This window comes from Nicotiana tomentosiformis, chromosome 1 (assembly GCF_000390325.3).
Source record: "Nicotiana tomentosiformis chromosome 1, ASM39032v3, whole genome shotgun sequence".
Taxonomy (NCBI): Eukaryota; Viridiplantae; Streptophyta; class Magnoliopsida; order Solanales; family Solanaceae; genus Nicotiana; species Nicotiana tomentosiformis.
The window spans coordinates 122,616,298-122,688,386 of NC_090812.1; the positions used below are offsets into that span (position 1 = coordinate 122,616,298).

At 37.7% G+C, this 72,089-nt stretch overlaps 2 protein-coding genes across 5 annotated transcripts; one reads left to right on the forward strand and one right to left on the reverse strand.

The window, feature by feature from the left end:
- Positions 1 to 5,837: 5,837 nt before the first annotated feature.
- On the forward strand, positions 5,838 to 7,073 carry LOC138909100 (uncharacterized). The gene is made up of 3 exons (XM_070200219.1): positions 5,838 to 6,061; positions 6,105 to 6,227; positions 6,341 to 7,073. Exons 1-3 carry the CDS (start codon positions 5,838 to 5,840, stop codon positions 7,071 to 7,073), a joined length of 1,080 nt encoding a protein of 359 aa, XP_070056320.1.
- A 38,078-nt stretch (positions 7,074 to 45,151) lies between these two features.
- Positions 45,152 to 55,221, reverse strand: LOC104117123 (protein FAR1-RELATED SEQUENCE 5). 4 transcript variants are annotated; one of them, XR_011412510.1, is made up of 4 exons: positions 54,975 to 55,221; positions 53,845 to 54,269; positions 53,135 to 53,284; positions 45,152 to 45,909 (listed from the first exon to the last, which is right to left on the reverse strand). XR_011412510.1 is itself a non-coding variant. In XM_033661537.2 (4 exons), coding segments are annotated over exons 1-3 (630 nt in total). In that variant the 5' UTR covers positions 54,976 to 55,221; the 3' UTR covers positions 45,152 to 45,393; positions 45,700 to 45,705. The 4 variants fall into 4 exon arrangements, 3 of the variants coding, with proteins under 3 accessions (XP_033517428.1, XP_033517427.1, XP_033517426.1); XM_033661537.2 differs by lacking the exon at positions 53,135 to 53,284 and having other exon boundaries at positions 45,152 to 45,393; positions 45,700 to 45,909; XM_033661536.2 differs by lacking the exon at positions 53,135 to 53,284 and having other exon boundaries at positions 45,152 to 45,513; positions 45,700 to 45,909.
- Positions 55,222 to 72,089: the final 16,868 nt, after the last annotated feature.

Genomic DNA, 72,089 nt, shown 5'->3' on the forward strand with positions numbered 1-72,089 from the left:
GCTCCTAGTCAGACTCAGTCTCCTCCTCAGACTCAGACTCCATTATAGATTGACTGCCTTTCTTGCTTTTCTTTTTTTAATAATTTTTGGATTAAAGCCTGAGTTGCGTTCCATTCTTGCGACATTTGATCCATTCTTTGACGCATAGCTCCATGTCTTCTTGGAAAACTAATGCACCAACGAATGATACTGCTGGACAACCGGAGGATGGCTGTACTCCAAGCCCGTAGACTCGACCTTTATTATTTTCACGAAACATAAAGAAAAAAAGTAAAAGGAGTAAGAAAACAAACTCGCAACTTTCAAACTAATACTAAAATAGATAGTTATATAACATCTATACCTTTATTCACGCCACCTGCCGCCTGTGTCCATATTGCACTCCTATCCTCCGGGGCCCGGTTGAGTTCCTTCAGCTGAGTTTGTCGCCATACATCAAGGTCATTATGATACTTTTCCTGAAATAAAAATGATACACATTATATAAATAAAATAATCCTAAAAAAATAATATAGTGTTGGAATTGGGAGCATACAAATGTCTCTGAAGCACGCGGTTCAACCCATCCTTCTCTTGTGCCGTCCTTCTTCTTCTTCTTCTTCTTCTTCTTCTTCTTCTTCTTCTTCTTTTCCTTCTTCTTGTGGGTCTCTGCAAAAACCTTAGCATGAGTCACATCCCCCATGTACTCAGTCACAACTATTATTTGCATATTATATCTCAGTCTCTATTGCCATTTATTGATACATCATATAATTATTGTTTGGGATGATTATCATGATTCTTGTGAGCTCGAGAGACTGGAGAGATTGATGACTGAGTTAGGCTGAGGGCCTGATTGTTAGGATATTTATGGGATCGAGCTTCACGCCGCACCATGTTTTATTGATTCATGCTATGATTGGCTTATTATAGCGCTTGGGCTGGATTTGCCCCTCCGAAGTCTGCACAACCACAGTGAGCGCATGTACCTACTGAGTGCGAGTGCCGAGCGATTAGGAGGATTGAGTGAATGGGAGGATGGAGTAAATGGGAGGACTGAGTGACTGATACTCTGAGAGTATGCATATGATTTCATCACTGTTTTGCACTCCAGTTGGCATACGTAACTGACATGTAGATATCGAGATGCATCATTTCTTATCTCAGTTGTATTGGGCATATCCTATATGTTATTGAACTGTACCATGTGAAGCCCGTCATTGCTTTTAGCCCAATAGTTAGACTTGTTACTTACTGAGTTGGTTGTACTCACGCTACACCCTGCACTTCGTGTGCAGATCCAGATTTCCGGACACGGTGGTTGCTGATTCTCAGAGTTGTTCAGTCATTCGGAAATTTTCGAGGTAGCTGCGCTGGGGTCCGCAGACCTTGATTCTCCTTCCCTATCCCTCAGTTTTATTTATTCAGTTTCTGCTTTCTTAGATAGAGTATCAGACTTTGTATTTGTATAGATGCTCGTGAACTCAGTGACACCCTGATTTTGGGAAACTTCTGTATCGAGTTGTGATAGTTTTTATCAGTTTTTATGAGACTTTTACCTATTTAAATCTGTTTTAACATATTTTTTAAATTTGAAAGTGTTGGAAATGTATGAGTGTTGGCATACCTAGTATCACGATAGGTACCATCATGACGTAGTTGAGTTTTGGATCATGACAGCAACACATACCATCAGAGCATAAATTTGCTATACATAATTACAGTTGCAGGGAAGTATTGGAGGCAGATAAAAAGGTGCATGCAAGGGAGCATGTGGATGCTGCAGTTAGAATGGTTAATTATCCATGTAAGAGAAGTATCTACTCAGACTCCAAATGATTTAAGAAATTAGCTGGCCCATCAAAAACATAAATTCAAACAGTGAAGGACATCTATGCCTTGTGAATGTAGAACTATAGAAGAAACTCTGGTGCATATGAGACCTCTCTTTATTAAAATATTTTACGAAAGTTATTAGAGAGGATAAACTTTTTAAAGAGTTCCTAAATTTCTGAATTACCAAACTAATCAAAGAGCAGAAGAATGAACCTAACTTTTTTACTGATGGTTTCCTCTTTCTTTCTTTTAAAACTGAGAATGGAACAACTAATGTGACCTTAGAAACCTATTTCAACAGTTCTTTTACCAAATTCCCGAATATGAAGTGTAGAATATGAGTTATGTATTAACAGTAAATGAGTGCTCTTAGTTTAGCTGTCATCTCACGCATGCAAATTAATATTGGGATTCACATGTAACAGCAAAGGAAAAACGAAAAATATAAATTATCAAAATGACACCATCTCATCAATCGTAATGACACTACATAGAGGCTTTTGAAATAATGTTTTATAATTCTCAGCAACCATAGTAAGATAAAACGTCAAAACTAAATAGATGTAAATATTTACTAAGATTGTCAAGACCTCAATTTTCCATCTTACGATGTCGTGATGACACATAGTCTCTAAGATTAGATAAGCCTAATATTCAATGATAGCTTAACAGAAATAACAAATAAAGATAATAAAATAAACCGATAAAGCTCATAATAACTCCAAAATGGAACAATCGTAATAAAATCCCCCAAACCGGTAGAACTGAGTCATAAGCTCTACAGAATATACTAAAATCTCTAATACAACATTGTCTGGTAATAGGATAAACAGTAGTAAAGAAAATAACAGAAGGTGACTCCGAGACCTGCGAGCGCCGAACAGGTATACCTTGGAGTCTCCGGAAATAACTGTACAATCACTAACGTCCGACACGAGCAGATGTACCTAGATCTGCACAAGCGTAGCATGAGTACACTACAACGGTACCCAATAAGTATCAAGTCTAACCTCGATAGAGTAGTGACGAGGCCAGGCCAAGAAACCTATTAGGATAAGAAAACTAAACAGAGTATATATAGTCTAATAATAGAAAGCGAGGAAGTAAATGACAAATAAGCAGTTCAATAATGTAAGTTAACAATGGAAATTTAAGCAGTAAAGGCAACAAGTAGTGAACACATGATAAAATAACAAGTAGTCAAATACGGACAATTACAAGTAAGACAATGAAGAAACAACAAGAACTGCTCAACCAACAAGCCTTTTAGCAGAGGATGCACAACAAGAATCACAACCGAGGTACCACATCTTATAACCTCATTTCACAATCACAATCACAATATTTCCTTATATAACCGTGTGAGCCTTGCATTTATTTCTTAAAATATTTTTTCCGAAATAGCTACACGTGTTTTAACCCCCTTATCTCACTGCGTGGCTTCAAGTAATTCCATTACTAGCAACACGCGTATGAATCCCACCTTATCTTACCGCATGCATATCAACCCCTATCTTTATACCACCGGATGTGTATCAATATTATAACATAATAATCAACTCATACCATGTATGCCCATATGCCATAACACTTGCCAAAATCAATAATACCAATGTTACCTGATGGTAGGCTATAATCTTGTGTTCTAGTCACTTATTGTACTCTAATTCACTGCACTTTCTTTGTGTGTTGAGCTTTAATTGGTAGTGTTTTGCACTTATTATGTGTTTTATGCCTTGTAGGAGTGTTTCTGAGTGATGTAAATATTATGGAGATGATTTGAGCTATTTGGAGCTTTGAAGTCTGAGTAAAAGCCCAAAGGATTAAGTCGGGATCACGTTCGGGGGTCGATAACCACGTTTGGACTTCAAAAATCAAGCTAAAAGCAAAGCTCTGAGAAATTCACACAGCCACGGTGCGTGGGGAGGCACGTGGTGCGCCACGGCTGTACAAATGCTGCATGTTGTCAATTGTGTAGCTCCCTGATAATCACCACTATTGCCTCGCATGGCGCGTCGCCCCATGCGGCGAGCGTGTGCAATGTTTACAAAGTAAATATCCTATTTCGTCTGGGAAATGGTAATTTCATCGGGGGCCGACCCTACTTTGTATAAATACATGGAAAAATATTATTTTCTGGACTTTTGACACATATTCAACCTAAGGAGGCTAAGGAGAAGTTGGAAAACACGAGCACAAGGATTTCATCATTCCTTCCTCACTCAAGACACGAGTTTGGATTGAATTTATCTTTTCCTATACTTTAAATTTATTTGTGATGAATTCCTCCACATCTATGGGGTAGTTCCATTTAGGGTTTGATGGATTTGGTGTATTGATGATTGTTTGTAGATTACAACTCTAGTTTTATGTATTGAATCATTTTTGGATGAATTAATTATTGCATCTATAGTCACTTGTTTATGTAATCGAGAGAGGCATAACTTGTGATATATTTGCATTATACTATACTATATTTGATTAGCGAGCATAATTTAGGTGTGTGTTTCGAGCTCGTCAAATTTTGGTTTCGTTGCCGGGGATTGGTAATCAGTAGTGTTTGAAATAGTTTGTAGTGCTAATTCAGAAATATTTTTCTTTTTATTTTATTTTTCCCTTTTTACGTTTTGTGTTCTTTGGTTGTGCGTAGGTTATAAGTTAAGATTGGTGCATGACTCAAGCTTCTACGAAAGTAGTGCTACCATACAAGTCAGAGTTAGAAACAAAACTGCTACAACTGAGAAAGGAAAAAGATCTCACCGAGAAGCTAGAAAAGGTTGGGCAATCCTCAACCCAAGAAACTATGGCCGAAAACGGTGATGATAATGTAGATTTGGCTGCAAGAGAGGCAGCCCAACAACGAGAAAAAGCTGCACGGGATGCTGAGAAAGCAGTGATCAAAGATGCGCAGAACATCTATGAAGAAGAGAGGGGTCACCGACTTAATCAACATCAACCCTTGGCTGCAGACCAGTTCGGCAATATAGCTCCCAGGCCTAGGAGATCACTTGGCGATTATGCTAGACCGGTCTACAATCAAGGATTATCCAGTGTTAGACCACCTCCAATTGTATCAAACAATTTTGAGTTGAAGCAAGGGTTGCTTCAAACCCTTCAGAATTGTTGTGTTTTCAGATGGAAGCCAAAGGAAAATCCAAACACACATCTAATGGACTTCGAGGAGATTATGAACACCTTTCAATACAATGGGGTGTCACAAGATGCAGTGTAATTAAGGGCATTCCCCTTTTCACTTAAAGATGATGCTAATGAGTGGCTTCGGAGTTTTCCCAGTGGATCAATCATATTTTGGGAGGAGATGACCAGAAAATTCCTTGATAAATATTTTTCCTCAGCTAAGACGGGCAAGATTAGAAGAGAAATCCATAACTTCTGCCAGAAAGAGACTAAAACTGTTTGAAGCATGAGAGAGGTTTAAGGAGATAGTTAGAAAGTGTCAACATAGCAGAATTGAACTCTGGATGCAACTCCAGGATTTTTGGGAAGGATTGACACCGCCTCACGTAGAACATTGAGCAATGCAGTTGGAGGCCCTTTGATGAAGAAGACTCTAGAGGAGATAGTTACAATTCTTGATGAGTTATCTGAAGATGCTAATCAGTGACCCTCTGAGAGTGCTGAAAGAATAAGATCAATTGGTGTTCACCAAGTTGATGCTAATACATCTGTGCTGGTACAACTTGATGCTATGGCTAAATAAATACGAAAGTTGACCTTAGTCTCAATACAAAATGAGCCTCACGCAGTTTGTGATATATGCGGAAGAGGACACCCTACTCATGAGTGTCAAGCCTCAACTAAGGAAGTGAATGCTGTGGGAAATTATAATCCAATGGGTCAGAGGCACCCCGATTTTTCATGGAGTTCACCTGGGGGGTACTGTGAATGCATGGCAACAAAACAACCCCAGACCCCAGGGACAAGGAGCTCCCGACTTTATGAATCAGTAGAGGCAACAATTTTAGCCTCAACAGCCCATTCAGTTAGGCATAGAATATTTCATGAAGGCCTTTATTCTGAAAACTGATGAGAGGCTTGAAACTCATAGCGCAGCTATACGGGAACATGGAGCATCTATCAAAGAACAAGGCACTGGTTTTCGAAATCTGGAGAGACAGGTTGGGCAATATGCAACTCTATTGTCTGAGAGGATTTCAGGAACTCTCCCCGCTGATACTGAAAGAAATCCCAAAGAAACAATGAATGTTGTAACAATGAGAAGTGGGCAAGTGTTGAAAGATCTTACCCCCAATCCAAAATTATGTGAGATTTGAAAAAGAAAGTGGGGAGCAACTGGAAAGTGAAGTTGATAAGAAGAAGAAAGGCCAGATGAAAGCTGAGAAGAAAAAGAAGGATGAAAACTCAATAAGGGAGGAACGTGAGGAGAGCAAGTATATGTCTGCTCTACTTTTTCCTCAAAAGCAAAGTAGAGAAAAGCTAGACAAGCAGTTTGGAAGATTTCTGGATCTGCTAAAACAGATTCATGTGAACATACCATTCACAGAAATGCTCTCACAAATGCCTGCTTATGCCAAATTCTTGAAGGAGATCCTTACAAAGAAGAGGAAGATAGAAGAGACCACAGTGGTCAAGCTCACAAGCATTGCAGCGCAATATTGCAAAACAAACTCCCACAAAAGTGTGGAGATCCAGCGAGTTTTACTATACCTTGCTCTTTAGGAACTATTAATTTTGATAAGTCTTTATGTGATTCTGGTTCCTCAATTAATTTGATGCCTCTATCTATTTACAGGAAACTAGAGAAGGAGATTGGAGAGATAAGGTCTGCACCCATATCTTTACAGCTTGTTGACCAAACGACTATAATACCCGAGGGGATTATGGAAGATGTGTTAGTTCGGGTGGATAAGTTCGTATTTCCTGTGGATTTTATAGTGGTGAATATGGAGGAAAACAAGGAGGCCCCCCTCATCCTAGGAAGACCATTCTTAGTAACGGGTAAAGTGATACTAGATATACACGAGAGAAAACTCATGCTTAGAGTGGGTGAGGAGACTATGACTTTTGAGATGAATGTAGTAAAGGGGACACAAAAGGACAAACCAGTTGCAAGTGTTGAGCTAAAAGTGAAGGGATCGAAAGAGAAGGTTGCAGTGAGTGAGAAAGATAAGTGTGGGGTGTACCCAAAGAAGGCTGAGAAGAAGCTGTCCGCATGGATGTGCACATTAGTTCGGGCGCGAGTAATAGAGCCCGACTTTGACTCTAACCTTGACTAGATATTCAGGGAAGTTTCCTTTATCTTATGCTTTTTAATTGTGTGTCATGGGGACATGCCACAACTTAAAGTGTGGGGTAGGGGATGTATGTTTGTATGTATATTAGTTTTCTTTTTTCTTAGTTGTAGTAGTTAGAGATAGAAAATAAACTGAAAAAGACATAAAAGTTTTATAAATTGGAAAAAAACATTAAAATTTTAAAATTTTTGATTTTCCCGATGATGGATATCATCGACAGGTTGCTTGAGGGATTAAAGTCGAAAGAAAAAGACAAAAAGATTTTTTTTTTGTTAGGTAGTGTAACAATTCCCCCTTGGTTTTTCTTTCTGTCGTGGTTCTTTTCCAAGAGTTTTGTTTGAATCAGGTGTAGTTAGTAGTAGTTTTTATTTTTTCAGGAGTAGGAAGCCTTGTGCTGTGATATGAATTAAAGGCAATATCTTAATATCTCTTAACTTTATTATGCCTTGAGAATAGTGAGTACTTTAGTTGTGACGCTTAGGCTCAGTTTTTGACTCTTGTATAAGTACCGTAATTTGTATGATCTTAACTTTGCTTAACTGCTTTGACTAGAGTGTCTTGATAGTCCGATCCTGAGTGAGTTATGTGCCATGTGCATGTGAGGTTTTTTGTTATTTTCATTTGATGTCTAGAACTTGTCCCGTGTGTTTGCAAAGCGGAATGGTAGTTTTATTCATTCTTGGAAATGATTTAGGCATTTTTTTGTTGAGCCAGTTATATGGTTTTACCCACCTAATTCTTATGTATCTTAGTTAACCCTTTTAAGCATGTAATCCTATTTCTTTGGCAACCACATTACAAGCCCTAACCATTTGTTTGAATTGACCATCTATTTGAACCTTGTACCTCTCGTGAGCACTTGAATTTGTTATGAACTTTGTAAAAGTGAAGTGTGGGGTGGTTGGTTTGGCTTTTGATTGGAACTATTGAATTAAGGAGAAAGGTGCATTTAATTGAAAATGAAAATAAAAAAAATAATAATTGTATGATTGTGAAAAATATTCCTTGATAGTGGTAACTGTTGATGTATTGTGCTTAAAGAAGTAGGGAGTTGATGTATATTGATGTGAAGGTGGAGTTATGGTTTGACATAAGTGTGGGGTTTTGAATGGTTAATTGTATGTATTTAAGTACTTAGGGAGGTGTAGTCACTCTTATATCTAAATGTATCCTACCCATCCCGCAGCCTACATTACAACCAAATGAAGTCCTACTTGATCCTTGACTGAATGAGCTGAATTAGTAGAGTAGTACACTACGAGCAAGCCTATGGTACGTCTTTTGTGTCATATGAATGTTGCTTCTGAGAGTGAGTTCTTTCTCTCGTGAGTTCCTAATTGTTCTTAAATTTTATTGTGTGTGGAACTACTCCCTATTGTCGTGTGAGGGCACTTGATTCACGAAGGAAAGGTAATGTCGTTGACCTTTATGTTAGAGTAAGTGAGCGGGTTGTAAAAAATGTGTGGTGCTTTTGAGTCAAATCTAGAGGAGAGGATATTACGATATTGTGCTTAATCTGTTTTAATTATTCTTGGTGTGATGAGTTATGAGAGTTGTTGAAAAAGATCGTATCTATATGAAGTGTAGTTTGATTGCTCGAGGACGAGCAATGGTTTAAGTGTGGGGTGTTGATGGTAGGCTATAATCTTGTGTTTTAGTCACTTATTGCACTCTAATTCACTACACTTTATTTGTATGTTGAGCTTTAATTGGTAGTGTTTTGCACTTATTGTGTGTTTTATGCCTTGTAGGAGTGATTCTGAGTTATGTAGATTTATGGAGCTGATTCGAGCTATTTTGAGCTTTGAAGTCTGAGTAAAAGCCCAAAGGATTAAGCCGGGATCGCGTTCGGGGTTCGATAACCACGTCTGGACTTCAAAAATTAAGCAAAAAGCCAAGCTCTGAGAAATTCACATAGTCACGGCGCGTGGGGTGGTGCGTGGTATGCCGTGGCTGTACAAATGCTGCCTGTTGTCAATTGTGTAGCTCCCTTATAATCCTCATTGTTTCCCCGCATGGCGCGTCGCCCCATGCGGCGCGCCTGTGCAATTTTTACAGAGTAAATGTCCTATTTCAGCTAAGAAAAGGTGATTTCGTCTGGGCCCAACCCTACTTGGTATAAATATATGAATAAACGTTATTTTCTGGACTTTTGACACATATTCGACCTAATGAGGCAAAGAAGGAGTTGGAAAAACACGAGCACAAGGATTTCATCATTCCTTCCTCACTCAAGACACGAGTTTAGATTGAATTTATGTTTTTCTGTACTTTAACTTTATTTGTGATGAATTCCTCTACATCTATGGAGTAGTTCCATTTAGGGTATGATGGATTTGGTGTATTGATGATTGTTTGTAGATTATAACTCTAGTTTTATGTATTGAGTTGTTTTTAGATTAATTAATTGTTGCATCTATAGTCATTTGTTTATGTAATCGAGAGAGGCATAACTTGTGATATCTTTGCATTATATTATTGGTTGAGTTCATAGATTCTTTTAAGTAATCGAAAGAGGCTAGTTGAATCATTGATTAAGCCTAGTTGGGAGAATAATCGAAAGAGGTTTTTCTAAAGACCAATCCACTACGAATTCTTGCATATCTTCACTTGCTTAAATTGGTTCATCTCGTCAGGTTAAGACTTAATCGAGAGAAGAGTTTTTACTGAACGTTTGAACTAATAATTGAGTGAATTCGAGAGACTCGCTTGAACATTAGAAGTGAATTGTCTAGAGTTAGATCCCAAACAATTATCTTGCACCTATCCTATCAACCCCTATTTTCTCCCACTGATAACTTCTTTGCTTATTCCTTGTTTCCACTGTCATTAGTCAATAGCTTTGGATTCTTAGTTAATTTTAGTTAGACATCTTATAAATCTCAATTTTTGATCATCTTGGATAGCAACCAAGCTAGAAACTACGAGAATACTGTTTAAATCCAATCCATGTGGATACGATATTATATTATACTATATTTGATTAGTGAGCATAATTTAGATGTGTGTTTCGAGCTCATTATTACCACAACGTATAGTCCATGGCTCAACCACAATGTGTATAAAAATCTCAATAACAAATGAATGAGGAATACTCAACAAGGAAAGATATCTCAACAATGAACAACCTCAACCTCAATGTGATAATGGCTTCACAACTTCAACATCAATAACCCAGCAAGAAGATATTTCCACGAAATAACAACTTCAAGTAAGAGTAATTCAACAATAAAAGAAGTAACAAGACAATAAGAGAGGTAGCGGCTCCAACTAAAGCATATAAGGGCAATCACAACAATAAAAGATAAAACAAATGCTAACAACGTCAAATAGAGCATGTGAGAGTAAATTTAACAATGAAAGATATAACATGCAATAAGAGATTCATTTAAATGCATGGAAAAATCCTAAAAGTCTAAACCGTTCAAAATACCATATCCAACCGACGTACACACTCGTCACCTCATGTACACATCTTCCACATAGTATAAATAACACAATCAACCCAAATCCTAAGGGGTAGTTCCATTACACAAAGTTAGGCAAGATACTTACCTCAACTAGGCCAAATCAACCCTCAAAAATAGATTTTCCCCCTAAAATTTGCCTCCACACGGCTCAAATCTAACCAAAAATGACTTAATATCATCAAACAATGCAAGGAAAACCAATTACGATAGATAAAGCTATGCTCTTTACATAATTCTCCAAAAGTCAACAAACGTCAACCCCCAGCTTGTCCGGTCGAAACCAAGGGTAGATTCTGACTATCCATAACCCCACAAGTCTATATAAGTGTTTTATTTTCAAATCTGAATCCAACTCGTCTCTCAAAATCTAAATTTCATTTTTCAAAACTTTGGAAAAATCCCCAAATTTCCTCTTTGATTCTCACAAATTTGATATTAAATCTAGTATATAATCATGAAATATTATTGTAAATTGATTAGAATCACCTACCCAATAATTGTATATGAAAATCCCCTCTCCAAGTCGCCTCCTACTGAGTCTAGGGTTCTAAAATGAGAGAAAATGAGATGAAATCCTGACTTTCCAACCTTTTGTTCAGTTGAAGATCTCGCAAGTGCGACACTGGGTTCACAATTGCAAAGAAAATCTCACAAATGCGGCAAGTGTCAAGCCCAGGAGGTGTCGTAATTGCGACACAGACTTCGCAAATGTGAAGTCTTTCCTCCTCGCAAATGCGACAAAATGGTAGGAATTGCGACCTGTCCAAACTATGTCCAGACATTGCAAATGCGAACTCGGTATTGCAATTACGATACCTGAGTCCCCCCTGTCATGTTCTCAATTGCCGTGTTGGTGCTCGCAATTGCGACAACTGCAGCACCAACACACCATCAACCTGTATTTGAGTACAAATCATTCTGAAACACGTCCGAAACTCACCTGAGCCTTCGGGATTCCAAACCAAACATCCACACAAGTCTAAAAAGATCATACGAACTCGCTCGTGTGATAAAAACACAAAAATAACATCTAGAACTATGAATTGGATATCAAAATGCATGAATTAAAAAAAAAATTTAAGAATCTCTAGAATTTCAACCAAGCGTCTGAATCCTATCAAATCAACTCCAAGTTATACCAAATTTTGCAGACATGTTCCAAATAGCGAAACAGACCTATTCCAAGTCCCAAAACCAAATTCTGAACCCGATATCCAAAAATAAACTTATGGTCAAACTTGGGAAAACTTCTAAACCTCAAATTGCCAACTTTCGAAAAAACAAGCCAAATCAACATAGGGACCTTCGAATTCGATTTCGGGCATACGCCCAAGTCAAAAATCATAATACGAAGCTAGCAGAGCCATAAAAATACCATTCCGGAGTCATTTTCATAAAAGTCAAACTTTGGTCAACATTGCTAACTTAGGCTTCTAAGCCAAGAACCAAAAGGGTCCAAATCAACCCAAAATCTTCCCGGAACGAAACTAACCAATCCCGTAAGTCATAAAATCACAAATACACATGTGTGAAGCATCAAAAGGGAAAACGGGGCTCAAGTACACAAAACGATCGATCAGGTCCTTACATTCTCCTCCTCATAAAATAAACGCTTGTCCTTGAATGAGCATAGAGACATACCTAAAGTGACAAAAAGGTGAGGATAATGACTCCGCATGTCGTGCTCGATCTCCCAGGTTGCCTCCTTGACCGGATAACCCCTCCATTGAACCTTCACTGAAGCAATATTCTTTGATCTCAGCTTCCGGACCTGTCTGTATAAGATAGCCATTGGCTACTCAACATAAGTCAAATCCTTGTCCTATTGGACTGAGATGAAATCTAATAGATGGGAAGGATCACCATAAATACTTCAGGATAATGGAAACATGGAACACCGGGTGGTCCGCTGATAGGCTGGGTGGCAATACAAGCTTGTAGGCCACCTCACTAACTCTCTCAAGGATCTCAAAAGGACCAATATACCTAGGGCTCAACTTGCCCTTCTTCCCGAATCTCATCACACCTTTCATGGGTGAAACCCGGAGAAAAATCCTCTCTCTCACCATAAATGCTACATCATGACCCTCCGATCAGCATAACTCTTCTGCCTAAATTGTGTTGTGCGTACCCGATCCTGAATTAACTTGACTTTCTTCAAGGCATCCCGAACCAAATCAGTGCCCAACAACCTAGCCTCTCCCGGCTCAAACCAACCAACTAGAGAACAACATTGTCTCCCATATTTGGCCTCATAAGGAGCCATCTGAATACTCAATTGGTAACTATTGTTGTAGGCGAACTCTGCAAGCGGTAGAAAATGATCCCATGAACCTCCGAAATCTATAACATATGCACGTAGCATATCCTCTAATATCTGAATGGTGCGCTCGGGTTATCCGTCTGTCTAGGGGTGAAATGTTATACTCAACTCAACCTGTGTGCCTAACTCACACTGCACAACTCTCCAATAATGTGATGTAACGGCATGCCTCGATTGGAGATAATGGACACCGGCACACTCACAAATATAGATCTGAGCCAACTGCTCTGAAGAATAGGTAGTCACCACCGAAATAAAATGTGCCGACTTGGTCAGCCTATCCACAATCACCCATACTGCGTCAAATTTGTTCAAAGTCCGTGGGAGCCCCACAACTAAATCCATGGTAATACGCTCCCACTTCCACTCGGGAATCTCAAATCTCTGAAGCAAACCGCCCTGCCTCTGATACTTGTACTTCACCTTCTCATATTTCAAGCACCGACATACTCCACTATATCTTTCTTCATTCTTCTCCAGCAATAGTGCTGCCTCAAATCCTTATACATCTTAGCGGCACCTGGATGAATAGAATACCGTGAACTATGGGCCTTCTCAAAGATCAAATCACGCAACCCATCCACATTGGGCACACATATCCGGCCTGAACATCCGTAACACCCCATGTCTCACAAACTGATTGCCAAGGCCTGAACATCCATGTCTAGTGATTGCCAAACTGATTGCCAAGGCCTGAACATCCATGTTTAGTGGCCTCTCTGCTACCTGTAGGTATGCCAAACTACCCATACTCTCTGCCTTTCTACTCAAGGCATCGGCCACCACATTGGCCTTCTCGGGATGATACAAAATAGTGATATTATAGTTTTTCAGCATCTCTAACCATCTCTGCTGCCGCAAATTAAGATCCTTCTACTTAAACAGATGCTGGAGACTCTGGTGGTCGGTATAGACCTCACATAGACACCGTACAGATTGTGCCTCCAAATCTTCAATGCATGAACAATAGCTGCCAATTTCAAGTCATGCATCAGATAATTCTTCTCAATAACTTTCAACTGTCGAGACGCGCAAGCAATCACCCTACCGTCTTGCATCAACATTGCGCCAAGCCCAATACATGACATATCACAATACACCGTGTAAGACCCCGAGCATGTAGGCAACACCAACACTGAGACTGTAATCAATGTAGTCTTGAGCTTTTGAAAGCTCGACTCACACTCATCAGACCATCTAAAAGGAGCACCCTTTTAGGTCAATATAGTCAAAGGTTCAGCAATGGATGAGAAACCCTCTACGAAACGGCGGTAATATCCGGCCAAACCAAGAAAACTTCGGATCTTAGTAGTTGAAGACGGTCTGGTCTAACTCTGAATTGCCTCAATCTTCTTCGGATCTACCTTGATCCCCTCACTAGACACCACATGACCCAGAAATGCCACCGAACCAAGCCAGAACTCACATTTTGAGAATTTAGCATATAACCTCTTCTCTCTCAAGGTCTGGAGCACGATCCTCAAATGCTGCTCATGATCCTCCCGGCTACGAGAATATACCAAGATGTCTTCAATAAACAAGATGACGAATAAATCAAGATATGGCTGGAATACACTGTTCATCAGCTGCATAAATGCTGCTGGGGGTTGGTCAGCCCAAATGACATCACTGGGAACTCATAGTGACCAATACCGAGTCCTGAAAGTAGTCTTAAGGACATCTGGATCCCGAATCTTCAGCGGATGATACCCTGACCCCAAATCAATCTTTGAGAACACTCTAGCAGCCTAAAGCTGGTCAAATAAGTCATCAATGCGATGTATGGGTACCTGTTCTTCAATATAGCCTTGTTCAAATGCCTATAATTAATACACATACGCATAGTACCATCCTTCTTCTTCACAAACAGAATTGGATCACCCTAAGGTAAAACACTCGACCGGATAAAACCCTTATCAAGCAACTCCTGAAGTTGTTCCTTTAACTTCTTCAAATCCACTGGTGCCATAAGATATGGTGGACTAGAAATGGGTTGAGTACCCGACACCAGGTCAACACCAAAATCAATATCCCTATCACGCAGCATGCCCGGTAGGTCTGCTGGAAACACATATGGGAAATCTCTCACTACCGGAACTGACTTAACGGTAGGAGTATCATCACTGACATACCTCACAAAGGCTATATGCGCTTCACACCCCTCCAAACATCCACACATGCCTAAAAATATCATATGATCGCATGACCAAAACACAAAAATAACGTCTAGAACTACGAATCAGACACCAAAATGCATGAATTTTAAAGTAAAGTTCAAGAACTTCTAGAATTGCAACTAAGCGTTTGAATCCTATCAAATCAACTCCAGATGATACCAAATTTGCAGACAAGTTATTAATAGCATAACGAACCTATTCCAAGTCCCAAAATCAAGTTCCGAACCCGATAGATAAAACTCAACTACGTTCAAACTTCTAAACTTCAAATTGCCAATTTTCGGCAAAACAATACAAATCAACCTACAGACTTTCTAATTCAATTTCGGGCATATGCCCAAGTCCAAAATTACGGTACAAAGCTATCGGAGCCATAAAAATACTGTTCCGGGATCGTTTTCACAAAAGTCAACCATTAGTCAACATGAACAACTTAAGCATCTAAGCTAAGAATCAAAGAGTCCAAGTCAACTTGAAAATTTTCCGAAACAAAACTAATCAACACTGTAAGTCATAAAACCATAAACACACATGTTTGAAGCATCAAAATGGTAAACGGGGTACAATTATATAAAATGACTGGTCGGTTCGTTACATTGTATGCCTTATCCTGAGCAGCTAGCCTACATTGCACTATCAACTCCTATTAGTGCTTCTCCAATCTAGAGTTATCAAGGTGGTTATCCAGGTTGACAGGGCCAGTTCCAGGGTCAGCATTCACAGCAACTGAGGGCTTGTTATACTTGTGGAGATCTGAGGCACGTTGCTAGATTTTACCCTAGGTCACAAGGCGACATATGACAATAGAGTTCTCGTGCCATGGTTGCGGCACCAGTTGCTTCACCGCTCACTCAGCCATCTAGAGGTGGGGTTCAGGCTTCCAGAGGTGGGGGGTCAGGCCATTAGAGGTGGAGGCCAGCCAGCTAGAGGCCTTCCGAGAGGCGGAGGTCAGAGTGATGGGGCCCATCCCCATTTTTATGCATTTCCAGCTTGACCTGAGGCCGAGTCGTCTGACGTCATCATCACAAGTATTGTTCCAGTTTTCCATATAGATGCTTCATTTCTATTTGATCCGGGCTCTACTTATTCCTACGTGTCATCCTATTTTGCTTCGTATTTGCTTATGCCTCTTGATTCTTTGAGTGCTCTATATATGTGTTCACACATGTGGGAGATTCTATTATTGTAGATCGTATTTATCGCTTGTGCGTGGTTTCTATCGTGAGCCTTGAGACTAGTGTAGATATCCTACTTCTTGATATGGTGGGCTTTGATGATATTATGGGCATGGATTGACTTGTATCTTATCACGCTATATTGGACTATCACGACAAGATGGTGGTAACCTTAGCCATGTAGGGGTTACCTCGATTAGAGTGGAGGGGGACTCCTGGCCATTCTACCAGCAGGGTTATTTCTTATGTGAAGGCTCAGCATATGATCGAGAAGGGATGTCTAGCCTATTTAGCCTATATCTATGATCCTAGCGCGGAGGTTCCTTCCATTGATTCAGTACCAATTGTGCATGAGTTTTTGGAGGTGTTTTCTATAGATTTTCTAAGGATGCCACCCAACGAAGATATCGAATTCTGTATTGACTTGGCTCCGGGAACTCAGTCCATTTCTATTCCACCATAACGTATGGTCCCTCCTGAGTTGAAGGAACTGAAGGAGCAGTTGCAGGATTTTCTTGATAAAGGATTCATTAGACCTAGTGTCTAGGGTGCACCAGTATTGTTTGTGAAGAAGAAGGATGGTACGATGAGGATGTGTATTGATTATCGGCAGTTGAAAAAAGTCACTATCAAGAACAAGTATCCGTTGCCGAGGATTGATGACTTATTTGATCAGCTTCAGGGTGACAAAGTGTTTTCGAAGATGGATTTAAGATCTGGCTACCATCAGTTGACGATTAGGGCATCGGATGTCCCTAAGACAACTTTTCGGACTCGGTATGGCAATTATGAGTTCCTAGTGATGTTATTTGGTTTGACAAATGCCCCTGCAACATTTATGGATTTGATGAATTGGGTATTTAAGTCCTATTTGAATTCTTTTATGATCATCTTCATTGATGATATTTTGATCTACTCCTGCAGTTAAGAGGAGCATGAGTAGCATCTTCGGATTGTACTTTAGACTTTGAAAGATAGTCAGTTATATGCCAAGTTTTCAAAGTGTGAGTTTTGGTTAGACTCAGTTGCCTTTTTAGGGCATGTTATATCGACCGAGGGCATTAAAGTGGATCCTAATAAGATTGAGGCAGTTCAGAACTGGCTTAGACCTACTTCAGCTATAGAGATTCGGAGCTTCCTGGGTTTGGCAGGTTATTATCGCCGGTTTATGGATGTGTTTTCATCTATTACAACCCCATTAACTAGATAGACCTAGAAGGGTGCCCCATTCAGGTGGTCCGATGAGTGTGAGTTGAGCTTTCAGAAGATCAAGACTGCTTTGACTACATCCTCAGTGTTGGTGTTGCCTACAGGTTCCGGATCCTACACTGTGTATTGTGATGCATTGCTTATTGGGTTTGGTGCAGTATTGATGCAGGATGGCAGGGTGATTGCATACGCATCTTGGCAGTTGAAGGTTCATGAGAAGAATAACCTTGTTCATGACTTAGAGTTGGCAGCTATTGTTCCTACATTAAAGATTTGGAGGCGTTACCTCTACATCGTGTCATGAGAGGTATTCATAGATCATCAGAGTCTACAGTACTTGTTTAAGCAAAAGGATCTCAACTTGAGACAACAGAGGTGGTTAGAGCTGTTAAAAGACTATGATATTACCATTTTGTATCATCCCGGGAAGGCAAATGTGGTGGCCGATGCCTTGAGTAGAAAGGTTGTGAGTACGGGTAGCCTTGCATATATTCCAGTTGGTGAGAGACCGCTAGAATCAGATGTTCAAGCCTTGGTCAATCAGTTCATGAGGTTAGATGTTTCGGAGCCTAGTCGGGTTCTTGCTTGCACGGTCTCTCGGCCTTCTTTGTATGAGCACATCAGATAGCATCAATATGACAACCCTTATTTGCTTGTCCTTAAGGACATAGTGCAGCACGGTAATGCCAAGAAGGTTTCTATTGGAGATGATGGGGTGTTGCGGATGCAGGGTCGGATTTATGTGCCCAATGTGGATGGGCTTCGTGAGTTGATTCTTGAGGAGGCCCATAGTTCGTGGTATTCCATTCATCTGGGTGCCGCCAAGATATATCAGGATTTGAGGCATCATTATTGATGGAGAAGAATGAAGAAAGATATCGTTGAGTATGTGGCTCGGTGTTTGAATTTCTAGCAGGTGAAGTACGAGCATCAGAGGCCTGGCGGTTTGCTTCATTATAAAAGCGTATTACCATGGATTTTGTTGTTGGACTCCCACGGACTTTGAAGAAATTTGATGCAGTATGGGTCATTGTGGATAGGTTGACCACGTCGGCGCATTTCATTTCGGTGGCGGCTACCTATTCTTCAGAGCAGCTGGCTAAGATCTATATCCGCGAGATTTTTCATCTTCATAATGTGCCGGTGTACATTATTTCTGATCGGGGCACGCAGTTCACATCGCATTTCTAGAGGGTCGTACAGCGTGAGTTAGGCAAATGAGTTGAGTTGAGTACATCATTTCACCCCCAGACGGACGGGCAGTCCGAGCGCACTATTCAGATATTAGAGGATATGCTTCGCACTTGTGTTATGGATTTCAGAGGTTCTTGGGATCAGTTCTAGCCGCTTACAGAGTTTTCCTACAATAATAGGTACCAATCGAGTATTCAGATGGCTCCTTATGAGGCCTTATATGGGAGGCAGTGTTGTTTGCCTGTTAGTTAGTTAGAGTCGGGAGAGGCTCGGTTTGTTGGGTACTGATTTGGTTTGGGATGCCTTGGAGAAGGTCAAGATGATTCAGGATCTTCTTTGTACAACACAATCTAGGAAGAAGAGTTATGACGATCGAAGAGTTCGTGACGTTACATTCATGGTTGGAGAGAGGGTTTTGCTCCGAGTTTACCCATGAAGGGTGTGATGAGGTTCGGGAAGAAGGGCAAGTTGAGCCCTAGGTATATCAGACCCTTTGAGATCCTCGAGAGAGTTGGTGAGGTGTCCTACAAGCTTGCATTGCCACCTAGCTTATCAGTAGTTCTCTCGTTGTTCTATGTTTTCATGCTCCGGAAGTATCACGGTGATCTGTCCCATGTATTAGATTTCAGCTAAGTCCAATTGGACAAGGATTTGACTTACGAAGAGGAGCCGGTGTCCATTCTAGCACGGCAAGTCCGGAAGTTGAGGTCTAAGCGTTATCCTTCTGTTAGAGTGCAGTGGAGAGATCAGCCGATCGAGGTAGCTACATGGGATTCCAAGTTTGATATGTGGAGTAGATACCCCCACCTTTTCACCAATCCAAGTACCTTTCTATGTCCATTCGAGGACGAACGTTTATTTTAGAGGTGAAGAATGTGATGACTCGATATGTCATTTTGAGTTCTAGCACTTATTTTCATGTTTCGAGACCTTGATTATCTCCGTTTAATGTTTCTCGATTTACGTGCATAGTTCGTGTATTTTTTTCCGAAAAGATTTTATGTGAAAAATTAAAGAAAATATGAATTTTAGCTTTAAAAATGACTAGAGTTTACTACGGTCAACATTATGTATAAATGACCTCGGATCGGTATTTTGACGATCCCGGTAGGTCTGTATCGTGATTTTGGACTTGGGCGTATGCCCGGAATTGAATTCGGAAGTCCTAGACTTGATTTGTTAAAAACTAGTAATTTGAAGGCTTAAAGATTTTTTAGGTTTGACCGTAGGTTGACTTTATGGCTACGGGGTTCGAATTTCGGTTTCGGAACTTGGTATAGGTTCATTTTACTATTTAAAACTTGTCTGCAAAATTTGGTGCAAAACATAGTTGATTTGATAGGATTAGGACGCTCGGCTGTGAATTTGGAAGCTCTTGAGTTTCTTTAAAAATTTCATGTATTTTGATGTCTGATTCGTAGTTCTAGGTGCTATTTTGGTGTTTTTATTACGCGAGCGAGTTCGAATGATGTTATTACACTTGTGTGCATGTTTAGTTTGGAGCCCGAGGGGCTCCGGTGAGTTTCGGATAGGCTACGAACCATTTGGACTTAGGAAAAATCTAGTTTTTGACTGTTGTTGGTGTCTGGTGATTTGTGCTTCGCGATCGTGAAGGGGAAATGGGGATGGGGAAGAGTTCCTTCTATGCGTACGTGAGAAAGCGGTCGCGAACGCGAAGTGAAGCATTAGAAGGATTACCCTTCGCGAACGCGACCATACTCACGCAAACGCGATGGGTTATGGGGGTTCTGGGAAGACTGGGCTAATACTCTATGCGAACGCGAGCCTAGGCTCGCAAACGCGAAGGCCATGTGGGTGAGGCCACCATGATCGTGTCAGGTCTTTTGCGAACATGAAGGCCATTCGGGCCGTTGTGCTTCGCGATCGCGTCAGGTCTTTTGCGAACGTGAAGAAGACCTAACGGTAGTGATTTAAAACATCCCAAAATCAAGATTCTTCTCATTTTTCATCATTTTCAAGTTTGAACTCGGCCTAGAGGTGATCTTGCAGAGGTTTTTCATGCCAACTTCATAGGTTAGTAGATTTTAACTTGTCTCCTTACATTTCCACAAACACCCATTGATTTTAACCATTAATCTATACTTTTTCATGGTAGAAATTGGAGATTTTGAGAAATTGAGATTTAGACCTCAAATCTAGGTCAGATTTCGAAACTAATCACATAACTGGGCTCGGGGGTGAATGGATAATTGGGTTTTGGTCTGAATTTTGGGTTTTGGCTAAGCGGGTCCGGGTTTAACTTTTGTTGACTTTTTCCAAAGTTATTAAAGATTGAATCTTTTTCACTCATGGGTAATTTCTAAAGCTTATTTTGAATTATTTGAACTATATTAGGTTAGATTTGATTGGTTTGGAGGCTAATTCGCATTGATTTCATTGCAGAGTGAGGTAAGTGTTACGGTTAACCTTGACTTGAGGGATTAGAACTTGTTGGTCTATTTGCTATGTGTTTTATGTGTGGGAACAATGTATATGTGAGGTGACGAGTATATATGCGGTTTCATTGGGTTAAAGCATGAGGGTGAAAATTGTTTCTTTGTATTAAATTATTTTGTTAATCATGTTATCCATGTTAGGTTAGATTATTATTTCTTTAAATGATTCTTTTGTATTTATTATCTATTTCAAAGATGTTGTATATTTTGAAAGTTGAGTTTGATATCGTGGCACTATATTTGAAGTGAAATTGTTTTCCGCCTTGATTTTTATTATTCGGATTTGTATTATTGCTTGGTGAGGAAGAGAGAGAATCACGAAGGGTATTGCCGTACCTTATTTGCATTCATTATCATATATTGAGAGATTTGAGAGTAAAAGCATGAAGGGTGACGCTGTGCCGGTGAGTAAAAGCACGAAGGGTGATGCCGTGCCATTATATTCATGATATTACATGGTGAGGATGAAAGTAAAAGCACGAAGTGTGATGCAGTGCCATTTCATATCATTGTCTTGTCTGATTTCTTATTTGATGATTTACTTGGTTATATTGTTGTTATTTCGGAAGAAGTTATTTTGTGATTTTGTACTTGCAGTTTTAATGATATCTCCCCTTTCGCATGTCCCCTCCCAGTTAATATTTCATTGTTCTACTTGTGTATTGGCTACTTTATATATATTTGTACAAGGTTTTTACGTTGGGTGTCTTGTCATAGCCTCGTCACTACCTCGTCGAGGTTAGGCTCGACACTTATGGAGTACATTGGGTCGGTTGTACTTACACTATACTTCTACACTTTTTGTGCAGATACTGGTATCGGTCCCAGTGGTGCTTAGAGGTGCGTTGGCTCGGATCACTTTCACTATTGAGACTCGAGGTAGATCTGCTGGCGTTCGCAGACCTTGACGTTACTGTTTATCTCCTTCGAACAATTGTATTTATTTTAAACTATGTTTGTAGACTTCTAGTTGCTCATGTACTAGTCACTCCGGATTTCTGGGAGTAGTTAGTATCACGTTGCTTATATTCACACTGCATTAAATTTAAAGCTATTTCCCGTTTATCGTCATTACTATGAATTTATTATTAAAATTGGTTAATTTGTTTATTAAAGTCGGCTTTCCTAGCAAGTGGATGTTAGGCGCCATCACGGTCCCGAGGTTGGTAATTCCGGGTCATGATATTATGTGACTGCGGGATGTGTTCAGATGGCTTGGAAGTGATGAGAAGAGTTTGCTTGGGATGTGAAAAGGACTATTGGGTGCTTGATCTCTGTCTTGATGTGTTGTACGATTCTGAGTTATGAGTATGTTGAGAGATCTTCCCGATGTACATTTGTGGAATGAAGTAGATTCTCATGTCTTGTTGATGAGTTCAGACTCGAGAAGATTAACTGATTACGTAGTAGTTGTGACCGTGGAAGGGCATAGAGAGATGTCAGTTTAAGGCTAACCAGGAGGGTTATCCCCTACGGGATGTTCTGAGCATGTGATTCTTATGATGATTATGTGGAGAGTTTCTTTCTATCAGTGGGTTATATGTGTTGCAATGTGAGTTTGGATCACTTGAGGAAGTTGGCTTGATTGTCATGGGGATGAATGTGAGCTTAGAAGATGAGTTGAGGTATTATATGATTAGTGATATATGAGTTCATGAAGGATTTAGCTGAATTTTGGTGAGAGATCGTGGCAATTGTGAAGTAAAGGTATTGTGGGTTGTCAGGTATTATGATCTATGGCTTTGAGCCAAGCGGGGGAGTCTACTATCGACAATTTCATCGCATGTGTTATATTAGTTTGGTCTGGGGCAATACTTGTGGATCGGTTATGACTTGAAGATGTTGATTTTGAGGATGACTCGAGTAAGGAAATTTTATGATGCATTATGTATTACGTTTTGAGGATATGTGTAAATCATGGAATGATTTGAGTTTGTTATTCATGACGGATGTAGTGTGCATGGAGTAGGGATTTAATCGGTTGCGTTATGATGGGGTTACTTCTTTGGGTGTTGGTGTGATAATGGGGCATAGGTCGTTCGGCTTGTTTGTGCGGTGCATTTGAGATTAGAATATGGTGGATGACTCTCGAGAAGGTTCTAATTGATTCAAGATTCATATGTGGCATTTGAGGAATTTCGGAAATTTGTAAAAAGGCTAAGATCTGAGATTGCATTGAGTGGTGTTAGGACTGACAGTATTTCTGTATCAATATGAATTTTACATTTTAGTATCAGAAAGGTTAAAGAAACAGCTTCAGATTCACATAAGGTGTCCTCGGAGTGGGTATCTCGGTTGTGGTACTTTGGGGTGCTTAAGAGGGAATACAACGGCTTATGGGCCTCAGGGCGATGTGGTTTTATAGTGGGATCTTGTGTGGTGAGTTTTTATTGAGGATCGTGGTATTCTGGAAAGGGGAAGTGTTAACTTGAAGGCAATTCAGGAGAAATTCAGAGAAAAATAGGATAACTTGGTAGTAGGTTGAATAAGTATGGTAATGGTATGCTCAGTTCTTTTGGTTCTTATGATGTGGCGGGTCTCTATAGGTGTTTTGTGGCAATGATCTTGGGTTTGGCAACCTGCGTGACTTGGTTGAATTAGAAGGATTCAGTTTTGATGGCTTGGTTATGTGCATATAGGTTTCGTAGAGTTCTCGATGATTTCTACCACGGTTTGAGATGGATATTTTCTACCAGCGTGAGGAGTATGTTGCGTATTATGATTTTCTCATGGATTGGATAAAGTGGAAGGTTTCTGATTGATCGAATATGTATTCTACTTATGACTCAGAGTTGATGATGGGGTTTTCATGTTTTCATATAATGGCATGACAGATGTGGTGCGTCGTGTGGGATTGAGGTTTGCATGTACTAGGTTGCGGTTCAGTTTAGAAGGGAATGTCATGAATTTTAGACAGTATGGACGGTCTCAGATGTTTAGATGAATGCTATTACTACTTGGTATTACCTGTGAAGGGTGCAAATTTCAGAAGCTGCCCTGTGTTTTGACTTACAGATGCTTCATTGGTATTGAGGTACTCGCCTGGTCGGTCGACTGCTGATGTTCAGATTTTGCTATGTGGCACAGAAGAATTTTGGAAGTATTTCTCGTGGAATGATTGTGTATGAACGATGTGTCAGTGACTTGAGTGGTCGAGTTGGGATCGGATACGGTGATTCTGGTATTCTAGGGATTTGGAGACTGAGAGTTCTCAGAGACAAATTGTTCCTTGGTTGCAGACTGTGAAGGTATGGCAAACGTTTGACAGCTAATAGTATGTGTTGTGGTTAGGTCATTGTAGACTTTAGGAGGGTTGCTTATGTAAGGCCCCGTTAAAAATTTCTAATGATTTAATATTTTAAAGTGCGACAACGGTATTCGGGAATAACGTATTCGAGTATCAAAGGAGACTTATGGGGTGGAACCGCATTATTTTGACATCAAAAGTGTTTCAACGACGTCGTTTCTTCAAGCATAAATGGTATCACATTAATCAAATGAGCTCCAAATTCAGTTTTGATTAAAGCATTAGGTCCGTATGGAAATTACGGAGCCATAGCAAAAAGAATCATCGAATTCGGACATCGTATGAGAGAGTTATATCCATTTTCGGGAAAAATAGAAACGATTTTCCATCGCCAGCGCCCAGGGTAGCGTGGGGCGCTATCACTTGCACTAGAATTTGTTTTAGGTTCTGGAACTAGTGCCACAGGCAGCGCCCCACGCCACCTGTGGCGCCCGAAACACTATATACTCATTTGGGGTTTATTTTACTCCATTTCTCTTGGCCGAATTTTGGGGTTTTCCTCCACTCTCTCAAGACCTCCAACTCCCCCCCCCCCCCATCTTCAAGGTGAGTAGTCCCTACTAACTTTGTGTTTCATTCCATTAATTCCTCCCTAAAACTAACTCAATCCTCCATAAAATACATAGATCTTCAAGAAATTTCTTCAAGATTTCAAAGGAGGGTTTTGCAAGATTTCTTCCTAAAGGTAATCCTACACCCTTAGACTTACATGTATGGATATATTATAGGAATATAAGTATGAATTAAGTATTGGAACTTATGATATGGTGATTGGAAGCCATAAGTTCCCAATTTAAATACATAAGCATTGTAGAGATTGAAAGGTGATTATTTGATGGAATTTCGTTGGTTGGGTATGGATGGATGGTCATGTATGTGATGTTGGAAGTTATGAATTGTTTAAGAATGATGACGGGATAAAATTTTGGTAAATGGTAGTAGTTGGATGAACTAATTCTATGGTTAAAAGATATAGAGATTTATGGCTACTAGGTGTTTGATAAAACGCCTAAATAGCCTAAACTATGGGATTTGTTACTAATGTTGTTCCCATTAGATGTTGTTATTGTAGATTGAAGTTTCTTAGTGTAGTGGATCATTGTAGTATCATTAAGGGGCAATTTTCAGGTATGTTGGCTAACTACTCTCTTAGAATTAAATTCCATGATGTTCCCGTGAGTTTCAAGTATGGTTGGCTCAAGTTTCTAATTCCTATGTTCCGATTATTCCTTATTAATTTGACTATTCTGAATGAGCCTTATGTCGAAAGATATATGTTCAAAGTATGGGTTGTATATTAAAATGGTATGGCTTTGAGTCGTGTTCCAAATGAAAGCTATTATGCCAAATTATGTGAGAAAAAATCGATATGCTTATGACTCTAAATTTCTCATATGTGCTGTGTACCTAAAGTCTTGATTTAAAAATGCCTTGTTATTGATAATATATAAATATGCTTGAAAGTGAAAGAAGAGAGTTGGTGATATAAAGTGTGGCCACCGTGCCAAGAATGAAAGTTATACTTGTGGCCAATAGTTCCAATGAAAGAAAATGATATGAGAAAGGTTAATAAATGAGTCTTGATTCAATTGTTCCAAATTAACTTCGATAATAGATTTTCCTAAAGGCTTATGTACTCAAGTCGTGCCCAAATGTGGTTGATTCAATTAATGCTATGCTTTGTAAGTATTTACAATGTGTTTTGAACTCCTATATATTTTTGAGTTGAAATTGTGTATTGCCCTTTTTGGGAAAAAGTATTTCAAGAATAAATGACGTGTTACTCATTTATGATTTTAACTTGTGCTTCGATTGCCAATTATTTTACTCCATTTCTTGAAAAGAAATTCATTGTGTTTAAAGTCCTCATTACTAATGAATTTAAAGTTGTGATTCCCGGAATATTTTATATGTTGATATTTATGATGATGATCCATGTAAGTAAATAAATGAAAGTGTGAAATATGAAATATGGCCACCATGCCATGAATGATGAATCATATTTATGGCCAAGAGAGCCAATGAAATAATGATGTTGTAAGTGGTTGAAAGTACCAATGATGTTATATACGGTATGAAAGGTTATGAGGTAAATTGTAATTTGTACTTCTATTTCCTTTGTATGCAAATCAAAAATATTTTTGGGAGCATCGATAGTCACCGAGGAAGGGTAGGTTGAAATAACCTAACCCCGAAACTACACGTGTCGGTGTAGGAGTGAATTGTGATTATTCTCCTTATTTGGGATCTGATGATGTCGATTCACACGGCATTGTGGTGAGACGGCCTAGCCGATCGGGTCATGATCGGACGCCATGCCGCACACATGGTGGTGATTGTGCTGGAAATTGTAATTGAAATTATAATTGTGGTTGATGTCTAGGATGAGATGGCCTATCCGATCGGGTCGTGATCAGACTCCGTGCTAAAAGTACGGTGGTATTGGTATTGTCAATATTGGTATTGTGAACACTGGTATATCGGTACTAAATATCTCCCAACCAAAAATATATATAATATTTTTGTATTTTGGAAATTATTATATTTTAACTGTGCATTTGGATAACGTTGATTGTGACTTCCTCTTTCTATGGTTTTCCCTTTCTTATATTGGCATTCTATTTTGAAAGTGGACAGTTAGCTTTACATACTAGTACTATTCCATATGTACTAACGTCCCTTTTTGCCGGGAGCGCTGCATCTTCAATGTATGCAGTTAGTTCATCAGCGGGCAGCTTTGGTCCTCGTTAGTGGTCATTTTTTATTCAATAGGTTTTGGTGAGCCCTACTCTATTCCGGGCTTGATGTCATTTGATTGTACATTGTGTTTTGAGGTATAGTCGGGGCCTTATTGCCGGTACTTCCATACTACTCTTCTGTTGTACTTAGAGGCTCCGTAGACAGGTTGTGTGTGGTGTTTGATGTGGGGAATTGGACTAGAAATATTGGTAATTGGCAAACATGTTTTTCAATATATCTATAAACTTGTAATATTTTGGAAATTATGAATGAAGCTGCTAATGGAAATGAAATGGGAGTTGTTAATGAAATCTTTTCAGTGTTTGATTAATGGAGTACATCTCCTCTTTATTCATGGATGAGTTTGGGTAGAAGGAAATCTAATAGGCTTGCTCGGCTGGGTTCACTCGGTTGAGCGCCGGTCGTGCTCCCCGAGTTCGGGGCGTGACAGTTTATCTATCTGTGGGTGACCAGAGTTGATTTGGGGGCCCAATGGGGATGCGTATTCTACACCGGGTCAGATTTGTTGACTTAGCACTATTATTGTTGAGTGGTGTGTCATTCAGTTGGAGTTGAGCTTGTTCGTGTTCTGATATATTCTATGTGTTACTCTTATATGCTATGATGGGTTGTGATTTGTTGGTTATTGCACACATGATGGGGGTCTATTTGTTCCTTGTAGCGAAACTCGGGTGAGATAGCTCTTGGGGTGTTGAATGGTTGGTTGCGCCTTGGTATGGTCTTTGGGTTGTGGTATATTGTGCAATTCGATTCTCCATGGCTATGGTCATGTACGCCGTGAGTTTGTTAATGACATGCACATGCTTGTTGATTTTAAGCATCATGGTTCGAGGTATTTCATGTGGATCGGTGTTTGGATTGGGTCACACACTTGAGCGGAGTTAGGATGGGATATGATCCTTTGTGTGAGGTTTGAGTGTTTTAGTTATACTATGTGTGATGGGTTCATAACATTGTACTTGTGGTGGTATCTGTTGAGCTTGCGGAATGGTTCTCTCATTTGATTCTCTTTCCATTACTGAGAGCATCTAAGTTGTTGTTCGTTTGGTGCACGGATTGCACGGTATGTGGCTTGAGGTAGTATTGGTGTGGCATGTCGGTTTAGCAGCTTGTACTGGATGAGATTGGGGTATTGGACCTGGAACAAGTGTTGTCGAATTTGATTGCGGTATATTTTGAAGAATAATATCACTGATCAGCTTAGAATTTGGCTTTGGATCTTGTGGGATGAGAGAGAGCTCCATGACTTGTTGATTTGATGGGTGGTTACGAGTTTCTGTGTGTTTCATTCACCATTGGCAGTGAAGAAAGGTTTGGAACAAGGTATTATTTGATGTGAGGTTTGTTACCGGTACCGGATTTGGCATTGAGCGGCTATTGTGGCCGGAAGTTATTGTTGTGAGTATCTGAGTTATGTGGTATATCATGTGATTACAACTGGGGTTATGGTTATAGCTTGATTTGTTTAGACTTATACAGTGTATAGATGTGAGGGTCGGGTCTTGTAATGGATTCCGGATATTGGAAATTTGATTCCAAGGTTTATGGGCTAAGGTTGAAGTAAGGATCTTCAGTTATGTTGTGTTGTCAGGCTTGAATGGATTGGGGTGATGTGAGATCACCCCCGAGTTTGTCCATGAACTCACCATGATTTGATGGCTTTGAAACGACTCTTGGCACGTTCGAGGATGAACGTACGCTAAAGTGGGGGAGAATGTAACGATCCGACCGATCATTTTGAGCATTTACATTCCATTCAGTTGTTTGAAGTCTCGAGTAGCTTCATATGATATATTATGACTTGTATGAATCGTCGGCTTTGGTTTTCAGGCGATTCGGGATCGATTTGGAAGAATGATTATCAACTAGGAAGCTATAAGTTGGAAGAATTGACCAAGTTTAACTTTAGTGTATTTGGCCTCGTATCAGAGTTTTGATAGTTCTATTAAGTCCGGATAGTAATTTTGGACTTGGGCGTATGCCCGGATTTGCATTTGGATGTTTCTAGAAGGTTTCAATACTATTTGGCGAAAGTTGGAAATTTGAAGGTTTGAAAAGTTCATAAGTTTGACCGGGAGTTGAATTTGAGGATATCTGATTTGGATTATTGCTCCGGCAGCTGGAATAGGCTCTTTATGCCATTTGGCACTTGTGTGCAAAATTTGAGGTCATTCCGAGTTGATTTGATATGGTTCGGCATGAGTTTTGGAAGTTGAAAGTTTGAAAGTTCATTAAGTTTGATTTGAGGTGTGATTTGTAGTTTTGATGTTGTTATGTGTGATTTGAGGCCTCGAGTATGTCCGTGTTATGTTTTGGAATTTGTTGGTATGTTCGGACGGGATCCCGAGGGGCTCGGGGGAGTTACGGACATGTTTTGGACCATTTCTCCTTCATGTGTGGTTGCTGGTCTAAGCTGGTTCTGGTGTTGCGCATCTGCAGTTGGATCTGCGCAGGTGCGATGGTCGCTGAAGCGAATTTTATGGATGCACCTGTGAGGAGGATGGAGTTGGGTTGTCTCCGCATATGCGGAATTTTGTGTCCACCTACGGAGCCGCAGAAGCGACACTAGTGGCACAGAAGCACATTTTGGGCGAGGTCATGTATGTCCGCAGGCGCGGAAGGTGTGCGCAGATGCGGAGCTGGAGCGCACCTGCGAAGTCACAGATGTGCATTTTGGAGCACAAGAGTGGAAAGGCTGGATTTGAGTGAGTCTCGCATCTGCAATGGAATCACCCAGATGCGATGTCGCAGAAGCGACCTTTGTTCCGCAAAAGCGGAAAAGCCTGGGCAGAAGCTATATATCGAGGGCTTGGTTATTTTATTCATATTTTGAGATTTTGAGCTCGGTTTTGGGCGATTTTGGAGTAAGTGTTTTTTACTCGATTTTGATTTTATTCCATGATTCCATCTTCGATTTTGGCGTTTGATTGATGGTTTTAAAAGAGAAATTGGGGGTTTTGTCTAAACTTTCCTAAAGTGATTATTTGAGTTTTGAACATCGATTCGGAGTCGGATTTGAGTGAATTTGGTATGGTTGGACTCGTAATTGAATGAATTATTGGAATTTATGAGTTTTGTTGGATTTCGAGGTGCGAGCCCAGGTTTGACTTTTTGGTTGACTTTGAGTAATTGATTAAAGATTCGACCTTTATCGATTGGGTTTGTTTCATTAGGTATTATTTGATATTTTTGAGTTACTTTTGGCTAGTTTCAAACCGTTCAGAGGTCGATTTGTGTGGGATGGATCTTATAGAGGATTGCTTGGCTTGCTCAGTAGTTGATTTGGCTTGCTTGAGGTAAGTATCCTATCTAAACTTGGTTTAGGCACTTGTTGCCTGAATTATTTGTGATAGCTACGTGCTATGGGTGCACATATGTGTGAGGTCTGAGCCCATGTGAGGGCACCAGGGTATTTATTTATGCTCGGGATAATGCTTAGGCTATGATATGCCTAGAATTGACTGTTAAGTCTTAAGCTATAATGTTTTCTCATATTTGTAACATTGTTATGAACTATTTGAGCCATGTTAGAGGCTACGACAAGGCTAATTCCCTGATTAATCTTGAAAATTGCTATTTATGTGATTAAATTGTTGATTTGAGCTATGATAGTACACTTTGCACATGTCCACACTTTAGCATGTTATTATACCGGTCCAAAAGAATAAAATCTGATAATTATTCATCATATACATGTGTTCTTGTATACTTGCTTCTGTGATATGATTTGGACTAGATGCCTGTGACTACTCCGGGCAAATTGTGTTGTTATGCCTGTGACCATGCCAGGCGGATGGTGTTGATATGCTTGTGACCACGCCGGGCGGATTGTATATAGCATGTGACCATGCCAGACTGATCCATTACATTGAGCATGTGACCATGCCGGGCGGATTATGATATTGAGCCTGTGACCACGCCGGTCTGGTAGCACGTTGAATTGGCCGTACTTGCGTGTGGATAAGGATTCATCCCCTAGGTTCATCCTCTCATATTTCTCTCTTGATGGTGTACACGCAGATTGTGAGAAACCGATGGGCTTCTGGTTGATATGAGCTCTAGCAGAGCTGGTTACTATTATTGGATCGGACTACATGCCACAACAGGCCTTATTGGCTTATTGTTATTGGATCGGGTTGCGCGCCACAACGGGCTGATATTTGGTTATTGCATTTCATCTTTACTTGCACCTTCCTTGCCTATTTACCTGATTTACTTGCATATCTTCTTTATATGCTGAATTTTTGACTGAGTAGAATATTTTAAAATAAAGAGTTGTGAGCATCAAAGTGGTTTACCTGAGATTTTCTGATTTGATCATATATCTGTTCTATACTTGTTGAAATTATGAACTGTATAGGTGTTAGTGAGTATCATTTATAGTTCTTGCTTCCTTTACCTCGCCGATATTAGTTAGGATACTTATTATGTACATGGGGCCAGTTGTACTCATACTACACTTCTGCACCTTGCTCAGGTCTTGGAGTTGATGCTGCTGTGTATAGCGGGAGCTGGCATTGAAGATGCACCCGCGTTCGAGTTTTCACTACCACTAGTTCTTGGTAGTTCTAGATTTGAGACTCTATTTCTGTACATTTCAAACAGATGTTGTATCATTTTTCATTTCAGTTTGTAAATCTAAGTCTTAGTGACTCATGATTTGTACTACTAGTCCTTGGGTTGTTGTGTACAAGTCCAGTTATTTCATCATTTATTTCTCATTAATCTTATTTAGGATATGTTAACTGTTAGTTGGCTTACCTAGCGAGTTGGGTTAGGTATCATCACGACTAGTAAATTTTGGATCGTGACACTTGCGAAGCTAGTTCAGTTAGGAACCTAAAGGCTCATATCAGAATAGTGAAGAAATAAAGAACTATAATGAAATTAAAGTAGAATATGTAAAATAGATTTTTTGTTAAAGTAGCAGAAGAGCTTTGGTGCCAGGGCGGATTTAGGGGCGGAAGGGGTTCACTCGAACTCCCTTCGCCGAAAAATTACACTGTATATATAAGGCAAAATCTATTTTTTTATCTCTATATGTAATGTTTTGAATCCCCTTGACATAGCCCAAAAGTATAGCTTAGTGGTCAAGGGGGTTTAAAACCTTTGTGAGGTCATTAGTTCAATTTTCACTAGCTACAATCTCATTTAATTTTTTAATTTTTTTTTATTTTGAACCCCTTTAACGAAAATTCTGTCTCCGCCGCTACTTGGTGCTTAGTCATATCTCCTTTGAGAAGAAAAGGATGCTTCGTCACCTCCACTAATGGTTGAGTATGAAGCGTTGGAATGACCGGAAGCATTTAACCGGTGGCAATTCATGCTCTTCAAAAAAGTGTATAAAGCGTTGGCTTGTATGATTGGCGTTATGTTTTATTTATTAAATTGGATAGGAAATAAAGGTCATGGTGAAGAACGAGAAGGAGCGCGGTTTTAGTGGCTGATTCTCTTTTGAGATTAAATGAACATCGTTTTGTAAATAATTATTTTGTCATTGAGCACGTGAGACAACGCCCATATATATGTATAGCAAAGTTGCATGCCTTTAATTTAAAAGTTAGTAGTTATCCATGAAAGAACACAACTATTTTGAAAAGGCACAATTTAAATTTGTAATATATTTGTAGGTGAAATGAAACAATAAAAGAAGAAGAATATTGTAGAGAAAAGTAAAGAGAGAATTCGTATTGATTTGTGATGAATTACAATGGAATAGAACCCCTCTATTTATAAGGAAAGATTGACTTAGCCACAAAGTAATAATCCTTAGAATCTCTCTAAAATATAGACATTCACCTTAAATAAAAATCTATTTATAACACTCCCCCTTGAATGTCTATTCAACAGATAATGTGCCTCGTTAAAATCTTAACTAAAATAAAACCCAGTGAAAAAAAATTCTAGTGAAGGAAAAAGAGTACACATATCTAACAATACGCCTTTTGGTTGCCTCGTTAAAAACCTTGCAAGAAAAACCCAGTGGGACAAAACCTTGTAAGGAAAAAGGAGTACATAACTCCCCCTGATGAGAGCATCAATTTAAGCCCTTGAGCCTTCGCATCCCAATCTTGTACACTAATTTCTTAAAGGTTGATGTCGGTAGAGATTTGGTGAACAAATCATCCATATTATCACTTGAAAGAATCTGTTGCACATTGATATCACCATTCTTTTGAAGATCATGTGTGAAAATTCTTGTGCAACAAGACGTGCCTTATATCTTTGTACCTCATTTTTCTCATTTCTCTTAAGTATAAAGACCCATTTATAGCCAACAAGTTTAACACCATTAGGTGTTTGGACTACAGGCCCAAAAACTTCACGTTTCGCAAGTGAATCCAATTCAGATTGGATTGCTTCTTACCATTTTGGCCAATCACGTCTTTGTCCACATTCTCCAACAGATTGAGTTTCAAGATTCAATCACATCTTGCATAATGCTAGATACAATATTATATGCAAAGACATAATCCACCACTATACCCAATCGGTTTAAATTTGTCTCAATATCGATTGGGTTTATTGATAGTTCCTTATTTTCTTGAGTCCCAGGCTCAGTGATTTCCTCATGAATCTCAGGATTGGTTAAATCGTGGATTTCTTCATGAGACTCTTTCGTAGTGTCATTTTGATCATTTATTTTCCTTTTTCTAGGATTTCGATTCTTAGAACCCAATGGTCTGCCAAGTTTTAGGCGTGCTTTTGACTCATTAGCTATGACACTAGAAGATTATTCAACAGGGACATCAATACGGATTGGAACATTCTCTGCAGGGATATGTGATTTTGTTATCCTTTTCAGATCCGTAAATGCATCTGGCATTTGATTTGCTATTTTCTACAAATGGATAATCTTTTGCACCTCTTTTTTCACAAATAGAGGCACGTGGATCAAGATGAGACAATGATGAATTTTTTCACAAAATTTTTCGTTTGATTTCACCAATTTCTCCCCCTAATTTTGGGAAAAGTGTCTCATCGAATAGACAGTCTACAAATCGAGTAGTGAACAAATTTTCCGTTAATGTTTCGAGGTAGCGAATAATGGAGGGCGATTCAAACCTAATATATATTCCTAACCTTCTTTGGGGACCCATCTTGGTGTGATATGGTTGTGCTACAGGCATATATAGTGCGCATCCAAAAATTCTTAAATAGGATATATTAGGTTCATGACCCAAAACTAATTGCAACGGGGAATATTTATGATAATTTGTCAGTTTGAAACAAACTAGCATTGCTGCATGCAAAATGGCAGGACCCCAAACAGAAGTGGGTAACCTCATTTTCATGAGTAACGGTCTTGCTATCAATTGCAGACATTTAATCAAAGACTCTGCAAGGCCATTTTGAGTGTGAACATGAGTTACAGGATGTTACACTTTTATCCCAATTGATAATCAATAATCCTTAAATGCTTGGGATGAAAATTCAGCAGCATTATCGAGTCTAATAGACTTAATTAGGTTATCGGGGAATTGTGCCCGTAATCGAATTATTTGTGCCATTAATTTTATAAATGCCAGGTTGTGAGATGACAATAGGCACACATGAGACCATCCAGAAGATGCACCTATTAAGACCCACTAGGTGGGTGAATAGGTCCACAAATATCCCCTTGTATACGTTCCAAAAACGCAAGGGACTCAACCCCAACCTTTGTTGGTGATGGTCTAATAATTAACTTGCCTTGATAACAAGAAGTGCAAGAAAATTTATTATTTAAAAGAATTTTTAAATTCTTTAATGGATGCCCATTTGAGTTTTCTATAATTTGTCTCATCATAATTGATCCAGGATGTCTCAATCGATCATGCCAAAGTACAACAGTATTGAAATCAGTAACCTTTTGTTTTACGATAGAATGTGCCTCAATTACACTAATTCTTGTCCAATACATGCCACAAAAGATATTTTTAGCCAGAGATATTTTTGTTAACGATGAGATATTCAAGATTATTCTCATCTATTGTCTCAATATGATATTCATTTCGGCGGATATCTTTAAAACTCAACAAGTTCCTTTTGGACTTGGAGGAGAATATTGCATTATCTATGATAATTATTATTCCCCTAGGCAGAGTAATAGTAGCTCTTCCAGAGACTTCAATTAGATTACTACTACCAGAAATTGTAGTAACATGTGCCTTACACATACTTAAATGAGAGAAATATTTCTTCTCTTTGAATATTGTATGTGTCGTACATTAATCAATTAAACAAATATTTTTATAATTGGACTTTGATCCAAGTTTACTTTGTGAGATATCCATATTTGTTTCCCATGGTTTGACATACAAAAGAAATATACGAATAAACATTAGTATTTTTAGAGAAAAAGGAAAAGAAACAAAGTTAAATCAATAACTCAATATTAATTTTTAATGCAATTTTGAGCAAACTCTAATTTATGATACAAACAATTTCATAGCTAAAAATAATGCAATTATTATTAGTTTGTCATATGATTTAAAAACACACAAAAAAATAAAATTAAGTCGTATTAATGCACATGAAACAATGATTGTGCAAATAAAGTTAACTAAACACAAAAGTAGACAATAAATTGTATAAACGTAAAAAACAGGACCAACGTTTATAAAGTATATAATAAACAAAACGATAAAATATTGTAGTCATATTAACGAGATACGATAAATAATATATTATACAATGGTTAAGTAACAAAAAGATTTTCTAAATTAAATATGTTAAATAAAAATGGTCAAAGTTATACATATAACCTCTTAATTGACATCCTTCTCGGAGAAAAGGTCAATGATGCTTTATCAGATACTAGGCTTACGAACAATTTGCTTGAACACAAGTATTAAAAGTGCAGCATATTTTTCTGAACTACTATTGAACTATGTACTAATTTTCTGTGTTAAGCATAATAATATAATACTAGCATTTAAGTATATTCCTTTTGGATGGAGAACCGAAACAATTAAATTTGATACTACTAGTAAATATTGAAAAATTTGTTTGCTAGTGACCAAACTGTCATTTTAATGAAATAGATACATTTAAAACAGTTGTACATATTGCCGTCTTTTAGTTAAATACGTATGTATAACAGAAATAGACAAGCTACATACGTTAGTTTATGGTGTTTAAGTTGTTGTCCTCTCATACAGTTGATGTCAAAATAATTACTTGACTATCCTTGAAAACTAAGCAACTGAAATGTTATTTAAAACGAATACTAGAACTATATTTAATCAAAACGAACTAACATTATCCCATAAAACAAATAATACTAATTGATAACAATGACTATTACTCAGGTAAAGAACTGTGATTACATGATGTTTATTCACTAAATCAAACTACTCAATCATCTTCAACTACAGATCCATCACCGATCAAGTGATCTATTTTTTCCTCAGGGTGCTCAAAGAAGTCTGTCACATCCAAATGGGTGATGTCAAATTTATTGTGAGAGACAAAATTAGCTTCAAGGCCTTTATTCTTTAGAGATGCTTGATAAAGCTCAACCAAATGTCTTGGTGTTCGACAAATATTTGCCCAATACCTTTTTCCATCGCAACGATACCATTCAGTTTCTGAACCCTTTGCTTTTGGCTTCTCATCTTTCCCTTTCCACTTTTGGTGGTTATTTTTCTTTGGGGGATTATTAACACCAGAAAAATTTCTTCCATGACTACGGCCACGAACACGGCCACGACCTTTTCCACTCTTAGCATAATGGGAATACACCTCATCCACTTCAAGCAATTGTGTAGACCTAGTGGGTCGATTTTCGTGATTTCTCATAAGCAAGTCGTTGTTTTGTTCAGCCACAAGGAGAAGAGAAATCAACTCAGAGTACTTCTTGAAACCTATCTCTCGGTACTGTTATTGCAAGACCATATTGGAGGCATAAAACGTTGTGAACGTTTTTTCAAGCATATCATAGTCAGTGATACTATCTCCACAGAGTTTTAATTAAGAAGTAATTCTGAACATCGCAGAATTATATTTAGACACATACTTAAAGTCTTGGAGCCTCAGATGAACCCAATCATATCGTGCTTGTGGAAGAGTGACCAACTTTAAGTTGTCATATCTTTTCTTTAAGTCATTCCACAAAACAAGTGGATCTTTGACTGTGAGATATTCTATTTTCAACCCTTCATCAAGGTGTGGCGCAAAAAAATCAAGGCTGTAGCACAGTCTTGGATAGATGTTTTATTTTTATCTTTAATGGCGTCTCCAAGACCCATTACATCTAAATGAATTTCAGCATCCAACACCATGTCATATAGTTCTTGCACGAAATTTTAAGGGCAATGAACTTTCTTTTCATAATATTAGTCATAATTAAAAGAGGAGAAAAGTTATACCTTAATCTTCTCAAAGAGCTTCTTGAGACGGTAGAGTCTCGTGCTGATAACGTGAAATGAAACAATAGAAGAAGAAGAAGAAGAAGAAGAAGAAGAAGAAGAAGAAGAAGAATATTACAGAGAAAAGTAAAGAGAGAATTCTTATTGATTTGAGATGAATTACAATGGAATGGAACCCCTCTATTTATAGGGAAAGAGTGACTTAGCCATAAAGTATCAATCCCTAGAATCTTTCTAAAATATAGAAATTCACCTTAAATAAAACTCTATTTATAACAATAGATAATTTATTTAATTATTATCTTTTTAAAGGGCATATTGGTAATTTAACTTTTTGGTTTGGTGCTTCCCACTTTTATAATAACTAGTTTCTCGATACGTGCGTTGCACGTGCATGTATGAAGAGCTATGTAGTGCATAATTTTGTAAATTATTATAAATATTATTAAAATAATAATTTTGAGTACATAATCAAACATAAAAGAAAAATGTACAAAATTCTATGAAAAAATCAGTGTAGATCGTTTTATGGTGAATTTCTTTATCGATGTCAAGATGATTGGATATTATTTGAACCTACAAAGACGAAAATTAAAATTTTATTATATACATATGATATTTTTACTTATTTAATTTTATGAGATACAATCTAATGAAGCATCTCAACTAAGTGATAATTTTATATAGTGCACCAAAATATTTTTTATGTGTATAATTTAAATTTACTTTTCAATTGTACTCTCTTCTCCAAGTCCATCTTTCTCCGATAAGTGTTTTTCGTGTTACTAACATGCAAACTATATCTAAAATTATGAGATTAAAAAATTAGTAATAAGTATTAGTAATTAATTGTGTACAAAATAATTCATAAATTTCTATAAATAACTACCAAAGATAGTGTCATCACAAAATTTTTCTGCCTCTTTCAAGGATTTTAACTATTTGAAATATTTTTGGGTGGCAATGTCATTAGTTGATTCCTTTACAATGGTGTTGTCAGTAAAAGCTATTTCAACTTCTTTGTATATTAGTAGCTCTTATTTGGTTCAAAGAAGTCCTTCCACTTTGTCACATGATTATTAAAAGAAGCTGCTTGTATATATTTTGTGACTTGTTAATAGGAACACGTTATTTCACTATTTTTACTTTGATTGCCATTTTGACTGAACATAATATGGTTTGGTAGAGAAAGCAAGAGATATATATATATATATATATATATATATAAAAGATAGGTTTTGTACTTTCTACATGAATCATGATCAACAGTCTTGTTTGAGATAGACAATAAATTAAAAAAAAATTAACATTAAAATTTTTACACATTATAATACATACTTCTAATGAAGGGGAGTCTTGGCGTCACTGGCAAAACTAATGTCATGTTACTAGGAGGTCACGGGTTCGAGCCCAGGAATCATCCTCTTACAGAAATGCAGTGTACCAGAAAGACACCAAATTCTCCTTTAGGTGCTTCAACTGCGGTATAGGTAGAAGGAGCTGATACGGAAAAACCTTTTGTATAAGGTTTGGCTGCGTACAATAGACCCTTGTGGTCCGACCCTTCCCCGGACCCCATGCATAGCGAAAGTTTAGTGCACTGGACTGCTCTTTTTATACATCTACTTTACTTCTTTGATTATCTTATAATGTTTTACAACCACAAAAGCTTCTTGTACCATATTTATATTCTTTCACAGGAACTTTAGATTATTACCTATTCCACCTCTTTGCAATACGAAAGTCATAAAAAATTTCTCTCTGTAATATTAGACCATTCATATGGCTCTTTTATTGATAATAGTTTCAATTAAGAGACAACAATGTAATAGGATAGTTAGTATAACATTATACTACAACATCATTTTGAAAATAAACTCTCTTTACACCAACTTGAAATCATGAGAGTAATCAAGTTTTAATTTATATTTAGATATTGGTCAAGGGTTAATATTTTTTTGTAATCGAATATCATCCCACAATTTAAAAATATACTAAACGTGATTTAAACATGCAAGTATGCAACATATAATTTTTTGCTAACTAAATGCTTTTGGCAATGAAATAACAATTACAACATATCAAAAATATAAATTTAATATGCATTTCAAGATCATCATAAGTATGTCATCTATCCTAATATTTACAAAAAATAAAACTCACAAAAGGTAGAAATTCATAAATAAATAATAAAGTGAAGTTAAAAAATAGGACCCGATATTTATTCAGTCTCATCCAAGAGATTTGCATATTATATCAAAGACGGACACCTTTCGTCTTTGTTCTTTTTGCATGCGATCGATATTTTTCATAATTTTCCTTATGTCCGCAAGGTCAGAGTGAATTTTTTATTTTCTAAACACGTTAGGTAGACTCCTTTGTATGAGAAGAAAATCCATAAAAGCAACAATCACAAATTTATATACCTTTTGACAAAAACGTATCCCACATAAAAAGATTTTGCCATAATATAATTCTTGATACATATAGATAGTATAAATTAAACAATCGTGTATTTCCCTCCTTTAGGCTCAATAAAGGCAGCAACATTGAACATTACGAACTAATATTACTATGAAAGGTTACACCTCTTCAAATAAATTTAGTATTTAATTAATATGTTTTTCTTAGTAGGAGATTTAAATTAAGCAAAAAGGCAATTATGTAATTTAACTTTTGAGTTTTAGCCTTTGTAATTTTAATAGTTTTAAACACGCCGTTTCAAATCATTTTCTTTTTTTGTAAAATTTTGCAAATTCCCAAGCAAACACATAATTCCATTTACCTTCTTTAATTGGGAGTTATTAGTACGTGTTAGATTTTCTTTAGGGTTGTAACTGTTAAAAAGGATATGAAGCATTAGTAGGGTATTTAGATAAGTCAGGAGGGTTTTTACATAATTTACTTTTTAAGTTAAAAGTTTTCTGTTTTTAGTTATTATATGCCAAGTAATATAGTACACGATTTTGTAAAAGAATATATGAATATTATAAAATAAAACTTTGAGTAAATAATTTTATATCAAATAATAAAAATATAAATTTTTGTGAATGATCAATGTAGATCATCATACCGTAACTTATTTGCCGAGGTCAAGATAATTGAATATCGTCTGAATCTAATTGAATACTGGTTTGTATCTACTTTCTTGTAAAAAAATTAATTGTATAAAGAATGAACATTGGTTAGTGAATACAGTCAGATCTCTCTATAACAACATTCATATATAATAGTCATTCACTATAAAAGTCGAGTTATTCTCGGAACCGAATATTATATTATGTTATAATATATGTCCTCTATAACAGCATTTCACTATAGCAGGCAAAAAATTTCAGAACAAATGAGACTATTATAGAGAGGTTTGATTGTAGTATTGAATAAAGAGTTTAAATATATAAGGTACGTATGTAATGAATTTAATAAAAGTTGTGAATTGTGAAAACTGAAACCTCAAGTTATATTTGATCTCATCTTTTTATGGATGAAGTTGTATTTTTTTTTATAATCAAACCACAACAGTATTATTTGTACATCATGGACGATCGAAATAAACCTCTGCTGCTTAAATTGTCTAACCATGAAGGATACCATCTCCAATTTGTCCAGTTGAATAAGACCTCAAGACTAATCTTGGAAGTCTCTCAAAAGCTATAATAATGAATGATATAAACTTATATATTTGATTGGAGAAAGTATATCTTGAAAAAGAAAAACAAAATCTAAAGAGCACCCAAAATGTGTACGTTGGCAGCGAACTTTTGAGAAGTTGGCAGAAAGAAGAATATTTGATTTCTCTCTTCATCTATTCTTATGCGTTGGCTACTCCGATCCTTTAGAGTATATTCTTATAACTAGGTTGCCTACGATTGGACACTAATTTTGAAAGCAAAGGTTTGTTTTAACTATAGAAGTTAGTTACAACCTTCTCAGGAAAGGACTCTTCAAATTCATTATTTTTTTATTTAAATATAATTATTAAAATTTCTTTAACTTTTAATGGGCATTTTAGTAATTTAACTTTTAACTTAATAGCTTCTCACTTTTAATATAGTATAGATAGATAGATAGATTGTAAATAATATATAGACACACATATAGATTATAGTCCTATTTAGGTGCAAAAACAAAGAGAATTGAGGGAAACACTCCACTTTATTAGCTTGAGGCAAGACCAAAATTCCCCTTTGAACTTTTTTTTTTAAAAAAAATTATGATGTTCTGGCTAGCTTATATGCGCTTGGACTATTCTATTTTGTACCTGCAATCTCCCACCCAGCAGAAGCATGAGTAACTTTACATACTATAACTACGGGAAGGAGGCAGAAACATACAAGTCAAGCACACAAACAAACTCACACTTGAGATCATAAGGTGCATTGGGAGATCCAAGAGGAGGCTGTGTTTTGCACACTCGAAATATTTAACACACTTTCTAAAAGCTTCTTTTGTAATACTTTTATACTACTTCAGCTATTATTTATGCAAATAACTGACTTGAGCATTGTGTAATGTCACTGGAGATCCAGACGTATGCACTATCACACATTGCCGCTCAATAGAACAGTCACTCAATCAAGCCAGTTTGGAAACCCCCTACGCGATACGAGTAAAATAGTTATGAGTGAGATTGTAGGAGTTAGTCACGCTACATGGATGCATGAGCTGTCTAGAATAACTAATTAGATGTATTAGTTAGCTAAATATATTGCGCCCTACATATACACCATCAGTTAAGAGTTTGTGATGGGACTATACCAAAGTCTTGGAAAAAGCTGGAAGAAAGGTTACCTACTACTAATAAGGGCGGGTAAGAAAGAGAGATGAAGTGACTAACTTAGTAACTTTTATTTCACTTAAAAAGGTTGACTCATCCGCCTTTAAGTGAAGCGGCGCATCCACCGAAGTTTGAAGTACATAGGGTTCTGTTATAATGTCTTCCATCTATAATTAGCTGGGAAATATGAAAGAACAAATGTGCAGCAAGGTTTGAGAATCTACATATGTATAGTAGGTATACTGTCTGGCAGGTGTGTCACTTAATGTCATTGATTCTGTAATGCCAATTCTCTAAGTTAAATTTACCTGCAATATGGGAGGACAAGTGTGCTTATGTGGAGAAATTAAAGTCAACTGGTTATATAGTCTAGGCCCGAGGAGGGGTGGATGAAAATGAATGTAGATGGCTATAGTAAGGGTAATCCTGAGTGTGCTGGAGGGGGTGGCATAATAAGGGATCATCGGGGGCATATGCTTTTAGCCCTTGTTGATTACTTTGGTCTCTATAGTAATAATGTGGTTGAAGCTAAGGTAATTCTAGAAGGATCGCATATATATATTGATAGAGATTTTCTTAAGATTATTCTTGAATCTGATTCTCTTGTGTTGGTTAATATAATCAATAAGAAAGTCAGACCTCCATGACAAGTCACAACATCATGGCACATATAAGGGATTTGAAACAGAAGATCCTTCCTTTTTATTCATATATTCAGGGAAGAAATGTGATTGCAAACCAAATGGCATGAACCAGATTGTCTTCATCGAAGATCTTTCATTAAGTTAGAGCTTACTTGAAGTTCCAAACTTCAGATTTAGGCCAAAGAAGAGCCTCTTCTCTTTTAGTACTAGTTCGGATGAAGGAGTTTAACTATACGGAAAAGGTACAAATATGCCCTTGTACTATACGAAATTGAGCACATTTGCCCTTCGTTAATACTTTAGCTCAAATATGCCCTTACCGTCACATAGTTGGTCCATATATGCCCTTAGAGTTACACAGTTGGCTCATATATGCTCTTTTCAAAACGGAATCCACCCAAACTAATTAGCTCTTTCGTTAATTGTATTAAAGTATATTGCAAACACTATTTTCTTTTTATTAGTACTTTTTTTCTTTACCTTTTTCTTTTCTTTCTTCTTTTTTCTTTTCTTCTTTTTTTTCCTTTTTCTTTCTCCCTTATCCGATTTCATGTCTTCTCCATTTTCGTCACCAATTTCACTTGACAAAACTCATGAATTCCAATTACTAAAAACATTCTCCTATAAGAATTTTTTTTATAGATCATATGTTTGTCAATTTTTTAATTTTTACTGAACATATATTTAGTTCTAAACATTTAACAAAGTAAGATTGAAATAATATTTATGTAACAAAAAACCCGAAAAATCCAACAAAACCGAATAATCCAAACCGATATAATTGGTTTGGTTTGATTTTAATAAAAACCGAACCAACTCGTTCCATATACACCCCTAATTTACATAGTTAATAAAAAAAATAGAAAATGTCCTGCTGAAAAAAGATGAAAAAAGACTAACAACTTAAATTTATAACACTACAACTTGAACTCTAGGTTTTTAATCATTAAATTATCTTTCTGGAAATAATTTAAATATTTTGGTCTTTTGAGTATTATTAAAGGTTGAGATGTTTTTATTATTTTAAAGTTTAAACCATAATTTTTGGAACAATTTAATTTCGTTTATTTAGAGGGCCAGTGAAATTGGAACTTGATTACCTTATGGGAGAATTTTCTTAGTAATTGGAATTCATGAGTTTTGTCAAGTGAAATTGGTGACGAAAATGGAGAAAACATAATAATGGAGGAAATCGGATAAGGAAGAAAGAAAAAGGAAAAAAAAGAGAAGAAAAGAAAAAAGAAGAAAGAAAAGAGAAAGGTAAAGAAAAAAAAAGTATTAATAAAAAGAAAATAGTGTTTGTAATACAATTAACGAAAGAGCTAATTAGTTTGGGTGAATTCCGTTTCGAAAAGGGCATATATGGGCCAACTGTGTAACTCTAAGGGCATATATGGACCAACTATATGACGGTAAGGACATATTTGAGCTAAAGTATTAACGAAGGGCAAATGTGCTCAATTTCATATAGTACAAGGGCATATTTGGACCTTTGCCCTTAACTATATTATACACTTAAACTGTTTAGCTTTGTGCTTTATAGTTGGTTGTTCAAATATTGTAATGGAGTCGTCCTCCCATATCTTAGCTACATCTCTTTTGCATAGAAATGACTAGCATCATTTTTCATCATGCTTTGGAGGTTGTGGTCTATGTCCTAATTTTGTTGTTTGGTTTATATATAGGTTAGGACTACTCCTAACCCTCCACCAACCTGGTGGATCTTTTGACAAAAAAATAATTATATTCCTCTCTTCTCTCTGTTCCCTTTTCTCTTATTCTCTCTATCCTCTAATCCCCTTTTCTCCTCCTCCTTTTCTTACTGAAGGCGGTCCCTTCACCCCCATGACCTTTGGCTATAGGAAATCAGTGTAACACTACGTTGATGATGTGAGATCATATGGGGCACCACCACATATCAATTTCAGTGAAGACTAAATTGAATTAGACGGACATTTATTTTAGCCAATTTTAGACACAAAAAACATTAAATAACATTGATTAAATTATTGACTTTATTCGCATAAAAGATTGAGCCTTCTGTGATCGAATCTGAGTTTGAAAGAGACTAGCAAAAAATAGACATACAAATATATGCAAGAAAATGCTACTGCTCAGATCCACTGTGATTGAAGTCTTTAAGAACCCTGTCAATTCCCATAGCATACGATTATACGAATATGTACGCTAAGCTATTTACCCACAAGGCCACAAACTTATAAATCATGCTCTGCACCCATCACTGACCAACTTTACATATACGTATACTAAACACCAATAATCTCCAAAGCTAGTTTAAGCAATTTAAATTACACAACTATATGTCAATAAACTCCAAAGCTAGTTTAAGCACTGTAAACTACCGCAATTATGCGTCAACAATCTCCTAACCTCTGCTTGATGCACTGTCCGTGTTCTTTTACAATTGCTCGTAAGCTAAAAACTAAGACTGCTTCAGCTGCATTTGACCAAATAAAGAGCAGTTAACATTCTGGGGACTAGTAGCAGGCGGATTCCATCAGCTTCCACCAAATCATTTGAGTTTATACAATATAAATCTGAACTAGCAAGCAAGAAGCTACATAATACTGTGAAATAAATTTCAGTGACGTTAGATGAACAAAACGTGACATAACATGCCGGCAAAACTTGTCTTTTCCAGTTTCTCCTTCTTGTTCTCCACTTTTCCAATATGGGCAGATTACGCTAATCAAATGTTTTGTCAAGCTACAAAAGGATAACACCATAACATCTAAATACTTACACATGGCTACTGGTTATTGGGTGGCTTTTGAACTTCTGCTTCTATTTCTTTTACATTGTTGACAGCTACTTCAATTTTCTTTGACAAAAGCTCCATCTGCTGCTCAACATTTTCCAAAAGAGTAATTAGCTGCTCTCTGTAAAGGTCACATAATTTATCCTGATGCTCCAACTCCATGGACAGTTCTAGGATCCTCCTGTCCTTTTTATCCTACAAGAGAAAATCAAGAAGCAGTCATTTCAGAGATAATAAGAAATTGCAGCAATTTTGTACTCACGAAGACAGACACACTCTTTCAAATGTCATTAATTAACGAGACTTGAGATCCTTAGAGGGGAACATAAAGCCTCACCCCAGCCACCCGTTTCCAATGGGTTTCCAACACGATCCAGTTCCTGAAGCTACTTCTGATATTTTTGTTAGAAGTAATAAGAGGAATATCATATCATATAGTGTTTAGCTACCTAATAGTGGTGGTCATGAGGCTTGGGCCATAATCAAGCTGATGCATGAAATGTACTAAAAGAGATCCAGTATCCTAAACACTGTTGTTTACATTATAGCAAGAAAGAACAAATAAACGATGAAAAAGAGTAAGTAGCTTTTCTTTCTTCTTTCATTTTTTTGATAAGTAATTCAGGAGTAGCCTGCTATAGTGGCCATCAAACACTTCCGTTTTGAAATTACCCACTGAAGCTTTTCCTGTGACAACATCCTTTTCTTTTGCTGAAAAAAGTACAAAGATAGCAAGTTGCCTCTCTGGTTAGACTTTTAGGAGTTACTTACATTTTGGGAGATCTTCCACACACACCTGACAATCCCCCCCCCCCCCACACAAAAAAAAAAAAAAATGGAGGAGGCATGATTTCTTCTTCCTTATTAGATAGGCTAGTATAGCTGTACATATTAGTGTCCCGCATTTGACTAGTGTGAAGTACTCATTGTAAAGACATGTATATTAACAGATATAAGTATAAGGTGTAAAAGCAGCCACTCATTCCCATAAAATCTTTCTCTCGTGTTCTATTTCTTTACATGGTATCAGAGCGAGGTTAATTAGTTTATGCACAGTTACCAACAACTTTCGGTAGAAAGAAAGACTGTTGCCGTGCAATTTTCTGACAACCATGAGTGTTGTTTCCATTGTCCTCTATTTTCGTGTGCTGTGAATAAACCAGCAAAGGAGTTGCAGAAAAGGAGTTGCGACGCGCTCCCCCACACCCGGCACAAGCAGATTGTCCCGCGAGATCTATCTCACACACCAAACGCGTGAGCCATTTCCGTCCACTTTCAGACTTGTACCTTTGGTCTTTGAGGTCGCCTGGATAGTTTGAGGCCATCCATACTATTTTCTGCAATTTCAGACCACCAGAAGTAGGTTTGTAGTAGTTCAGTCACTTCTCCGCGATCTCCCTTTTCCGGCAACATCTCTGCCTTTCTCTTACATTGTGGGGCTTGGCTAAGACCTTTGCATCCTTCCCTCCAACTTTCTGCAAAGCCACCTTCAAACGACCAGCAGTCCTCTATTCACTTTCTGGTTAGTTTTTCCATAAATTAGTATTGTTTTTTTATAACCTCCATAAATTAGATAATGTTCTTTGAAAAATATGCTTTAGTCAGCCTTCTTGGTTATTATCTTGTGGAAATTTGCTACTTTTCAGAACACTCTTCAATCCAACATTATGTCGCTTGGTTTTGATGTTTTCGGTCCAAAAACACCGGAGTCGGAAACTTGATCCATGATTACTTCAAAACCTTTAGATGGAGGTTTTAACTATTTAGCTTGGGCTACTTCTATTGAGTTATCCTGTAAGGTTAAGGTGCCAAAGATCACCTAACTAAAAAGGCTACAAAAGTTGATGAAAAGGTCCGAGCACATTAGAAAAAGGTTGATGCTCAGTTATGCAGTTATTTGTCGCGCTCTATTGATCCTAAGCTGATGGACTTGTTTTGACTATTCCAAACTTGTTATTTGGTTTGGAAAAACAGTCATGCTTTATATAGTAACTATGTTTCCTGCCTTTATGATGTTGTTTTCAGAATGACTAATTTGAAAAGGCAGGAATTAGGCATGTCTACTTATTTGGGACAAGTTCTGGCAGTTATGGAGGATCTTAATAACTTAATGCAAGTTACTGCGAGTTTTGAGGAACAGTTGGAATAGTGACAGAAGATGTTCTTAGTTCTTACACTTGTTGGGCTTCCAAGTGATCGTAACTCAATGCGAGATCAAATTTTAGCTAATCCAACTATTCCTATAGTAGATGAGGTGGTCTTTTGGTTACCCCTCCTAGGTCACACAGTGATCCCCTCACCATCATTGGATTCTTCTGTTTTCGCGTCATAGACTGTGGGGAATCAAGGTGGAAGTCATTTTGGAAAGTCTCGACTTAAAACAGTCTCCTCGAGTATGGTTTACCAAGTTTAGCACAGTTATACAAGAGTTTGGCATGACATGGAGCGAAACTGATCAATATGTATTTTATCGACACTCTCACTCGGAAGTGTGTATCTCTTTGGTAGTCTCTATAGTTATCACAAACGGTAATTAAGAGGGCAGTGAAAGCTTGAAGCAACATCCCTCTCAGAATTTTCATACCAACGACCTAGGTAAATTACAATACTTCTTAGGTATTGAAGCAGCTCAGTCCAGATCAGACATTGCCATTTCACAGCACAAGAATGCTCTGGACTGAGCTGCTTCAATACCTAAGAAGTATTGTAATTTACCTAGGTCGTTGGTATGAAAATTCTGAGAGGGATGTTGCTTCAAGCTTTCACTGCCCTCTTAATTACCGTTAGTGATAATTAAGGAAACAGGGATGACATACTTAAGGAAACAGGGATGACAAACTATAGACCTACTGATACTTCTATGGATCCGAAAAGTCAAGCTTTTGCCAGGTACCAGGAGCCTCAGTGACGCTGGGAGATATAGGAGATTAGTTGGAAAACTGAATTATCTCACTGTAATATGCCCTGTTATCGCCTTTTCAGTGAGTAACGTCAGTCAGATTCTAAATTCTCCATGTGTAGCTCCTTGGAATACAATAGTCTGTATTCTTCGGTAAAGAAAAGGGCTACTTTATGAGAATCGAGGACATGAGAAGATTGTTAGGGATACAGATGCTTCACCCTCTCCCGCTCTACCTCTGGAGATCGAATTCTTGTTAATAGCAATTTAGTGTCTCGGAAGGGCAAGAAACAAAGTTTGGTTGCAAGATCCAGTGCTGGAGTTGAATATAGAGATATGACAGCTGCGACTTGTGAAAACATATGGATCAGACAACTATTGAAAGTACTGAAGTTTGGAGAAACCACTCAAATGGAACTTGTTTGTGATAATCAAATGCATCCCATATTTGCTTCAAACCCAGTATTCCATGAGAGGATCAAGCACATAGAGATTAATTGTTACTTCGTCAGAAAAAGATATTCTCAGGAATACTGTCACGACATTTGTAAGGTCCAATGATCTACTTGCAGACATATTTACCAAATTTCTTGCAGATCCTCGAGTTAGCTATATATGTACAAACTCGGCATATAAAATGTCTATCAACTCTTGGGGACGAGTGTTAGACAGGCCAATATAGTTGTACACATTAGTGACCCACATTGAACAAGTGTAAAGTACTCATTATAAAGACACATATATAAATAGGTAAAAGTGTAAGCTGTAAAATTCACGCAGTCGGCAGTCCCATAAAGTCTTTCTCCATATTCCATTACTTACATTCCTAATCTGATTCCCCACTTTTCCTGCCAATGCTTCTTCTTCTATACATCAAATTCCTCCTCTTCCCTTATTTCTCTCAGATTTACTTGCTTTTGCAGCTAACTTTTCCTTCTTTTTCTCCTCAGTCCGCAGTAATGTGAATATTAAGACTGAAGTCATGCGCATAAGATCGTATTCTGTGGGAAACAATGACTGTAGGAAACCTCCCTGTAGCTTTTGTAAGCTTTTGATAACATAGCATACAATCAACCTCCTAATATCTAGCCACTGTATGCCTGTTTAGAAGAGTTATAATACCCCAAACCATGAACGAGATAATCAGCTTTAGAATAATGTGAGATAATAATCAGCCAGAAAACTTCCACTTTTGCAAATTCACCGCTTTATTTGTTTCTCTGTTTTTATTCCCTAACTTTCTAAGTATTATTTATGTTCTTAATCCATTTTTCAATATTCACCAAACTCTTTCTTCTAGTTAATCTGGCGTAAACCCAGTAGTAATTCATTCTACTTGAAGTATTGCTTCTTCCTCTACTTCTACTTTTGTATTTAATCTTCTCCTCGTTAACTCTTCGCTTTCACCTTAACATCCAAAGTAGTATGAAAATGAAAAAACAAAAAAATAAAAAATAAAGCAGCTAAACTTTTTTCTGGGGCGAACAGTTGAGAGAAAAACTTGCAACTGTAATGACAGAGGACTGGAAGCTGCAAATTAGTCTGGTGAGGAATAAAATGATAGGAAATGGAATGAAATAGTGTTAAATTTTTAAATTCCAAAAAGTCCCTCTGTTTTAGTAACTCCTTCACCAGGAGTCAACCTTTAAGAAAGTGTAAAATGCGCGTATTGGCGTCCAAGAAAACATAGAAAAGAAGAGAGTTTTGTGGGCATGTCAAAAGTGGAAAATTAGTAGCCACTGGAGCAATTTATTCATGAGAAATAATGAAGAGCAAAAACAAAAGAGCGTAACTGCTTTTCACGCGTTACTGATAGTACAACAACAACAACAACAACTACACATCAGTGCCAAACAAAGTTGGGGTCGATGATATGAATCCTCACTTCTTTCTTTAAGCTCAACTCATACATGGGCTGCTCTAAGGCTAGGCCACTGAGGCTGTTGCCTTAGGCCCCCAAAATTTGAAGGCCCCAAATTTTCTTCACTCATTAATTAGTATATTTGCTTCACTCTTCAATTTTAATTTTATCCTTTTTATATAGGAATTAAGTTATATACATCGACAACACAATGAATTTCTTTTACAATCTTCTCTGAAATTGCATGAACATAAATTCAACATATTATATTAGACTATTTATAATTTATTTTAGATATTCACTAATGAGTGCCAATTACCCTTTAAATTGATCAGAAGGTGTAAATATTTTTGACACTGTTAATGCTCAAAACTTAAATTATCATGTTATGTAGATTCATTTCTTTTACTAGTTTGTAATGATAGTCAAATCAAAACTTTCACTTTGAGTTCCAAACCTCAACATCCAATAATCTACCATTTTATTCTTTGTGCTCTTCTTCCTCCTTTTTTTTTTTTTTTTGAAATTTGCTTTTTTTGTCTTAAAGGATTAATTTAGAAAGCAATTTTTTTTTGTTAGTGTACAAATTTTATAATTAAAAATTTAAGGGCCTCTCAATATGGTTTTGCCTTAGGCCACAAGATCCGTTGAGCCACCACCCCTAAACTCATATCATCATCATGCCAAACTAAAATAAGAGTATTAGTGAAAATAAGTTTTAAACATATATATATATATATATATATATATATATATATAAAACTTAATATTAAAAGTTCTCTAACAAATTTACAGTCTATTCCTAACTAGTAGCATCACCTATATGGAGTTTTTTCTTCCATTGTGCTCTATCTTTAGCTAAGTGTGCATAAATTCCAAGGATTTGTAGGTCTTTCAAGACAACTTCCTTCCATGTGGTTTTAGGTCTACCTCGTCCTCTTTTAACACCTTCACTCACCATAGTTTCACACCTAGAGACCGGTGCATCGGTAGGGCGACGCAAGACATGACCAAAGCATCTCAAGTGACCTCAATTTTTTTCCTCAATATGTGCTACTTGTACCTTCTGGCGAATGTGGTCATTTTTAATCTTATCTAATCTGTATGACCGCACGTCCATCTTAGCATCCGCATCTCTGCAACACTCATTTTGTGGATATGTTGGACTTTAGCAGCTCAGCATTTACTATCATATAACATTGTCAGTCTTAGGACATTTGGAGAAATTTAGAAGGCGGCTTTAAATGTAGATCAAGCCATGATTTTCTTTTCAAAATATTTCACTTAGGCTAAATATATCATAAAGGTGGTGGAGCACTAGAAGGGAGAAGAACGGAGAAATAGGAGAACTGGAGAAAATAGAGAGAAAGAAGAGTAGAATGAATGAGAGATGGAGACAAAAAGAGAAGAATGAGAAAACGGAGAGGAAGAGAGGGAAAGGGTGTGCCTAGTGGTCAATGAAGTGGGTTAAAAATCATAAGGTCTCAGGTTCAAATCCTAGCAAAGACAAAAGCACTAAGTGATTTCTTCCCATTTGTCCAAACCTCTGTGTTGGTACGAGGTAGCAGGTACCTCGTGGAATTAGTCGAAGTGCGTGCAAGATGGCCCAGACACCAATGTTATCAAAAAAGAAGAGAGGAAAAGAGGGAAAAATAGGAAAAAAACAGGGAGACAGACTAGCAGAAAGAGGGAGTAAGAAGGATCTAATACCGAATTAAATCATTTTGTTCAACTCCTCTTCAACAAGAACACAAGCGTCCTATTCATAGAATAGGACTTCTTAATAGTCAGATCTCCTAAAACAAATAAAACTATATTGTTAACTAGAAGATGAAGACTACCTAGATAAATTCTCATCTCTAAGATAAGATTATCTTACTTTATTTCTAATTACTAGATAAATATAAATAATATCCTCATGATCTACATCAATAGGTGATTAACTCAGCATGACGAATAATCTCCTCAGAGGTTACCTAACTACTTCAAGTTCTGAACATTTGCTCGCACTTAAATGTAACAGCTGTGATCATTTATCCAGAATAGAGAACTAAGTTGGTTGAGAGGCTTCTTAAATCTACTTAAACAAGATGTTGTATGAAGAATGCACACAAGCTCAAAAGAACAACATATGGTCTTGCAAATATTATCAATCAACTCCAACTCAGTCAATTGACAGTGGTAGTTAATTTTCAAATTTTGTCAAAAGCATGTAAAAGCACCTCAACATTTATATTTTGAACTCAGCAGAACTAATCAAAAGCAATGAAGCTGCTTGGATTATGCTCTTGACACCTATGTTGCCCGAACTCTCCGAAAATGTTGCAGGGTGCGTGTCGGATCCTCGAAAATAGTGTATTTCCGGAGGATCCGACACGGGTGCGGCATCATTTTGGAGAGTCCGCGCAACATCTTGACACTATAGCTCATCCATGGAAGGATACATATTTTTCCTCCTTTTTTTGCCCCTACAGCCAAGTCAGATGATGAAAATATGCTTTCCCGAGATTGTGAATCAAGGTATTTTCAGTTTGAAGCTAACTGCCACAAAGTGCAACATGAATGGACAACTATATCAGGAAAATACACCAACCAATAAAAGATGTTCTAGGCTTTCAGATTAGCCAGATTAGTAAATGAATGAGTTATCGGGAAATTACCCATTCTATGATCTTAGGACTCCAAGTTGGACGGAACTGTATGGGGTGTTTGAATGTATAGATGGTAGAGGTTAAGCACCAATCTTGCCATTTTGTGGTCTGCAAAGCTTTCCATCCTTACGATGCCACTCAAATCTTATCGACAGAGAGCTGCATCTTATAATCACCATTAAGATGTGCCTGAACTCCAAGTAGGGAATTCTTAGAAAACATGCTCAAAATCAAACACAAATTGAGGGATAGTACAGCTGCCTGAACCACTTAGCAAGCGAAACTGCAATAAGATAAATAGACAGGCTGCTATGTTTTTCGTTATACAGCACCTAAGCTGTATTTAAATGGCAATGACGATTATGCATGGACATGAAGAACAGTATAATGCAAGATAGAGGATAGAAAGAGAGAGTTACTGGTAGAAATTAATTGATAACTGTTCAATCACCCAACCCCTTTTTCTCCTAATCCTTATGAATTTAGGAAAGCTTCGTCGCAGCTAGATTAGATGAGTTATTGTATCTCAAATAAGAGAAGATCCAAGAACTGAAAGCAGGCTGCACATAATATTTTCACTTAAGATTTTGTGCACTAACATCTTTCATGAGGTGACACAAAGTAAATTGACTTATAAGATTAAACTGAGACCAAAAGACGAGTAAACTTAAGATGAACCACAAAGAGTGTTGCTTTATCATAAACCTAGTCACCCTTACCATTGCATTATGAGAAGAACATCCAGAAGAAATCAATGGATGGGTATGCTCCTTCACGAATCTCGTCACAACCCACTTATCAGACTTGTTAACCTTTACCAACATCATTGCCTTGCACCCTTCTCGTGTGCTAGTGCGTGTTTTTCTAGGTGGTCCATAATGGTTTTTCATTTTCACGTAATAGCCTTGCTTGTTACATGAAAGTCGCCGTGAAAGGATTCTCTTGTCGACTTCTGAACGCCGGCATTGATCAATGCGCATGATAAACCCAACACGCTTAGCATAGTCATCATAAAATCCTTTGGCAGCATCTTCTGATTCGAACTCCATTCCAATAAATGGCTCCCTAACCACATTATCCTCACATGTAACTAACTGGCCTTCAGCAGAACAATCTATTGTAGCAGCTCCAGCCTCTAAGTCCACTGCCACACCGAAATGATGCACATTATCCAATAAGACATTGCTCTTTTCATAAACCAAACATCACCCAAAGTTTTAAAAAAAAAATTCAAAAATGTCTTCTCCAGTACAGGATCAGATGCATTATATTAGGTACCAAGTTTACACCCAATCCAATAAAGAAGTAGTGGGACCTAGTAATCCTTCCTACCAACAGACTTAAAATCATTGATCAGCCCGCCCATGTATATGCCCCAATAAAGCTGTTGGTCAGAAACATCCTATTGTACGCAGAATCCAGCCAGGAAACGAAGCACAGTGTATATATGTATACGTCCGTGTCTATGTGTTCAACAAGCACTTGTTAAGAGAAAATATTAGAAACAATAGATATGTAAAGGTTCACAAAACACTTGTCTACCATCTTTTAACTGAACCGTTTAGAAAGGTATATAATCTGCATGTTCATGAACTAAAGTTGAGCTTGCACAATTCTTTCACCGTTTAGAGTTAAATTATATTTCCATCCAAATAACTACAAAAGCTTTCAGCGTAAGTCCTGCCGTTAAACAACTACATAACAATTTAAAAGGTCCAACAATTATCAGCTTTTTTTCATCCTTCTCAGTATTAAGTTAGCTAGCTACTTCAATTCTTAAATTAACAAATTCAAATAGTCCATTTGCAAAGGGAAGAAAACAAAACAGAGAACCCCTAAAAAGACTTACTAGTATGGACAACGGAAGTCGGATTTTGATGGAAAAAACAGCCGATGATGCTCCACTTGGGACCAAACGAAAAGGGTTTATGGTCGTTGAAGCTTCAATTTGGATTTCGGACGTTTCTTCTCCCGATTCAGGCTCTTCTTCGTGAAACACACATTGTTCATTGGCGCGTGACAAAGAAAATTCACTATTTAAAATGGAATATTTATAATATAGGGACAGGACACAGGAGTGACATTGTCCCAGGAAGAGTCCAACGAAAAATCCGAAAGAATTAGGAGTATATTAAAAAATACTCAGGTTCCAATTTATGTGTATGTGAATCTGGACACGGAGATTAAGAAAAAAAATTAAAGATTTTTAAAATTTGTGGTCCTAAATAACTTAAAATATTTATATGACTATAATTTTTTTGAAACTTGTGGTATTAAATATATGTATTTATAAAAGTTTTTTATTAAGAGTAAAATTATAAATTTAAATTAAATTATTTTTAAATTTAGAAAGTAAACGAATAGTTGTTAATCTACAAAATCAGACACATAAATTAAAGAAAGAATTACAGCTGACTCTGTATTATAACCAAAAGTAACCCACATTTTTAAGTCTTATATCCAACCTAGTCTATATCGTAGATACTTTGAAAGCACTATCAAAGGCATACCGATAACCACTGTTAAAATTTGAAAACTTTTCTACTACTTGTAAGCTTCAAAAAGTAACAAAACACTCGAGAATAATAAAGTTAAAGGCATGAAATCTTTAAACAACATATATTCGGTCTAGACCAATGCTAATGACCATATTAATTAAAGCGTGTGGCAGTTTATTACATCACTTAAAGCAATAAACTACGAATGTCTTACGCTCAGGATGAATTAATCTCTTATTTTGTTGGCGGAGATCATAGGGCATTGGATAGCAGATCGTCATTGGGATTCCTGTTAGAGGATAGTTAAAATTAAAAAGTTAAAAACTTCACTACTGAGGTTTTTAATAGCGTGAAAACTTACAAATGGGTTTTGTAATTTGTTGAAAATTTGACTAATTGATGATTGGTATTCGTTGGGATTTGAAATTGTGGTTAAAATCTGAAGCTATTCGATGAAGATTTGAGGTTTTTAGTGATATTCTTTGTGAGCAAAAATTCAGAAGAGACGAAACTTGGTTTTTGTATACGACATTATATAATATTTTAATAAGTATATGATATTGTATGATGTGTATATCGAGTGTGTAAATATTGTTGCAAGAAAATAATAGGCTATCCGACTGTAATGCAAGAAAAAATAAGTGTGTCATGCTATTAACATTTAGCCACTTCTTTCGTGCGAAATAATATTTGGACAAAAATATTTCTATTTGAAACATAGAATAACTCCGGCAGTCGGTGCTCAATTTTGAAACTTTGATAAGTAAAACTTCAGTATACTGTTATGAAGTACAACAATTCACTATCCCAGTACTATATACCGGAGTTCAAAATAGATCTGAGTTCCAATTCCATGGGTCACTTCTTCGTTGAGGATCCTATGCCTTTCCTTCTATGCTTTCTTCTTTCCCTCTTATGTATGAATAAATTGCCACAATTTTCATATATCTGGGCCTCTTCCGTTTGATCATCTTTCTCGCTAAAAGTATTCCTTTTGTTAATTCCTTTCCCGTTTTCAATAAATTCGTCACGAATCACCATAAACGAAGTCTCCGGTCCTTGAGTTTCCAAGAAAAGAAGTTTTCCAGTTTTATTTTGTGCCAAAACTTCTTTGGTTTCTATAAGACTAGATGTAGCCCATGCCAGCACGGGCCCAATGACCTGTTAGTGTTTTTGTCTTACTACTACCCTATTGTTTTGGAATTTCACAACATTCGAATGCAATTACTGACAAGGAAAAAGTAAAAGGATCAGGATCAATGCAAAGTAATCGCCAAGGACTACAGTTCCTAGCAGGACTTGCCCGAGCATCGGCCTAACATGAGTGATTTTTCTTTCTTTCTTTTCAAACATGAGTTAGATTTATTTTTGAGGTCTGGCTCCAAGCGTGGTCAAAGATGGACAACCCTTATAAGATACCCATATAGTATAAAAGATACAATCATATATCACATAGTTAAAGTATAAGGTATAACCACATAGTTAAAGTCAGATAAATATTTTTTATGTACTATCATTTTAATATCTTTACACAAACTTAAGTCCATCAAACGCTAAATAAATCTTCAGAATTTCAAAGGGCATTTACGTTCGGCAGATTACTCGCATTATATTTCTTTGTGGACTTTGCCGATATATCTGTTGCACACAAATGATGAAGTAACAAGTTGTAGTCTCCTCCATTCCCCGCAACATTATTAATATATTAGAACAATTACTATGTCAATTAAAAAATTAAGATTGTCACCTAAGATTACTACATTTAACCATCAGTTTTGCTGGCTTAAACATCTGAAAACTAAAGTGTTCCTTGTTTGGGGTGATTTGCGTTCTTCAAAAGTAAAATATAGCGTTGACAACATTGAAGCTAAGGCTCTCAACCACTTTGGTCATTTTTTGATAATGTTCTCTACGCACTTAGTCCCCTATTGACCTCACAACTACTTTTGTATTGACAATAGGAATAGCAAGTGTGTGTATGTGTTCATCCAGCACCATTAAAAAGTGAGCAAGCGTACGTTGTGGCAAAAGATATGTATTTATGATCCATAATAATCCTACAATATAACCAAAAATTTGTGTCAACTTCGTTTTTACTGATTCTTTACTAAAGTATCACAAGCTCAACAATACACTACCCAACTTTCAAATGAAAAAAAACTACGTTGATTGAATATTGGACCTGAACCAAATAAAGAATGTTAAAGAGTCCTCCGGAGTCTAATAGTTCTTACATATTGAGTTATACGTCTACGAAACTCTACTCTTTCTCTTGCTTTCTCCCATTTCTACAATTTTTTTCTATCTCCCAGCTTCCTAGTCAAGATTTGTGTTCGCCAATTATACTTAAAAGTAATATAGCAGGGATTAAATTGCAAGAGCATTTTCATACATTTTTCCATATGATAGGAATTCCAAAATTCGTGTCCTAACTGCGTAGCTAGAATCCTCTAATCTTTTTTGCATCTACAATAATGCATTCACCAATATTTTAATAAGCTCAAGAACCTAGTGGTAAAGGCAAACTCCTTACAGGACACAATCATCATTGTTTAACAAGTTTTTCAAATTGAAGTGTCACATTCCTCTTTTAAACCTTTTCTCTTTCATTAAAATCTCATATCATTCATCAAGCTAGTACAAATTTTCATTTTTACGGAAAAGGTTTTTTAAAAAAAAAGAGATGACAACATATAATGCGCTGCAAACAAATAGCTTAGAATAGCTAATGCTGAATGTGATTATATTGAGAAAGCACTTCTCTTGGTGCTAAATGGGTTGGAAAATAAGTAAGCCTCGCGTCGTCGTCGTTGTCGCTCGGCTTCGGCCAAAGATTGATTGATTAATCTTTTTGGACAAATTTTTTTTAATTATTTAATAAACAAGTATTATTTAAATTAGCCAAATATCCAACCCGAACTAGATCCGTGTGCAACCCGATTCACTTTCTTTTCAGAAACAGTATTTCCATTGGCTATAAATTCGTTTGATTCCTCAGATTTTTCCTTCCGAATTTTCTGAACTTCAAGACTTCTTCTTCTCGACAAATCTATTTCAGTGTGATTTACTACCATTGAGTGTTCGCTAACACTGTAGTTTTTAGTACCAATACACCGGTGAGTTAAATCGTTCTATCCTGTGAGTATAATATTCCAGCACCTCGGGTACTTAGGGGAATAATTTCCTTAAGGACACACTGTGCATTCAGTGGCTCGATTTATTCCTTTCAGATATTATTTCGACATTCTGTTGCTGCTAACTTTCTGTTTCTGTTTTCAGTTTCAGAAAGATTACTGTTTCGTTATTTATTATAATAATACAGATTGACTAATAATCTTAAGGAAATTATTTATTGTAATTTGTATTCTATTTTTGGAGATTAAAACCTGTGTGGTTTTCTACTCCTTCTAAATTTTTCTGTTCTGATTTGAAGATATAAAAACTTCATCGGAGTATTAAAATTCAGAAACGATTTGAAGAACATAAAAACTTCATCGTTTTCTGTGAAACAGTATATAAAAACTTCGGTTTTTATTAAACGTACTGTTTATCCAAAATAATCGCCAGACATAGCTGTCAAACGCTCTCTCTGCCAAATGCTCTATCCCCATCCCCAACGGTCAAAAACCAGACCAAACATTCACAGGCAGCCGGTGACCACCCCCACCAGTATGTAAGCCCCCCTCCCCCCATCTCTCACGCCTCCCCTTCCTCTCTCTTCTCTTTCTTCTTTCCCTCTTCCCCACTCCCATACTAACTAGAGCAACAACACTGTCGGCGACTGCCCGTTGTTTGGCTTAGTTATGTTTTGTGTGTATTTCAGGTTAGGGTTGGTGGCTTTTGGCGGAAAGCGGGACGTGCGTGTGCAAACAGTGAAGAACAGCCCGGGCGACTGTCAACAAGGGGAGATGCAGGAGTTGGACGTGAACGTGCAAGGTGGCCGCAATACCGCCGTGTATACCAAGATAATTCTCAGGTTCTAATTGCGGGAGTTGGTACCTCCCATTTTCCTGTTTCTCTTCGTTGTGTTAGTTAAATTGCTGCCATCTTAGTCGTATTAGTTTAATCACCATATTAGTGTGCATGTAGTTACAATATATCTTCCTCTACTCTGGTTTGTGCCTAGTGTGTGTTCGTGATTTCCTTTAGTCTGTTGTTTGTATAGTGGCTTTGGTCTGGGATGGCCGAGTGAGGTCATGTCCTCGGGGGGAGCGGGAGGTGGGGTAAGGGTTAGGGGTGGGAAGGCAGGCAAGGGAGGTAAGGGGAACAAGGGTGCCTATAGGTTGAGAATTGGGTCATAGAATGTAGGTATATTGACGGGTAAGTCTATAGAGTTGGCAAAGATCCTCTGGAAGAGGAGGGTCAATATAGCGTGTGTCCAAGAAACTAGGTGGGTAGGGTCTAGGGCGAGGGATGCGGACGGGTATAAGCTTTGGTACTCCGGAGTCCGGAAGGGTAAGAATGGAGTGGGTATCTTGGTGGAATCCCTACGGAAAGATAGTTGGTTGTCGGTGGTTGAGGTTAAACGGGTGAATAATAGATTGATGACTATTAAGTTGGTGGTTGGAGAGTGCACCCTAAACATCGTTAGCGCCTACGCACTGCATGTGGGCCAGGATGAGGAGGTTAAACGGCGATTCTGGAGGGGTTAGATGAGATTGTGCGTCAAGTCCCGCCTACTGAGAGGCTATTTATAAGAGGGTATTTCAATGGTCATATTGGGTCGACCATATGCGGCTATGGCGAGGTGCATGGAGGCTTCGGTTTTGGGGAGAGGAACGGAGGAGGTACTTCACTGTTGGACTTTGCTAAGGCTTTTGGGTTGGTGATTGCAAACTCTAGCTTTCCGAAAAGGGAGGAACATTTGGTTACTTTCCAAAACGCTATGGCGATGACTCAGATTGACTATCTCCTCCTCAGGAGGTGTGACAGAGGGTTGTTCAAGGATTGTAAGGTTATTCTGGGTGAGATACTTTCGACGCAACATAGGCTTTTGGTGATGGATGTTGGTATTATGTTAAAGAGAAGGAAAAGGTCCGACCGAGGACGACCGGGAATTAGGTGGGGTGCCTTGACTAAGGATAAAGCCCAGGAGTTGGAGGGGCGGTTGTCGGCTATGGGAACTAGGAGGAACAGTGGTGGCGCGAGCATTATGTGGTCGACGACAGCAGACTATATAAGGGAGGCTACGAGAGAGGTGTTAGGAATCTCGACGGGCGTCTCTGGCAGGTACAAAGGAGACTGGTGGTAGAATAAAGTGGTCCAAGGTAAAGTGGAAGCTAAGAAGGCAACATACCTAAAATTAGTAGGGAGCACAAGTGAGGAGGAGAGGAGAGCGTACATGGAGGGGTATAAGGTAGCTAGGAAGAAAGCTAAGCTGGCGGTCACGGAGGCTAAAGCTGCAGCCTATGGCCGTATGTATGAGAAACTGGGGGAAAATGGCGGAGAGAATAAGTTATTTCGGTTAGCGAAGACGAGATAGAGGAAGGCCCAGGATTTGGACCAAGTGAGATGCATCAAGGACGACAATGGTAGTGTATTGATGGAAGATGCTCAGATTAAGAGGAGATGGCAGACTTAATTTCATGAACTTCTAATGAAAAAGGGGATCGAGATATTATGTTAGGTGAACTGGCACATTCCGAGAGTCACCGTGACTTTGGGGACTGCAGGCGCATCGAGGTTGAGGAGGTCATTGGAGTTATGCGTAAGATGAGTAGGGGCAGATTGACCGGGCCAGACAAAATTCCGATTGAATTTTTGAAGTGTGTGAGCAGAGCAGGCTTGGAGTGGCTGACTGGGCTATTTAATGTTATTTTTAGGTAGAAGAGGATGCCGGAAGAGTGGAGCTGGAGTACGGTGATTCTGTTGTATAAGAACAAAGGTGATATCCAGAGTTGTAACAATTATAGGGGTATCAAATTACTGAGTCATACCATAAAAGTTTGGGAGAGGGTGGTTGAAGCAAGGGTGAGAAGGACAATGTCTATATTCGACAACCAGTTCGGATTCATGCCGGGTCGTTCTACTACGGAAGCTATACACCTTATTGGTAGAACGGTACAGAGAGAGAAAGAAGGATCTGCACATGGTGTTTATTGATTTAGAGAAAGCGTACAACAAGATTCCTAGAGAAATTCTCTGGAGATGCTTAGAGGCAAAAGGCATGCCGACTGCCTACATTTGGGCAATTAAGGACATGTATGATGGGTCTAAGACTCGGGTTAGTATGGTAGGAGGCGATTCTGAGCAGTTTTCAGTTGTTATGGGGTTACACCAAGGTTCTGCGCTCAGCCCATTCTTATTTTCCCTGGTGATGGATGCATTAACACACAGTATTCAAGGAGAGGTGCTATGGTGTATGTTATTCACCGATAACATAGTTCTGATTGATGAGTCGCAAACCAGTCTTAACGATAGGTTGGAGGTCTGGAGACAGGCCCTTGAGTCTAAGGGTTTCAAGCTAAGAAGGACGAAGACAGAATACCTGGAGTATAAGTTCAGCACTGAACCGAGGGAGGTGGGCGTGGAAGTGAGGCTTGAATCACAGGTCATACCAAGTAGTGGCAATTTCAAGTACCTTGGGTCGGTTATCCAGAGGGGAGGGGAGATTGACGAGGATGTCACACACCGTATTGGATGGGGTGGATGAAGTGGAGGCTAGCATCTGGATTCTTGTGTGATAAGAGAGTGCCACTGATACTCAAAGGTAAGTTTTACAAAGCGGTGGTTAGACCGGCCATCATGTATGGGGTTGAGTGTTGGCCTGTTAAGAATTCACATATCCAGAAGATGAAAGTAGAAGAAATAAGGATGTTGAGGTGGATGTGCGGTCACACTAGGATGGATAAGATTAAGAATGAAGATATTCGGGAGAAGGTGGGCGTGGCTCCCATTGATGACAAGATACGGAAAGCGAGGCTCAGATGGTTCAAACGCGTACAAAGGAGAAGCCCAGATGCTCCGATAAGGAGGTGTGAGCGGCTGGTTTTGGAGGGCACAAGAAGAGGTAGAGGACGGCCTAAGAAGTATTGGGGAGAGGTGATCAGGCAGGACATGGCGAGGCTTCAGATTTCCAAGGACAAGGCTCTTGATAGGAAGTTGTAGAGGTCGGGTATTAAGGTTGTAGGTTAGGAAGTAGTTGAGTCTCCCTTACTTCGTACCTTTATGAGGCTAGTCTTGTAGGGTTTTTGTCGATGTCAACTAGTGGTAATGTTGTGTCTTACTACTCCTTTGTTTACTACAGTGTCGGGTCTATGTACTGTCTATCGCGTTTGCTTTGCATCTACTTTCTCATTTACATGATGTTATTTTCCTATGGTTTCTATTGGTGATACTGATATTGTCTCTTTTCGTCTTCTTGAGCCGAAGGTTTTTCGGAAACAGCCTCTCTACTCCTTCGGGGTAGGGGTAAGGTCTGCGTACACACTACCTTCCTCAGACCCCACTAGTGGGATTTCACTGGGTCGTTGTTGTTGTTGTTGTTACTGTTTATCGTTAATTACAGTACTGTTTACTGTTCTGTTTTTTTCCATTAATTGAATTCTTCTGTTTTTGACAGTGAGAAATGGCAATTGATAATGGAAATCCTTTTGCGACTGTTGCGGCAACAAGACGAACTGTTATTCCACCGGTCGAGAAACCGGGGAAATATTTTGGAGCCAACTTCAATGGATGGTAGCAAAGGGTGTTTTTCTGGCTTACCACGCTTGGTATGCAGAAGTTCACCAGTGAAGAACCTCCAGTGCCTCCCGCGGACATGCCAGACAACGAGAAATTTATGATTGTTGAGGCGTGGAAACAGGCAGATTTTCTTTGCAAAGGCTATATCCTAAGTGTTTTGGAGGATGACTTGTACACTATGAATACTTCTAAAGAATTATGGGATGTACTTGAGAAGAAGTACAAGACTGAAGATGCATGCTTGAAGAAGTTTGTGTTTGCCAAGTTTCTAGACTATAAAACGATAGACAGTAAAACCGTTTGGAACCCAAGTTCAAGAGCTTCAACTTATTTTTCACGACCTTATTGTTGAAGGTATGGTCGTGAATGGAGCATTTTCAGTGGCTGCAATGATTGAAAAATTGCCTCCTTCGTGGAGAGATTTCAAAAACTATCTTAAGCACAAGCGCAAAGAAATGAAGTTGAAAAATCTTGTGATTCGTCTCAAGATTGAGGAAGACAACAAAACATCTGATAAGAAGTCTCGTGGAAATTCAATGATTTTGGGAGCTAATATCGTTGAGGAGATTGCTCCAAAAACTAAGAAGAGGAAGAGGTCTTCTGGTCAAACCAAGGAGTAGAACAAGAAAATATTCAAGGGCAACTGCTACAATTGCGGAAAAGCTGGTCACAAAGCCCCTGATTGTCGTATCCCAAAAAACGATAAGAAGAATGGACAGGCCAACATAGTGGAGAAGAATGATGACATTGATGATCTATGTGCAATGCTTTCGGAATGCAACTTAGTTGGAAATCCGAAGGAGTAGTGGATTGACTCTGGAGCCACTCGACATGTTTGTGTTGTCAAAGAAGAATTTGCGACTTACTCTACTATTGGTCCCGAAGAAGAGCTTTCCATGGGAAATACTGCAACAACCAAGATTGAAGGTTATGGGAAGATATTCCTAAAGATGACTTCCGGCAAGGTATTAACGCTCAACAACGTTCTTCATGTTCCTACTATTAGGAAGAATCTAGTTTCTACTTCTTTACTTGTTAAGAATGGATTCAAATGTGTATTTGTATCTGACAAAGTTGTTGTAAGCAAAAATAAAATATATGTTGGAAAGGGCTACCTCACAGAGGGCCTTTTCAAACTCAATGTAATGGTTGTTGACAGTATGAATAAGATTTCAGCTTCTTCTTATTTATTGGATTCAAATGATTTATGGCATATTCGTTTAGGACATGTCAATTACAAAACCTTGCGGAAGTTAATTAATTTAGAAGTATTGCCTAAATTCGAGTGTAATAAATCAAAATGTCAAATATGTGTTGAATCTAAGTTTGTAAAACATCCTTATAAGTCTGTTGAAAGGAATTCAAATCCTTTAGACTTAATTCATACTGACATTTGTGATATTAAGTCGACATTGTCTCGAGGTGGGAAAAAGTATTTTATAACTTTTATTGACGATTGTACTCGATATTGTTATGTTTATTTGCTTAATAGTAAGGATGAAGCAATTGAAGCATTTAAGTAATACAAGAATGAAGTGGAGAATCAATTGAATAAGAAGATCAAAATGATTAGAAGTGATAGGGGTGGAGAATATGAATCTCCGTTTGCAGAAATATGTTCGGAATATGGAATTATCCATCAAACTACTTTCCCCTACACACCTCAATCCAATGGAATTGCGGAAAGAAAAAATCGAACATTAAAAGAAATGATGAATTCTTTATTAATAAGTTCCGGGTTACCACAGAGTTTGTGGGGGGAAGCTATCATTACAGCTAACCAAATACTCAATAGAGTACCCCACAGCAAAACGCAATCTATTCCATATGAAAAATGGAAAGGAAGAAAACCCAACTTGAAATATTTCAAAGTGTGGGGGTGTTTAGCAAAGGTACAAGTACCTTTACCCAAAAGGGTAAAAATCGGACCAAAAATTATGGATTGCATTTTCATTGGATATGCTACAAATAATAAAGCATGTCGGTTTTTGGTTCATAAATCTGATAATCCCAAAATTCATGTTAATATGGTAATTGAATCAGATAATGTTGAATTCTTTGAAAGCATCTATCCGTATAAAATTGAATGTGAGTCGTTAAGTGAAAGACCTAAATGACCACGGGAAGAACCAAAGGAAAATACTCCAAGTAAAGAAGATCTAAGGCGTAGTAAACGTGAAAGAACATCTACTTCCTTTGGACCAGATTTTGTGATATTCTTGCTTGAAAATGTGCCTCAAACTTTCAAAGCAGCTATGTCATCTTCTGATTTAGCATTTTGGAAAGAGACAGTCAATAGTGAGATTCAATCAATTTTAGATAACCATACATGGGAATTGGTTGATCTTCCTCCAGAAATAAGCCTTTAGGTTCGAAATGGATCTTTAAACGGAAAATGAAAGTTGATGGAACTATTGACAAATATAAGGCAAGACTTGTTGTCAAATGTTATAGACAAAAGGAAGGCCTTGATTACTTTGACACTTACTCGCCAGTAACAAGGATAACATCTATTAGGGTGTTAGTGGCACTAACGATCATGTATGGTCTTGAAATCCATCAAATGGATGTTAAAATAGCTTTCATAAATGGAAAATTAGAGGAAGGAATTTACATGGAACAACCTGACGGTTTTGTGGTTCCGGGTAAGGAAAGAAAAGTGTGCAAACTTGTTAAGTCGCTTTATGGACTTAAACAAGCACCCAAATAATGACATGCCAAATTTGACCAAACAATGTTGACAAGTGGGTTTAAAATCAACGAGTGTGACAAATGTGTTTATATTAAAAACACTCTAGGTCATGAAGTCATTGTTTGTTTATATGTTGATGACATGTTGATAATGAACAAAAATATGGCAGATATAAATGCTACTAAGCGCATATTGACTAGCAAATTCGACATGAAAGACTTAGGAGTTGCTGATGTGATCTTAGGAATCATAATTCACAAGACTCCACAAGGTCTAGCATTATCACAGTCTCACTACATTGAAAAAGTACTTGACAAGTTCAAGTATTTGGATTTCAAGATTGTCAAGACTCCAACTGACGTGAGTTATGCACTTCAAAAGAATGAAGGTGAAAGTGACTCACAACTGGACTATACAAGAGTATTGGGAAGTTTGATGTATATCATGAATTGTACGCGACCAGATATAGCATGTGCTATTAGCAAACTGAGTCAGTTTACAAGTAATCCCAATCAAATACATTGGATGGTAATGAAACGAGTTTTGGGGTATCTGAAACATACCCAAGATTATGCTCTGCATTATAACAAATATCCCGCCGTGATCGAGGGATATAATGATGCAAATTGGATCATCGGATCATCTGAAGTTAAATCCACGAGTGGATATGTTTTCACAATTGGGGGTGGAGCAGTGTCTTGGAAATCATCCAAACAAACGTGCATCGCCCGTTCTACAATGGAATCTGAATTCATAGCTTTAGACAAGGCCGGTGAAGAAACTGAATGGCTCCGAAATTTCTTGGAAGATATTATATTTTGGCCCAAACCTTTAGCACTTATATGTATACATTGTGATAGTCAAGCGGCAATAGGCAGGGCAAGGAGCGTTATGTATAACGGAAAATCTCGTTATATATAACGGAGACACAATACCGTTAGACAACTACTCTCTAGTGGTGTTATCATGATTGACTATGTAAAGTCAAGAGATAATGTGTCGGATCAACTTACAAAAGGCCTATCTAGAGAGGCAGTTGAAAGATCATCGAAGGGAATGGGGTTAAGGCCTAGGACAAGTCATCATGGCGGTAAAGAAAAGAAAGTGTGCAAACTTTTTAAGTCGCTTTATAGACTTAAACAAGCACCCAAACAATGGCATGCCAAATTTGACCAAACAATGTTGGCAAATGGGTTTAAAATCAACGAAAGTGACAAATATGTTTATATTAAAAACACTCTAGGCCATGAAGTCATTGTTTGTTTATATGTTGATGACATGTTGATAATGAACAAAAATATGGAAGATATAAATGCTACTAAGCGCATGTTGACTAGCAAATTCGACATGAAAGACTTAGGAGTTGCTGATGTGATCTTAGGAATCATAATTCACAAGAGTCCACAAGGTCTAGAATTATCACAGTCTCACTATATTGAAAAAGTACTTGACAAGTTCAAGTATTTGGATTTCAAGATTGTCAAGACTCCAACTGACGTGCGTTATGCACTTCAAAAGAATGAAGATGAAAGTGACTCACAACTGGACTATGCAAGAGTATTGGGAAGTTTGATGTATATCATGAATTGTACGCGACCAGATATATCATGTGCTATTATCAAACTGAGTCAATTTACAAGTAATCCCAATCAAATACATTGGATGGCAATGAAACGAGTTTTGGGGTATCTGAAATATACCCAAGATTATGCTCTGCATTATAACAAATATCCTGCCGTGATCGAGGGATATAGTGATGCAAATTGGATCACCGGATCATCTGAAATTAAATCCACGAGTGGATATGTTTTCACTATTGGGGGTGGAGCAGTGTCTTGGAAATCATCCAAATAAACGTGCATCGCCCATTCTACAATGGAATCTGAATTCATAGCTTTAGACAAGGCCGGTGAAGAAACTGAATGGCTCCGAAATTTCTTGGAAGATATTATATTTTGGCCCAAACCTTTAGCACTTATATGTATACATTGTGATAGTCAAGCGGCAATAGGCAGGGCAAGGAGCGTTATGTATAACGGAAAATCTCGTTATATATAACGGAGACACAATACCGTTAGACAACTACTCTCTAGTGGTGTTATCATGATTGACTATGTAAAGTCAAGAGATAATGTGTCGGATCAACTTACAAAAGGCCTATCTAGAGAGGCAGTTGAAAGATCATCGAAGGGAATGGGGTTAAGGCCTAGGACAAGTCATCATGGCGGTAAAGAAAAGAAAGTGTGCAAACTTTTTAAGTCGCTTTATAGACTTAAACAAGCACCCAAACAATGGCATGCCAAATTTGACCAAACAATGTTGGCAAATGGGTTTAAAATCAACGAAAGTGACAAATATGTTTATATTAAAAACACTCTAGGCCATGAAGTCATTGTTTGTTTATATGTTGATGACATGTTGATAATGAACAAAAATATGGAAGATATAAATGCTACTAAGCGCATGTTGACTAGCAAATTCGACATGAAAGACTTAGGAGTTGCTGATGTGATCTTAGGAATCATAATTCACAAGAGTCCACAAGGTCTAGAATTATCACAGTCTCACTATATTGAAAAAGTACTTGACAAATTCAAGTATTTGGATTTCAAGATTGTCAAGACTCCAACTGACGTGCGTTATGCACTTCAAAAGAATGAAGATGAAAGTGACTCACAACTGGACTATGCAAGAGTATTGGGAAGTTTGATGTATATCATGAATTGTACGCGACCAGATATATCATGTGCTATTATCAAACTGAGTCAATTTACAAGTAATCCCAATCAAATACATTGGATGGCAATGAAACGAGTTTTGGGGTATCTGAAATATACCCAAGATTATGCTCTGCATTATAACAAATATCCTGCCGTGATCGAGGGATATAGTGATGCAAATTGGATCACCGGATCATCTGAAATTAAATCCACGAGTGGATATGTTTTCACTATTGGGGGTGGAGCAGTGTCTTGGAAATCATCCAAATAAACGTGCATCGCCCATTCTACAATGGAATCTGAATTCATAGCTTTAGACAAGGCCGGTGAAGAAACTGAATGGCTCCGAAATTTCTTGGAAGATATTATATTTTGGCCCAAACCTTTAGCACTTATATGTATACATTGTGATAGTCAAGCGGCAATAGGCAGGGCAAGGAGCGTTATGTATAACGGAAAATCTCGTTATATATAACGGAGACACAATACCGTTAGACAACTACTCTCTTGTGGTGTTATCATGATTGACTACGTAAAGTCAAGAGATAATGTGTCGGATCCACTTACAAAAGGCCTATCTAGAGAGGCTGTTGAAAGATCATCAAAGGGAATGGAGTTAAGGCCTAGGAAAAGTCATCATGGCGGTAACTCTACCTAGCAGACTGGAGATCCTAAGAGTTAGGTTCAAAGAGATCAAACAAAGTTATGAATGATGGTTCAACATTGTCAAATAACTTAACCCATTCTCGTGATGAAGACAATGTTCAGAAATCAAGGTAAAACATTAAGGCTTTTTGATGAGTCAATAAAACTTAAAACTTTTTAATGATTTGCTAAGTCTGGCAGGATATGACCAGATAGTGTGTCTATAGAATTACACGTTTAGAAATCACTTATGTGAGTGTAAAGTGTAAGCCGCTTCAAGGGGAATGAAAGGAAATGCCCATTCTCTAAGCACTCATGAAATCAGGCGATGTTCATGGCTGAAACGAACACAACCGTGAGAACCATAGATGGTTAAGGGTTGATTGTGCGACTTATGTTGTCTAGGTATACAACAAAGCTCGACGGTTCAAAGATATCAAATCTACCGATTGACCGAGTATATCCGATATAAGTTCAATACGGAAAGTTCAAAGGGAAACCTACTTATCCATATGCAATTAATCTTTACATGTAAATCACACACTCATCCGTGCATTCCTTTGTCTTATAGCCATTCCCCATTCATGTGGGGGATTATTAGGATTAAAGATTGGTGAATGAAAAATGGAGGGAATAAAAGTGGAGGGAAAGTGAGCTCCCTTTTGCTTTGGAAAGAGCAAGTGTCCCTCAATGGTGGTGAAAAGAAAAGTGAATGTGCTTATATTGAGAAAACACTTCTCTTGGTGTTAAATGAGTTGGAAAGTAAGTAAGCCTCGCGCCGTCGTCGTCGCTTACTCGGCTCAGCTTCGGCTTCGGTCAAAGATTGATTGATTAATCTTTTTGGACAAAATTTCTTTAATTATTTAATAAAAAATATTATTTAAATTAGCCAAATATCCAACCCGAACCGTATCCGTGCGCCACCCAATTCACTTTCTTCCCGGATTTTATTTAAATTTCCCTCCCGTTTTTAAGTGACTGTTCTGAAGGGTTGTAAACTTTCAGAAACAGTACTTCCATTGGCTATAAATTTGTTTGATTCCTCAGATTTTTCCTTACGAATTTTCTGAACTTCAAGACTTATTCTTCTTCTGGACAAATCTATTTTAGTGTGATTTACTACCATTGAGTGGTTCGCTAACACCGTAGTTTTTGGGACCAATACACCGGTGAGTTAAATCGTTCTATCCTGGGAGGATAATATTCCAGCACCTCAGGTACTTGAGGGGAATAATTTTCTTAAGGACACACTGTGAATTCAATGGGCTCGATTTATTTCTTTCAGATATTATTTCGACATTCTGTTGCTGCTAGCTTTCTGTTTCTGTTTTTGTTTCAGAAAGATTACTGTTTTATTATTTATTATAGTAATAAAGATTGATTAACAATCTTTACTCTCATATGACAGGTACTAAAAAGAGAAGCCAGATTATTCTCATTCGACAGGAAACAATATACATTAGCCATGGTCCTTCTTTACCTTTTACATTTTGGATGAGAAATATAGCAAGTGGGCCAGGTTAAATCCTACAAAACTGGAATATTTAAGCAAAGAACGATCATAACTTTCCAAAATGTCAATAGGTGAAAGGGGAGGCAAACCTGGAATTCTTGAGTGGCTCACCAACCGCAAAAAAGATTTGAGGAGAAATTTAGTACTAATGTCTCATCGATCTACATGACAGAAACAATGTCGAGCATAAATTATAAAGAATGTCTTTTATCCATTCAGGTTTGCAACTGCTTCATCATTTCTTCTGTTATAAACACCATTCTTTGTATCCCTCTGGTCGATAAGAGCTTACCTTCTCTGCAATTCAACAATTTTGTCCAACAAAAGATATTCTGTCCCCTTAAAAAATATACACTAAGAATATAAACAATACATACAATAAGAATGTGATTTCACTTTAACTCCATTTACAACAAAGTTCATGACATGGAAAACCTTTTCTATTATCCAACTATGTGTGGGGACTCTCAACTCAATTATGATATGTAATATAGCCAAATTTTTATGACATTTGCCATGACATAATATCCATTATAACAAATTTGTGGTTCATGACATTTGCCATAACATAATATCCATTATAACAAATTTGTGTATCATGACATTTGCCATGACATAATATCCATTATTATGCCAAGGATTTCTTGCTATAAATAGAGAAGTTTCTCCTCATTTGAAAACACACCAATTCAAGAGTTTTTCACTCTTGTCTTTCTTTCTCCTCTATTTCATTATAGAGTATTTTGTAAGAGAGTGAGTGTTGGGAAACACTTGTGTGAACCCTTTCTTTGGAGTGATCTTGTGAGGTTATTCTTTTGGGGTATTTGGGATTAATTAGAGTATTTACTCTAATTTTGTACTCTCTTTTGTACTCTTGTTGGTATAGTAAAATTGCTCCTCTCCGCTTGTGGACATAGGTCACCTTGACCGAACCACGTTAAATTTGTGTCTTCTTTATATTCTTTAATTGTCGTTATTATCAACTTGTATTGTCTTTGTTATTATCATTATAACACTGTTTGGCTAAATTCTGCACTACCCGATTTCCCGATCCTAACAAATTGGTATCAGAGCTAGATCTAACCGGATTAGTTTAAAATGCCAAAATGACTCTAACAAAGTCTTATGTTGAGAAATTTGACTGAAGTGCAAATTTCGGAATGTGGCAATTAAAGATGAAAGCTATCCTAATTCAGGATGGCTTAGATTTGGC

What these genes read in the sequence shown, in the direction of transcription:
- LOC138909100 (XM_070200219.1), top strand. Translation starts at nt 5,838, where the DNA reads ATGAAGGCCTTTATTCTGAAAACTGATGAGAGGCTTGAAACTCATAGC. An exon ending in GTTGTAACAATGAGAAGTGG is followed by an intron (nt 6,062 to 6,104) that starts GCAAGTGTTGAA and finishes AAATTATGTGAG; the next exon opens with ATTTGAAAAAGAAAGTGGGG. An exon ending in GAGGAACGTGAGGAGAGCAA is followed by an intron (nt 6,228 to 6,340) that starts GTATATGTCTGC and finishes TACCATTCACAG; the next exon opens with AAATGCTCTCACAAATGCCT.
- LOC104117123 (XM_033661537.2), bottom strand. An exon ending in GTTCTTCTCATAATGCAATG is followed by an intron (nt 45,910 to 53,844) that starts GTAAGGGTGACT and finishes TTTCTCTTGTAG; the next exon opens with GATAAAAAGGACAGGAGGAT.